Below are 64,156 nucleotides of genomic sequence, written 5' to 3'. Positions count from 1 at the left end.
TGTTTATATTCAAGAATATAAATGATTATTTCGATTAATATTCACAGCTTTCAAGGCTAACCACGAAAAAACTGTCTGATCCACATTCAATAAACAATTCCACTTAATTGAACTGAAATTGACACTCGTGTTTCTGACTTCCAGGTTTTTTTTAAATATCATTCTGACCCGTAAAATCTCAATATTTTTCATCAAAACAATTCCAGTTATATTCTAAAATAGTTATTTATTTATTTAAAGGAATCAGTTTGATTTGAAAAAATAAGTAGGTAAAGCTATGAAAACTCACTTCAAAGTGTCCTGTGAAGCATAACATCAAAACTAGCAGACAGAAAATTTTGCTGAATACTTCATCAGAAATCATGAGAGCTAGAGAACATCCATCCATCTATTATCCATAACCGCTTATGAGCCATTCCACCGAATCGGTGCCATTTCCGTCCCTCAAAAATTATATGTATAAATGCACATAAAAATGTACTTTAAAATACATTTCCTTATTACACAGAATGTCCTACACATTGATCTGATTTCAAATTTAAGATATATAATTGTAAGGATTAATAAAAACTACCTAAAACACTGAAAAATAGCATGTGTTACCTATCCCCACACTCTAACTTTATACTTAACTATGAAATATTATGATTAAAATCCTTCAGAAACAGTATTTCTTTTGCACTGTTGTGTGACTCCATATCCTATCCATGGTTTAAATATATTTTTTTCATAAGAAATCCACAATATCTTAGTTAAAATACACATTTTAGTCATGTCCCTGGGTTTTCACTCAGTCCTGTTCCCCAAACATATTACCCCATCTGACAAATTTGGAACATTCCATAAATCACATGCTCAACAGGAAGTTACATCAGTTGTGTCTTTGGAAGGCCATAGGAAGACCAAAAGTTAGTTCTCTCATTTACTTTTCTGTATATTTGATGATTTTTTAACTATGACTGATAAGGTCAATGTCAACATACTGTCCTGTTACTTGAATTATTTCTTAGATGATATTTGTTTATTTTAAAAAATACAGATTTTTGGTAAATCACTAGAATGTGCTAAGTGTGGTCATGCTATTAGCGATGACGCCATGTGGCTTAATTCCATGTATTAGCTAATCCTAGGCTAAAAACTCAGTCCTGTTACTTTCAGAGTTTTGGTAACAGGACTGAAAAAATGCAGCCATCTTTGACTTCCAAACCTTGTAACGTAGCCTGAGGTTGACCAATACACATTTTGAATAGTTAAATATGTGTGTTATTATAATCAGTGTTGAAAAGATATAACAAATTAAGTTTAATTTGGGAGTGGTACAACAAGCAAATGGCACCCATTCAGTGGAATGTCCCTTATCCTGTGCAGGGTTGCAGGCAAACTGGAGCCTATCCCAACTGACTATGGGCGAGAGGTGGGGTACACCCTGTACAAGTCGCCAGATCATTGCACGGCTGACACATAGAGACAAACAACCATTCACACTCACATTCACACCTACGGTCAATTTAAAGCCACCAATTAGCCTATCCAATTAGAGGCAACAGTGCTAACCACTACACCACCGTGCCGCCCGAGCTAAAGAACAGCCCTATAAAAGTTATCTGAGTGATAGTCACAAGTAATCCACTCAGAAACCAATCAAAAGAGAGAGAGCCTGACGGCTTTCCCATGACTCAAAAAGCACTGGCAGTTTCCTGACGTCACGTGAGCAGAGAGTGTACTCTGTTGTACCAAATTCAACCTGCCGTTACTCCCAAAGTACTGAACAGATCTTAACGAGATGAATTTCTTTGGAAAGCAGAGATTATAAGCTTTTTAATGTGATGGAGGAGGTGAGGATGGACTCAGTGATGTTGGTGTAAAAGTGCACCATCATTGTCTTGATCAGATCGAACTTCTTCAACTGCCGCTTTTGTAACACCTATTTTTTTTTCTTGTTTTTTTTTTTGTTGTTGCTGTTTTGTCACATTAGCAAGGCTGGATTATGGATTGGGCCAGTGGGGGCAGTGCCCCAGGGCCTTGGACTGATGACCAGGGTCCCAGGACCCTAGGCACTCACAACAATACTGACCACTAAAGCTCCCCAAGCAACTCAGCACAACTGATCACTAGGGCCCCCAGGCCTCTCAGTAAATATAGCATGAGCTGACCAGTAAGCCCTTATATATTTATATATAAACATGAGGATCTTTCTTGAAACAGTTGCCACAAAGTTGGAAACACACAATTTGCCTAGATTTCAAAATTGTCTAGAATGTCTTTGTATGCTGCTGCATTAACATTTTCCTTCACTAGAATGAAGGGGCCATGTTCCAGCATGACAATGCCTCATGAAGCCTTTATTGTACACTACTGTACAATAAAAGCCTCTATTGTACACTATTATACACTTTGTCACATGTACACTAGAGCACTTTCTCAGAAAACTAACTTTCTCAGAAAAGTGGAGCTATTATAACAGCTAAAGGGGAACAAGTCAATACTAATGCCCATGATTTTGGAATGGGAAGCTCAATGGTCCACATACTTTTGTCCATATAGTGTAGCACCATGGTTCTGAAATATGGGCCACAAACGTTGGAGCAGTGGTGCTTCCAAAAGGAAAGCCAAAAAAGAAAAGGCAGCAAGAAGGAGGCTTCACAGTGTTCCAGCCGTTGCTGACTTCTTATGAAAATCAGCTGATAATGATGACAGCAGCATTATTCTTAGCTGCTGAGAAACAAACTTGAACTATTGCAGTTTCCAGGAACACTCTCACTACCTCAAAGCCATACTTTGAGGAAGAACCCTCAACAGCATCTTCAGCAAAACAGGAAACACTAAACATTTGTGGACGAGAGTTCAGATCCAAGTTGAGGGAATGGAGAATTTGAAAGTAGAGATGTTTTAATAAGATCATTGATAAAGTGGCTTACCATTACATTTAACTAATCACTCTGGAGTCCTTTTATGTCAGATCGGGTGTATAAAAGGCAAATGCACTCTCCACTGCGTATGCATCAGACCTGAACATGAGATTTACCAGCAGGGTCATCCAGTTCAGGTCTTTCATGTCTGACTCTGAGCGTGAGAAATGCCCAGCTAAGTTGCTTAAGACATTGGGGATAAAATTGGCTCATGTCTTGGGTCATTCAGATTCTGTAAGGCTGCTTTGGGACAATGTCTATTGTTAAAAGTGCTATACAAACTTGACTTGACTTGACACTGCAGGCACTTACAGTACTGACAAACTCCCAGTGTGACTGGACATTTTCCCTTTTAGGCTGAATAAAAATAAACCACAGAGTAGCATGTGCCAAATATCTCATCTCATCTCATTATCTCTAGCCACTTTATCCTTCTACAGGGTCGCAGGCAAGCTGGAGCCTATCCCAGCTGACTACAGGCGAAAGGCGGGGTACACCCTAGACAAGTCGCCAGGTCATCACAGGGCCGACACATAGACACAGACAACCATTCACACTCACATTCACACCTACGGTCAATTTAGAGTCACCAGTTAACCTAACCTGCATGTCTTTGGACTGCGGGGGAAACCGGAGCACCCGGAGGAAACCCACGCGGACACGGGGAGAACATGCAAACTCCACACAGAAAGGCCCTCGCCGGCCCCGGGGCTCGAACCCAGGACCTTCTTGCTGTGAGGCGACAGCGCTAACCACTACACCACCATGCCACCCTGTGCCAAATATGTCTCAGCTAATTATCATTGCCATCTGTAGAATCAGACCTTATCAGAGAGCTACATTTTGTGTGGAAGAAAGCAAGTAAAGGGGTGGCACAGTGGTGTAGTGGTTAGCACTGTCGCCTCACAGCAAGAAGGTTCTGGGTTCAAGTCTAGTGGCCGACGGGGGACTTTCTGTGTGGAGTTTGCATGTTCTCCCCGTGTCCGCATGGGTTTCCTCTGGGTGCTCCATCCGGTTTCCCCCACAGTCCAAAGACATGCAGGTTAGGCTAATTGGTGGCTCTAATGTGAGTGTGAATGGTTATTTGTCTCTATGTGTCAGCCATGTGATGTTCTGGCGACTTGTCCAGGGTGTACCCCGCCTCTCGCCCATAGTCAACTGACTACAGGCGAGAAAAAAATGGAAGGAATGGTAACATACAAAGTGATAAATGCTCTACTGTCCCAACTTTGTTAAGTGTTTTTTATACTGTGCAAAAGTCTTAGCCCCCCCATTTTTTTCACACAAATTTTGTTATAGATTTCTATTTCATGACTTCTACATTATCGAGTCAGTACAAAAACATTTTAGAGTTACAAACTTTTGCAGCACAAACTTAAATGTTACAGAAAAAAATGTCTCAGCTCCCTGGGGAAGTGTTCCAGGCATGTCCCCCCGGGGGGAGGCCCCGGGGAAGACCCAGGACACGCTGGAGGGACTATGTCTCTCGGCTGGCCTGGGAACGCCTCGGTGTTCTTCCCGAGGAGCTGGCCGAGGTGTCTGGGGAAAGGGAAGTTTGGGCTTCCCTGCTTAGACTGCTGCCTCCGCGACCCGGTCCCGGATAAAGCGGAAGAAGACGAGACGAGACGAGATGAGAAAAAAATGTTTGTGTCTGAGCAGCATATTACATAAGAGAGCACTTTTCAGATTAAAAAACATAATGAAGGCTACTGGGTTTTGGTGCAAAATTAAGAAGCAAGTGTGACAAAGTGCCCAGAAGAACTGTGGCTGGTTCTGTAAGATGCTCAGTAAAACCTACAGCTCATTTCCTTATAAAACTGCACTCATTGTACCCGAGACTACTATTTTTTTTTTTTAAGCAAAGGGTCGTCTCACACCAAACATTGACTTTGTTTCATTTATTATGGCTTACTGCTTATAGTATTTTTATGACATATTAATAAAGCCATTTTTGGTCTACAGCATTTCTTTACATGTGCCTAAGACTTTTGCACAGAACTGTATCTCATCTCATCTCATCTCATTATCTCTAGCCGCTTTATCCTTCTACAGGGTCGCAGGCAAGCTGGAGCCTATCCCAGCTGACTACGGGCGAAAGGCGGGGTACACCCTGGACAAGTCGCCAGGTCATCACAGGGCTGACACATAGACACAGACAACCATTCACACTCACATTCACACCTACGGTCAATTTAGAGTCACCAGTTAACCTAACCTGCATGTCTTTGGACTGTGGGGGAAACCGGAGCACCCGGAGGAAACCCACGCGGACACGGGGAGAACATGCAAACTCCACACAGAAAGGCCCTCGCCGGCCACGGGGCTCGAACCCAGGACCTTCTTGCTGTGAGGCGACAGCGCTAACCACTACACCACCGTGCCGCCCACAGAACTGTATATAAAACTTAAAGTATTAGTATGATAAATATTCACAATTTTTTTTTATCAGTTACATTCATTTCTGGTCATTTGATGGAAACTTGTATTATCTTCTGTGTTCACTTTAACAGCTCCATGTTTGTATTTAGTATGATATGTTTGATATGGGGGCGGCACGGTGGTGTAGTGGTTAGCGCTGTCGCCTCACAGCAAGAAGGTCCTGGGTTCGAGCCCCGGGGCCGGCGAGGGCCTTTCTGTGTGGAGTTTGCATGTTCTCCCCGTGTCCGCGTGGGTTTCCTCCGGGTGCTCCGGTTTCCCCCACAGTCCAAAGACATGCAGGTTAGGTTAACTGGTGACTCTAAATTGACCGTAGGTGTGAATGTGAGTGTGAATGGTTGTCTGTGTCTATGTGTCAGCCCTGTGATGACCTGGCGACTTGTCCAGGGTGTACCCCGCCTTTCGCCCGTAGTCAGCTGGGATAGGCTCCAGCTTGCCTGCGACCCTGTAGAAGGATAAAGCGGCTAGAGATAATGAGATGAGATGAGATGTTTGATATGTGTATGTAAGATTGTCAAGTTTTCCTTTTGTTATCCATAAGCAAACTCATGTGACCAGAAGGTGGAGCCAAATTTCCTAATTGATGTTTAGGTATAGGGAGGTACATTTGTTTTTGCCAACAGATTTGTCTTTAACTTGGTGTTTATCTATATACATCCTTAAAATTATGACATTTGTGGTCTTTTGCGAAAGGGAAGTCAGTAAACACCCAAGCAATACAAAGATTCACAGAGTTTTTCTTATTAAAATATTTATTACTTTTCATTTACTCAGGTTAAATTTAACATGTCCAGAACATAGTCTCCTCAAGCGCTGCCTACAATACATACAATCCATAATTAACATTAAAAAAAATACATTATCTTCAAGTTATTCTTAAGCGTGGCATGTTCAGAAAGTAAACAGATCATTTTGAAATGAGAAAATGAACCAACTCATCACGTCTTTTCCTTTTGCTCTTACTTCAAAACATCCAGGCCACCCACAACTCGGGTCAAAACACATATGCATGTATCACCACAAACCCCTTTGCTACAGCAGAAATATAAACATAATCAGTATTAAATTTTAAAATAAACATGGAGTAAACAGTAAGAATGTTTGAATATTTGGTGGACTAGTTACAGAGAAGACAATGCACAGTTGCCCTGTTGGAACAGTTACAGGGCGATGTCTGAGGCAAAGCGGAGGCACATTGCTGAGTCAGATGGGACATCCCTACGCGTGATCTCATTCCCTTCCAGACGCAGGACCTTTAGCTTGGAGAAGTTACATCCACCACACTGCAGAAACTGCCCAGGGAAAATTCTGTAATCAAGCAAAGAAATCAGATTATTTATCAAGTTTCAAGCGGTCCATGATTTGCGTATGAGTTAATAATCCAAAGGCGAACCATGATGATGATAGATTTTCATCTGGTTTTACTGAAGAAGGTTGAATTTATAAAGTATGAGCGATCTAGAAATATAAGTCCTCTGTCACGTAGGAGATTCTGCTTCACGGATCTGGGAGCAACAACCAATGACGCACGGCAGTTCAGAGATGTTTCTCAGTTTACTGAAGGACAAACATGAGTAGATATCCACATTCAAGAGTATACTGTATTGTAGTAATATGACTGGAAAACGTAACAAGAAGACAGAGCCATCTATATCCCCCACCCTATATACCAACTATGTATCAAGTTTCAAGATATTATTTGGCACATTTTTCAAGTTCTGCTGCAGGAAACCAACCCTACCTCTTTACACTGACCTCAGCAGCACATGGCATAAGCCTACCGGGCCTTTGTTCCAGGTGAGCTAAAAATTAAAATTTCTCACATTTCTTAGTATAAAAAGGCACATATACATTACTTAATCAACACATATACCAACTTTCAAGACCATTCCACTCATAGTTTTCAAGTTCTGCTCCAGAAACAAAACCTACCCCTAAAACTAACCTGAGAGATTAAGTCTGAAATTGTTTCCATGGAAACATCCATCCATCCACACATCCATTATCTGTAGGCACTTATCCTGTTCTACAGGGTTGCAGGCAAGCTGGAGCCTATCCCAGCTGACTATGGGCGAAAGGCGGGGTACACCCTGGACAAGTCGCCAGGTTATTGCAGGGCTGACACAGAGACACAAACAACCATTCACACTCACATTCACACCTACGGTCAATTTAGAGCCACCAATTAACCTAACCTGCATGTCTTTGGACTGCGGGGGAGACCCACAGTCACGCAGACACGGGGAGAACATACAAACTCCACACAGAAAGCCCCTCGCCGGCCACTGGGCTCAAACCCAGGACCTTCTTGCTGTGAGGCGACAGTGCTAACCACTACACCACTGTGCCATCCCATGGAAACATGAAAAATTAAAATTTCTAAAAAATTTTAGCATGAAAATGCACATCTACATCACCTTGTTAACATGTACACCAAGTTTCAAATCCGTATCATGAATGGTTTTGGATTATATGCTCCGGAAACAGACATTGCTCTTAGAAACGAAGTCAAAATCTATTTTCGATGTAAAAATTTGAATTTTTTTTTTTTTCAAAAATCCAAAATAGCAAAAGGCCCCAGTTCACATATTGCTTGATATGTATACAAAGTTTCATGAAGATATCTTCAGTAGTTTTAAAGATATGGCCCGGAAATGAAAACATGACCGGACGGATGGACGGAACCCGTTTCTATATCCCCCGCCAAACTTTGTTTGGGCAGGGGATAATATAAGAAAGCAGAGTTGGCTGAGTGTGATAGGGTAGCTTCAATGGGTGATGGAATATTACTGAGCGGGGTAGCCTTATGAAAAACAGGGCGTACATGTGTGAGCAAAATAAGTTTCAAGGATTTAACTGAAGCTAGCCAAAACAAGTTTCAAGCATGACAAACAAATATCTCTATCATGTGACATAAAATAAATTATGGGCATTTACCCAGTTTACCCAAGTAGAACATACTTATCAAATTACAAAGGAGGCAAGGCAAGTTTGATATATTTTTATCTATATATACTGTATATATATTTTTGGAGGGCGGCACAGTGGTGTAGTGGTTAGCGCTGTCGCCTCGCAGCAAGAAGGTCCGGGTTTGAGCCCTGTGGCCTGCGAGGGCCTTTCTGTGCGGAGTTTGCATGTTCTCCCCGTGCCCGCGTGGGTTTCCTCCGGGTGCTCCGGTTTCCCCCACAGTCCAAAGACATACAGGTTAGGTTAACTGGTGACTCTAAATTGAGGGAAATCAGATTCATAGGTGTGAATGCAAGTGTGAATGGTTGTCTGTGTCTATGTGTCAGCCCTGTGATGACCTGACGACTTGTCCAGGGTGTACCCCGCCTTTCTCCCGTAGTCAGCTGGGATAGGCTCCAGCTTGCCTGCGACCCTGTAGGACAGGATAAAGCGGCTAGAGATAATGAGATGAGATGAGATATATTTTTGGAACACTGCCTAAAAGGGAAATCCTCTGTTTCATAATTTCTGACAAACATTTTTAAGAGATTCAACCAACAAAAACAAACATATTACTTAGTGGCAAAACTGAAGATTCTTCACAGAAAAAACTCAAAACATGGGCTATGTGATCCCAAAACAACCATACCTTTGATTTGGTTGGCTTGTAGATAGAGGTGTTCAAGGCTGGTGCTAACTGCTGGGATACTCTCCAGTTTGTTAAAGGAGAGGTCCAGTTCTACTATACCACTTACATTGAAAGTGTTCGGTGGAATGCCCTTATCTATTAGGCATTGTGAGATAAGTGCACATGCTGCAGGTTGGTGAAATGGTGAAGGAAGTTCCCTGGGATGATGTCAATGTAGTTGGAGCCCAAATAGAGCTAGTGCAGCATAGCAGGCAGGCTATCTGGAACTTTCTTCAACTGGTTTCTGCTCAGATCGAGTAAGGTGAGGGACTTCAGGCCCCTCAGAGTGCTGCCCATGTCCTGGATGGCATTGTGGTTGAGTAGCAAGGTGGTCAGATTCTCCATGCCTTCAAAAGCATTGGGTGACATCTTGTCAATTTTGTTGTGGTTGAGACGTAAGTTACGTAAAGAGTGAGAAAGGTTGGATGGCACCTCAGTCAGGTTGTTGCCACTCAAGTACAGGCGGTCCAGGTTCACCAGACTGGCAAAGGCCCTTTTCCCTATCTCTGCAATCTGGTTCTCATGCAACATGACCCACACTAAGTTGGTGCCATTTATAAATGCTTTGTCTGAGACTGCAGTTATTAGGTTGTGCTGAAGGTAAATATATTTCATGCGAGAGGGGATGTATGGCATGTGTTTCATGCTACGCTTGTTGCAGTACATGGCAATGGGAAAGGTTGGAGGGCAGTCACACTCAGCTGGACAATCCCCTCCAGTGCTGTCAGGCTCCAAGGATTTCATGCGGTAGACCCAGGACAGTTGGTCAACCCCATTAGCCAAAGCAAGGTGCAGGAATCCTGTCATCAACAGGAGAGAAGGCGGGTGCATCATCATGAAAAATGTCAGATGCTCAGGAACTGGAGGAGAAAGCATGTGGTCACCTTCATAATTATTCCAACAAATCAGGAAAATTAATTGAAAGAGAAAACAAAATAAAGTAAAATGTGCACAAGATATATAAAATGAATATAGAGTTTAATGTGAGTGCAAAGTAGAAAGTCTAAAACAACAAAGGTACACGTGTAGATACAAGCTAAGAGCAAAGAAACACTATATACCTTCCTACATCAATTGTGCGTTAAATAAAAATGTGCAAAATGCACGTCCTTTTAATTACAAGATATCCCAGTAAATTCAAGCAATGTAAAAACAAAAAACAACCAACCAAACAATTTCCATCCTGTGAGTGTAAAGTCTTCTTGGAATCAAATCCATAAAAGAGGGAGGGAAATTTTGAACAAAGTGGCCTTAATGCAGATGAGTACCAAAAACATAAAACACTGTAATTTTACAATTTCCTCGAACATATTACAGACCACATAGGAACACTCCTACCTGATTTAGTTAAATGGCACTCCCTCCTTCTACGGTAGCCCACTTTGTTAGCAAGCCACTGTAACACTGTGACTTTGCCAAAGACTTTGTAAATACACCACCGTCTCCCTTTCAAGGTTTTCTCCTCCACCTTCCTAAAATTCCTGCAACCCCACTCCAAAGCCCTGCCCAATAATTGCACACTTTTCGCTCCATCGTTAGTCCACTCAGTGGGGTAGCTGGTCTTGCTCACTTCCTGCTGCTGAACATCTTTGTGATATAGTGGCAGCTCCTCTTCCACATGCCAGGTTTTTCTCATTATGGATGGGTTTTTTTAATGGAATTGTCCCAATTAACCAGGTCCCAGAGGACCATTTCCAGAGTTTGGTCCCATCTAAGCTGGCAACCAAGTTGACATTTTGAAAAATCTTTTGAAAAACATGAAAGGCTGGACTCATAACAAGGTGTTTATGAACTCAGCAGAATACAGAGCGAACGACTGAATTCATCAACATATGTAGTGTATATTACTACTTTGTGCACTATCCAGGGTGAGCACAATTATTCTTCAAATATTTCGAGCTCTTATTGAGACACCGTTGGCCTCCAAAAACTAAAGTGTTCTATCACTGGCTAGTGGCCAACCAAAGTCTCTCTTGGAGTCTCCATCTGATTTGCCATGTGCCTCCCTAATCCACATGTCCTGTCTGCCCTGCTGTGGAGTGTTTAATCTCTCCCTGCCTTCAGAGGCCTCTTTAATGCCTGACTGGAGCAGATAATCAAATCCATGGAGGCTGGGGAGCTGGGCTTTAATAGATTTTGACAAAAGGAGGCTCAGATTGGAGGACTTTCCTACACTGGTATGTGCCTACAATTTTCAGAGACGTAAAGTCAAATTACAGCATGACAGCATGTGTTTGCATATATACTGCAGGTATGCAAACATACAGTACAGCATGCACTAACTATGGTACAGGCACTTTATAATGTCGGATCTGAATCTATTGCGTAGTGACATTTGATTCAGCATTTGCAATAAATACTGGTGTCATATAGCCCTTGTATACATCAGGCCCAAGGTACACAATATAGAGCCATGTGCTTCATAACTTCTCTAACCAGAAACAGTTAGAGAAACAGCTTTGGGACCAAAAGGTCGCTGGTTTGAGTCCCTGAACCAGCAGGACTGACTCAAGTGCCCTTAAGCAAGGCACCTAACCCCCAACTGCTCCAGCAAGAGTGGTGGCGTATCTTGTGTCTGATTAGCCAGAGAAAAACTGATGATCTAATTATCAGTTCGGGCAAGAACCCGACCATAACTAACTAACTAAGGCCCCAGTCACACCGCCCGAACTTTGCTGGAGCGTTCCTTGAACGGTAGGGAGGGGGGGCCGAATTTCGACAACGCTCGTCACCGCGCACAAAATGGGAAAAAAAATCGAAAACATGGGCGTTGGCTTAGAGGTGCACCGCTGAAGCCGGCGTTGCTTTAGCGTTGGTTTAGCGGTAGCGAGTGTTGGTATAGCGGCGTTCTGCGCATGCGGGCTTTGGCTCGGCGGGGGTATAAAGTTGGTTTAGCACCAATCATAGCAAGTCTCTCAGCATCCATGGTGATACAGTTTTACTGTAACTTTGAGCAAATTCGATATAGATGAGGTCTGAACTCAACAGCAGCTCGATTCCAAATGAGCTCCTGGTCCATTTCTCCCCGTATTCACGGGCGCAGATAGAGGGGGGGGACGGGGAGGATTCGTCCCACCCAGATTTAAATTCACTTCGTTCGGTCCCCCCCACTTATAGGGAGGAAAAAACATCTATGCTGTCTTTCTTTGCATAAGGCAAACCTCACGGAAAAATCAAAAGACTAATTACCATTCGGTTTATTGAGGTGCACAGCAGTGTATACATAGTTGCAACAACTCACATAAAACAAAACAAAGACTGATACTCGGTTGGTTGAGCTGCGCAGACTGCACAGGTTGTGAGCTCGAGCTTGGTTGCTATGGTAACCCACAACAAGCTTGACAGGCATATCGGGGTTGGGGTTGGTTTGCTGGCAGCTTTGTCCCCCCCAGTTTTTTGTCCCCCCCAGTTCAAAAAACGTATCTGCGCCCCTGCCCGTATTTATAGCCAAATTCTGGTCCCGCTCCGACACCTCTATACCAACGCCAAACCAAAGTTCATCGCCGCCATGGATAGCTGCTTCAACGCCCGACACCGTTCCAGCAACCCCGTGTCTGCTCGTAAAACGCTTACAACCGCTCCACCGAAGTTTGTGCAACGTTTAATCGCCGCCCGGGCAACGCTGGCGAAGCAGCGGTGGTCCAGCGTTCAAGATTTCTGCGTTGGCCTAGCGGACCCAAGCGTCCACGAACTTGCGTCTAGCGGTGCCAAACTTTGACTGGGCGTTGGTGGAGCGGGGGTGAACTTTGCCGGGGCGGAAAATTGCCCCCTCCTCACCGCTCGCAATATTTTGTACAGCTCAAAACTTTCGGAGCGGTAGGAGGGCCCCTCGAGAAACATCAGCGGTGGCCGAGCGTATACGGCGTTGCTTTAACGGGGGCCAACTTTTGTTAAACGGTGGTGAACGGTTACGAGCGGTGATGAATTTTTTTCACCACTCCAGGAACGCTCCACCAAAGTTCGGGCGGTGTGACCGGGGCCTAAGCTTAATAACTTATAGTCAAACAGGTATATTGTTTTGCAAATTTGTGGATCACCTTTTCTCATCCTCTTCAACATCAGGGAGTGCATTTTTATATATTATGAGCATTTTATATGTTTACTTCAACAAAATACCTATTTGAAAAATACAATCAGTAAAATTGGCAGTGTGGTGGTGGATTGGATATTATTGCTGGCTCACAGCTCCAGGGTCCCCAGTTTGATCCTGGATTACTGTCTGTGTAGAGTTTCATGTTTTTCCATGTCTATGTGGGGTTCATCTGGGCTTTCTGATTTCCTACAATTTCCTCAGTGGTTATTCTAAATTGTCTGTGTGAATGTGTGTGTGTGTGCATGGTGCAATGGTGTATTCCTACCTCATGTCCAGGGTTCCTGGTGACCCTAACCACGATAAAACATTGAAGATCATCCATCATCTGTAGCTGCTTATCCTGTGCAGGGTCGCAGGTAAGCTGGAGCCTATCCCAGCTGACTATGGGCAAGAGGCGGGGTACACCCTGGACAAGTCGCCAGGTCATCACAGGGCTGACACATAGACACAAACAACCATTCACACTCGTGGTTGATTTAGAGACACCAATTCGCCTAACCTTCATGTCTTTAGACTGTGGGGGAAACCGGAGCATCCAGAGGAAACCCACGCAGACACGGTGAGAACATTCAAACTCCATACAGAAAGGCCCTTGTCAGCCACTGGGCTCAAATCCAGGACCTTCTTGCTGTGAGGCAACAGTGCTAACCACAACACCACCGTGCCACACATGGAAGATCAGTGAATGACTAATGAATGAATTTAATTAAATTAGCTTTAATAAAAGGAAATAATATAATAATAATAATCCAGTGGGGAATCCTGGGCTTTTAGTGATCATTTAAGACAAGAAAAAGTATGCGACAACCAAATGTCATCTACCGGAAAGCAAAAAGTGTCGGACTTTCACAACCTGAAGTTTTTGTTATGTCATTGGCATGTATTTTTAGCAAATTATGCCATTGGCATGTGTCCCGACTAGAATTGCATGATAATTACCTAAAGCACACTGTCCCACATATGGTGTTTACATATTTGAAGTGAATCATCAATTTAGGTCATGCTCTGGTGCCCCAGTTATTATATAATAAAAGAGTCCGGTGCCTGGAACTGGAAAAGGTTTATTTTCTCAGGAACATACAGAGAACTATGGTGGCTAGTAAAAACATTTGTACAGTACACTTTCTTATGAAATGGAAATAACATATAAGTTATAATATGTGCCAGGTTCCCATGATGTATAACATTTTGATTTATTGAGACCATATTTCCATTTCATTTGAAGATTATACTACAAAGAATCTTCTTCTTCTTCTTTCAGCTGTTCCTGTTCATTCGGGATCGCCACAGCAGATCTGTTTCACATATTTGATTTGGCATAGGTTTTTACACCGGATGTCCTTCCTGATGCAACCCTCCCCAATCTATCCAGGCTTGAGACCAGCACTAAGTATGCTCTGTCTCATCTTACACATCTCATCTGATCATCTTACACTACACATGAGTTAACTAATATGCAAATATATAATCCTGAGTCTAAAACTAGCTAAGTTAAGGCTGTTTATTTTTGAATCTAGCTTCATGCTTATTATACGTAGTTGAACACTCACTACTCAGGATTATCTCAAGCGGCCAGTAAGTGCTGCTCATATCGCTGCAATGTGTACCTATGACCCCTAAAAGAATGCAAAACACATGTCCGTGTGTGTGTGTGTGTGTGTGTGTGTGTGTGTGTACTGATATCATTTGGCAATGAACTTGACTTGTAAGCACAACCCCCCCCCCCAAAAAAAAAACCCCACAACAGTCCACTTTACCCAAATTAATTAATATAATGATGCATTTATAACACAATTAAACCAACCTGCCAAACCAGTATTTACAGCAGATACGGTACATGGTTCATTAAGCAGCAAATTATTTATAAAGATGATAAAATAAGGTCTTCAAATATTTCCTCAACTTTCTCACAGCTGTATTTAACCAATGCAGAGTTTCCCAGTGCTGTTCAATCAAGCATATACATTCCCTTTCCAAAATGGGTATACACTTCCTCCCTGCCCATATGGTAATCATTTTGATCTCATCAAAATCACTTCATTCTTTTCCCAAAACATAAAAAAGCAAACAACGTATTAGAAACATGCAGGCAACAAAAGGATGGAAAATCCACTGTCAGACCCTTGATAATGAAACACATGTAGCTTACAAGGAAGTTGAGTTTAATAAACCTAACAACCTGGTGCTTGAGGTTTGGACTAAAGGGCGCCCTCTGGTCCTCGCACATGAAAGTGTCAAGAGAAACTTCTCTCTCTTGCAGAACATAAGGTGGTGATGATCTGACTGAAAATCTCCTGCAGAGGCTTTTTATCATTTGTAGGTATATATGAAAAGACTGCATCTTTTTTATATTGGAAATTCTGTATAGCTCTGTATTTGAACCATTTTATCAGTTGATATTAATATCAAAAAACGCATTATTCAGTAAGGACGATGAATACTCCAGTGAACAGTGCATGAAACTAACAGGAATGTAAGCCTGGATTCGCCAATGGGCTTAAAGTGCATTTCAGGCTGACACTTATTGAAGAGAGAAAATAAGAAATCTGAATGGGTGCGTTTTCTTTCAAACCTCCTCTGACATATTCATAATCCCCTGGTTTCTGTTGCCACATGTTTCGTTATATGACTAAATGCTCCTGTGTTCATGTATTGGAAGAGTATATGAGAGCAAGATGAGTCAAATCCCATGTCTGTCAAGTAGAGAGTACCACCTACAGTACCACTTTCAACCAGCTTGTGTGTGGCTTGGCTTTACACACAGGGCCAACCGCAAACCTTCCACACAGTGCTCCATCACAGCCAGCCAGAGGAAAATGAAACACTCAACTAACCTGCATGTATCCAACAAACAGGAAGCTCTGCTGTATGGTGCATATGCATACTGCAATGTGCATGCAGAATTTTACACACTGTGTATTGGGAAGGAATGTAAAGGATCTTACAGCATTGTAGTTTTTTTGGGGGGGATTTGTACGCATTTTGTTTTTTGGGAGTCTGATACAAAGTTGATGAGATGAGGATAACTACGAGTAGTGGAAAATTAGGAGCACATGGCTACAGAGGGGTGCTGCAGTACCCTGAGCTTCATTTTTTCAAGCTTAATCAGCAGTTGCTTAATCTTCCACATGTTGTTCATCAGCAAAACACATTCTCTGTCTGTTTTATTCCAAGAACTGCCGAGCTGAAATTTTCATTGCATGATGTTACATGAAGACTTTCTATACAGTATGGATACCACCAAAAGAAATTTTTTTTCTTACAAAATTCTGTCTTGGATCATGTGATAAAAATATAAAACCATGACTATATACTTGCACAGTATATAGCTAAATGTTGAGGTTCAAATGTACATGCATTTGATATAAATTAAATACCAATAATTAAATAAACAGAAATATTTATTCCTTCCTAGTTACATTTCCTCCCTGTCTATGTCCATAGAGAAGCACCCTCAAAAACAGTGCATGGTTAATTTCCTCCTGTTTTGATGGAAAAAAAAATGAAACTGCCAGACTGCTGTGCTCTGAGAGGAATGGCATGTGCTACCTTTTCACAACCACTTTGCCTCAGACAAAACGTAATACTTTCAGGACTGAGTTGGTATTTTCTAGACATCATGTGTCCAGACAAGATGAAAGAACAAAGATCCCTAACTTTATAAGATGAATCACATTTTCTCTATATCTACATTTTTTCCAACTCACATGAGTTAATGTGAATGAATGGGTTCCAGCCCTGCAAAATGTGTTTTGCGTGCTGGGCCTGACCCCAAAGAGGCCCTGGATAGGAGCGTGCAGGTTTCAGAATCACAAAGCCCAAAGTCAGCACAGCTAGTCTGAAGGCTCCCATGGTGAATGTATGCCACCGCAAGCCAATTTCCATGTTCCAGCAACCACAAGAGTGCTGTTTGTCTCACACTGACAGAAGAGTCATGCCCTCAGAGCCCTGGTAGGTGTCTCAGTGCCCCTGCCACTAAAGGATTAGTTAATATCAATGGATCTTGGAAACATTTCCATGTTCCCAGTACGCCAGAATACAGATGCTAATAAAGGTTTGCTTTTCCATAGTTACATGAGTGTTTCTGAGATTTTTACAAGAGGCCTTGTCTCCTCTGTTTGTCAAGAACATCTCCCACCCAGTGGAGTCTTACTTTAAATCATACCCCCATTTGCTATATGACCCCACTGCCCCATGCAGGCCCAGGGAGCCATCCAGCATTCAACTATCAATTCTACTGATAAGAAGAGAGAATATTGGCCCCTGTTATCTATGCCCCTTGCTTGTGGACCACTATGAACTTAAAAGACTGCAATGCCAAGTACAGAGGATCAACATGCTGGCATCACTGCAGCATAGCATGGTCCAAACAGAGGGTGAAAACAGAGAACAGTTGTTTGCAGTTTATCCATTTTGGCCACGCCTTTTCAGTGTTTCTGTACTTTGACTGTTGCAGGGAAAGCTTCCAACACCTGGGACAGAATGGTCCCAAGCAGGCTTGTAGCACTTGAGTCCAGGACTTGGACTCGAATCTGACTCATGCCCTAATTTTAAGGACTCGTGACTTGACTGGGACTTGAGCACTGATGAGTCGGACTTGGACTCAGACTTGTGCATTAACTGCATTAGGACTCGGAAAATGGAGACAAGGACTGGGATTTTTTCTTTTTTTTTTTTGGTAACATGCTATAATAATTTGGCATATTTAAATCTACATAAATTTTGTACAAATTTCATGTAAGGGTGTCACACCTGCGCACCTTGGCGCATGCATCAGATAGACTCTCGGGCACACTCCAGACAGTGTGCGCACCAAGCAGACTCTCAGGCGCGCCATAAACGATTCGCACCTGCACAGGATTAAGGCACAATCAGCGTGCCTATATAAAAACTGTGAAAACACACTTACTTTGCAAAGTATTGAGTTGCGTTGCCGACACATTACTGAGCCTTATTTCCTTGTTTGGTTTCCTGATCCCTGATTTCCTGTTTCTCATCTTTGATTCTGCCAAGTCCTGTTTGTGCCTCGCTTGACCTATTGCCTGTTTCACCGTTTTATGATTTTGCCTGCCATTCTGGATTGTTTACCCATCTTCATTCGTATTAATAAACACACCTTCTGCACTTACATCCGTCTCCCAACTATCTCTGACAGAATATTTCACGTTCCCTGACAAAGAGAATGCACATTCGCCTGTTCATACATCATGTTCAGGAACAAAATAATGTTAATGGTACTAAAACAGCCACCGTCAAATGGTGCAGTTGGAGTGTTGGACTTGACTTGGACTCAACTTGGATCAATAGTGGACTTGACTCAGACTCGACTCAAATTTTTTTTAATGACTTGGACTTGACTCGGACTTGAACACTGGGGACTCGAGACTGGACTCAGACTCGAGGTTTAGTGACTTGACTACAACACTGGTCCCAAGTCTTCTGTCCAGCATATCCTTTTCAGCAGAAAGGGAAGAGAAAAATCAGACAATACTAACAAATGGACTGGATCTGGTGCTCCATTTTTAGAGAGATTGGTCATAGGGCTGGTCATGTCCAAATAATTAGGCACAAATCTATGGTAATATCCTCTCAGCCTCAGGAACTGTTTCACCTTCATTTTGTACATGAGTCGTGGGCAGGCCACAATCACAGCTGTCTTATCAATATGGAGATGCACCTGCCCATGATCCAGAGACCATTCATCCACCTATTCAAGCCAAACTTTGCTGGATTTCTCTGAAGGCTTTTGGGACCCAGTAATAACTCGTACTTGAATTCCTCAACCTGCATTGCAACCCTACAGGGTCCTTGCCACTTGGCAAGTAATTATGAGCTGGAGGTGGAGCAAATTGGGGCAAATCTGCTGAGGGTGCTCTTATGGGGACAGACTAACCCAAATGAGCATAGCTCTTCTGATGGCTGAATACTCCAGTTGGCCTTTGGGTGCCAGACTATGAGTTACCATCTGGGCCACTCCAGTGAGAATAGCCTGAACATGGAGCCCCACTCATTCTTTGGCCAGTTCTTGACCATATCCAGGTACCCAGTATCATCATGGAGAGTCATCCTGCTAAGGATGGGCTCAACTGATCAGGGGAATCTTCTTGCCCATTTTACATTGTTCTTAAAGCAGCTTCCTTGTTTTGACATCAGTGTAAAAATCTCAGAATGGATTGGAGCTCAATGTGGAGTTTCCTTCTGATTACATTGACTTGAAATGGGTAACTTTGAAAACAATATTTTAGCTAACCGATCACTTTAGCTAAAGAAGTTGGGGAGTTAAATGCTCTGATAAGTTTGTCTTACATGCTATGTTAGCTACATGACACATAGTTGATCTTGTGGTGAAATCCCTGATTTCTGCCCAAGATCATGTCGTTCTGAGATTCTAGGTTCGAACCTCATAGCTAACCGGGGCCTTTCTGTGTGGAGTTTGCATGGTCTTCCCGTGTCTGCGTGGGTTTCCTCCAGGTGCTCCAGTTTCCCCCCACAGTCCAAAGACATGCAGATTAGGTAAAAAAATACCCAGCCACTGGGGTTGCTCAAGCCAGTGCATACATAGTGCTGGTCCCAAGCCAGGATAGAATGGAGAGGGTTGCATCAGGAAGGGCATCCAGTGTAAAAACCTATGCCAAATCAAATATGCAGATCAAGATGATCCACTGTGGGGACCCTTAAGGGGAGCAGCCAAAAGAAAAAGATCAAGTCACTTCATTTTGTGAATCAGTCAACTGACACTGTAACCTTCACTGAAAGTGAGCCTGTGGAGCATCCAGTGCTGCATGTGGTACATTCCCTACGCTATTATTTAGACCAGATTATGACCATCCAGTTCTCAGACCAACTATTTCTCTGTTATGATATAAAGCCACAGGGGACTCCTTTGTCTAAACAGAGGCTGGACCACAAGCTGGTGGACATCACCATGGCCTAATGATGGGCCAAGCCCCTACTATGGCATGCCATTCTCTGTGATGAGAAGCATCTACTCCTCAATGGTATTACTTAGAGGCAATTTAGAGGTGTGCCACTTCAGAAAGTCTGCGCTGCTGTTACCTGTCACCATGGAACTAGATAGTGAGAAGCTTCCAGAGGCAGATGGTGCATGACAGCAGTATTTACTACAAATACTTTGTCAAGGTATGTGACGTTTTTGAATGGTCTCAGCATTCATGTGCACACAAAATTGAGTGGCTGGTGGTTAAGGGGGTTAAGGTTTGGGATACTGATTGGAAGACTGTTAGTTCATATCTCCAATCTGCCACTGTGCCTGAGTAAGATCCTTAACTCTCTTACCCTTAACCATGGATAAAAATGTCAGCCAAATTAATAAAATGTAAATGCTTGACACATTGGTGGTTCTTCTTATTTGTCAGCCCTGTGATGACCTGGCGACTTGTCCAGGGTGTACCCCGCCTCTCTCCCATAGTCAGCTGGGATAGGCTCCAGCTTGCCTGCGACCCCCCTGGATGGATTATTATTATTAAAATATGTATCCATTATGATTTTAAAGGTTTTTTTTATATGGATTAAAGAATGTTGTCTTGCATCTTCCATAAACAATATGGGTATAAGAGAAAGGGTATGAATATGGTGGCATGGTGGTGTAGTGGTTAGCACTGTCACCTCACAGTAAGAAGGTTCTGGGTTCCAGCCCAATGGCCGACGGGGGCCCTTTCTGTGTGGAGTTTGCATGTTCTCCCCATGTCTATGTGGGTTTCCTCCAGGTGCTCCAGTTTCCCCCACCGTCCAAAGACATGCAGGTTAGGGTAACTGGCTACTCTACATTGCCCATGGATGTGAATACGTGTGTGAATGATTATTTCCCAAGCCCAGAAATGGAAGGGTTGCGGCAGGAAGGGCATCTGGCATAAAATTGTGCTCCAATTAATATGACATGTGGATCAGTAGGGTCCACGTGGACCCTGACCTGGCAATAGTGCTGGACAAGAAGGTTGTTCAAACTTGTTCATATGCACAACACATTTAGCAACAACCCAACAACACAGTACTTAAGATTAAACAGTAGGCTGAGGATTTCTCATAAGAACAGACTGACTTTCAGTACAGCATAGGTGTAGTCTTCAAAATAAATTAAAAACAAGTCATTCCTAGATATGTTTTACACTTAATATACAAATTTTCCTCTAGCTGCATGTCTCCTTGATGATGACCTAAGACAAGAAATTTTAGGTCTCTTCAAAACCACACTGAATAAATATTGTTGCTTTGGAGGGAAAGTCTAAAAGCTGTTTTGGACTGCAGACATGAAACCTCATCATAACTGAACTTTCCCACTATTAATACATTGCTGAAACTTGTTTTAGCACATCAGAAATGTTGAATTTCCACATATTGGATTTCTGTGTTTATGCCAGGAGAAATGAAGTAAAAATTATGTCAGAAGAAGAGGAGGAAGAAGAACCTTGAATGGTGACAGACGCAAGGCATCAACCATAAACACCACGTTTGTTAAAAACAGATGTTTTCAGTGACCCATAAGGTCAAAAACAAAGCTCTATTGTATTTATTATTATTCACTAATCTTGACAGGGGGAACTCTGACCACTTTGGACTTTTAATACCCAAAACTCTATTTAATTCTCTTACTGAGGAGGATTTTACAGCTAAACCACACACACATGCACACAAACACATAAAGGGTCTGTTTGGCTCCCCAGGTCCACTCCAGCTGTAGCCCTGACTAAAACTACTGTGCACGGGTGTGTGAGGGAAAGCAGTACACACAGACATTTTCTCTCCATTCCATTCTGCTCCAGTCATGGTTTTAGCCAATGCCAGCATTTGCAGAGTCCCAGTCCTTGCATTATATTCCTCCCAGGGATTGTGTAGAAAAATGAAATTGGAGAAAGAGGTGTTACTAAATGCATTTTCCATGCATGTACAAGAGGTTGATAATTTAAATTGTACATTGAGACAGAAGCACCCTCAAGACTCTCACAGTCAAATGTGTAACTGTGTATATTCCGATTTTATTTCTTTTCCAGGGCCCTAAACAATTTGAGCACGATTTGAATAAGAGCCCTTAGAAGAATGATTACTTTTTTCACAGCAACCTCCTTAAGTGGGGTCGACATGGTGGCAGAATAAACAACAGCATTGATCTGTGGTACCTCCACAGGGATAAATAAAATTAATATACTATTTCACAGCTTTCACGCTATGTCCCAAACCACTGCACTGAATCGTATGTCTAAATAGTATACCATCCGTGGCTGGCAGCCAAGAGAACACAACACCCCAAACCCATTATAAAAAAATAAAATAAAGTATTGATAATGGTGCACCATTACCATGGTGCAGACATGAATACAGGTCACAGATATGATGGAACAGATGAACCCAAACAATATTTTTCTCGGACCATGTTAGGTAATAGATGAAAATATTTGCTGAATAAAATGAATAATTCTATTCATATTCACTAGATATGAGCATTCTCACACTCTGATTGGCTATTCTACTACTAGGCTATCAGTTCATATACCGTGAGTAGAGAAAAACAAAATGGTGGAGTGTGTTGCTGAACCACCCGAGGACGAAATAAAAACTACTTGAAAACAAAACCCCAAAAAATACAAAAAAAACCCCCAACAAAATATGGAATGAAAATATTTTATGGTAAGAACGTATCTTTTTTTCAAGAATTATTATTATAGCGTTTTTCACAAATTGCGACTGTGATTTCACTGGTTTGTTTACATTCTATGTGGAAATGATTTTGTCGGACATTTTGTATAAAGTTTTTATTTATCAAATTTGCAAAAAATAAAAATGCTCTGTTTCTCAAAATCTAGTGAATGTGGATAGAATAAAACGGTTATTCCAGTCAATCTCGTCGCACATGGCTTATAACCGACTCAGCGTTACATGCCTCGTCGGCTATCAGCTCATGTATGACTTGATTTCATGGAATAACTGTTGAATATAAATCTACATTTCACTGGAAATCATGCTAATTGGCCATCTGTTGCTAACCTATCAGAATTTCAGGATCACTGCCATGAATTGCTGCGTAAAATCCATTAGTGTAAACAGCAACTATGTATAAACATGAAATGTCATCTGATTAATATGCACGCATCTTGTCCTGATGATTTGCAAGAAAGATTTACACGTGTAAAAGCCCAGCAGTATTCCATCCATCTATTATCTGTAGCTGCTTATCCTGTCCTACAGGGTCACAGGCAAGCTGGAGCCTATCCCAGCTGACTATGGCCGAGAGGCGGGGTACCGGTACACCCTGGACAAGTCGCCAGGTTATCGCAGGGCTGACACAGAGACAGACAACCATTCACACTCACATTCACACCTACGGTCAATTTAGAGCCTCCAATTAGCCTAACCTGCATGTCTTTGGACTGTAGGGGAAATCGGAGCACCTGGAGGAAACCCACGCAGACACGGGGAGAACATGCAAACTCCACACAGAAAGGCCCTTGCCGGCCACTGGGCTCGAACCCAGGACCTTCTTGCTGTGAGGAGACCATGCTGCCAGCCCCAGCAGTATTCTTTCTGCATTATTCTTTTCCTTTTCCAGACCCATTTCTAGGAAATGTTGCTCAGTCGCCAGACTGCAACCATAGGCTACAACCAGAGAAACAGACGTGGGAGGTTGGGGGGGTATGGAATAGAAATCCTGAAGGACTCTGGGGCTTTGACCATGAAGCACTGAAGAATTCTTCTGTGGCTGGGTAAACTGTGCAAACACCTTGCAGTATCCTGTGTATGCTGCTGCAATAAGAAACCAGACAAACCTGTATCAGTGACTCTGCTGACTAAAACCCATCAGCTCATGTACAGAGAAGTATGCACATTCTTGCTACATGTGAACAAAATTATGATCTGTTTATTGTGTTTAGGCTGCTTCTCACACACCTGAAATGGAAAAAACGATGCAGTGTTAGAGTTAAAATGCAGAGCAGTTTTGCAGTCAGTTAGATTTTGATTAAGAACCAAACTATGCAAACAAAACTAATGTTAAGGAATGCAAGCAAAATAGTACATAAGTGGGATTCTTTTTACATGGCTCATGAAAAAATTACGGCAATATCTGTCTGCATTACACTGGAAAAACTGATGAGTTATGGGGAAAACTACAAGTTACGAATCACAACTAACACTATTTGCCAAATGGCATATCTGCAAGCTGCTATTTAATAAAACTATGCTTCCTATGGTTTGTATGTTTCTAAAGGTGCATCCTGTGCACCCTGTAATAATAAACCTTTTCAGGAGCAGTGTGTCATTACATACTGTTTTTGTTTATCTTATACAGACTGAACCATGGACATCAGGCCGCTTCTTGTAATACTGTCTGTGTGTGGGCAAATGGAGGCCATGACTGTAGACACTGATTATGGTGGATTGCCTCTGCAGATCAACCAATTTCTAGGCGAGCCCCCAGTTTTCACTCTTAGGAATCGAGTGAACTTGAGCTGGTCATGGATGGTAAGGGATCAGAACCATTTTGCGAAATGTGACAGTGCAATTGTGGGCTGGAGCAGTTTCCTGAAAGTCTTCCTTCCAGAACACACTACATTTTCCTTCAGGGTAGCATAGCCACTGGATTTAATGCTAAATCCTTTCCTAATACCACTTACCAATTGACCCTGGCTCATTTTGGACCAAAAGCTGCAGCTTCTCAGTCAGGGACTTGATGGTAGGTCACTGTTCAATCTGACCAAATTAGCGAACCTCTTCATGAGCCATAACAACTTGACCGAGGTGTCAGCAGGGCTGCTTGATGGACTCAAGCTAAGACTGGCTTACAATCAAATTGAGAAAATTGGCCCTGGAGCTTTCAAGAACTTACAGAATCTAACACTGCTTCTGCTTCAAGGCAATCTTCTGAAAACTACTAGAGAAACTGACTTCCAAGGTATGGCCTAAATTGAGAAAGAATTGATCTGTATCTTATCACTTCCCTTTTAGTATCTGGGTCAAATCTCTAATAGTTACTGCATCCTTAAAAAATCCATTTGTACCTCCAAAACTGAACTCCCCTGGAAAAAGTGAATTATAACTCTCATAGCTATAATATGTAAACACAGGAATCATGGTGTTGTGTCTGTGCGTCATGTTCATCACCAGGCCTTTCAATCCTCAACCTTTTGGACCTCAGTCAGAATGCCCTAGACACTTTCCCCAAACAACTGCCTCCATCTGTTCGGCAGCTATACCTCTCATACATCGCTTTTACAGGCATGGCTGAGGACAGCCTCCAAGGCTTTAACTAGACGTATCAGGTGAAAATTCAAATTCAGTCCAAATTGCTTGAAACTGATCTCATTGAATTCAGAACTGAATGCAGAACATCCTTTTTACAGAATTAAAAGATGTTTATCCATTCTTGAGACATTACAAATCAAAGATTGAAAAATGGCTTAATTTTTAGAAAACTGACGTAATATTCTATATGGGAATCACATGGTCCAAAATGGGCCTCGTTAACGAATGAGATCAAATGCTTTTTTATTCTTAACAACTTTTCTATTTTTCAAGATATTTACATGGAAATTGGCAGGCACATAGATAACTATATACTGAATACAGAGTTTGAAAAATGAGTAAAAACTAATTATGCAAATTTGTATTTAATTAGTATTAATTATGCTAATTCGGTGAAAATGTTAAATCAGTACACTCAATAAAAAAAGTAATAAAAGATTATTTCCAATACCTTCTTTGTGCTCTGTAGGCCTTTGTACTTCTCAAAAGTAGGACCTACTAGTGTTTATATGAAAGAATATAAATGATAATGTTCACAGTTTCAAGGCGAACCTCGAAAAAACTGAGCGCCACATCTAATAAACAATTCCAGTTAACTGAATTGAAATTGACACTCACATTTCTGACTTCCGTTTTTTTTTAAATATCATTCCGACCACTAAGAATATTTTTCATCAAAACAACTACATCCATCCGTCCATCCATTATCCATAACTGCTTATCCTGTGCAGGGTCACAGGCAAGCCAGAGCCCATCCCAGCTGACTATGGTTGAGAGGCAAGGTACACCCTGGACAAGTCACCAGGTCATCACAGGGCTGACACAGACACAGACAACCATTCACACTCACATTCACACCTACGGTCAATTTAGAGTCACCAGTTAACCTAACCTGCATGTCTTTGGACAGTGGGGGAAACCGGAGCACCCGGAGGAAACCCACGCGGACACGGGGAGAACATGCAAACTCCACACAGAAAGGCCCCCCACTGGCCGCTGGGCTCAAACCCAGAACCTTCTTGCTGAGAGGTGACAGTGCCTACCCTTACACCACCGTGCCACCAAAATAACTCCAGTTATATTCTAAAATAGTTATTTATTTACATGAATCAGTTTGATTTGAAAAAATAAGTAGGTAAAGCTATGAAAACTCACTTCAAATTCTCCCGTGAATCATGACATCAAAACTAGCTGATGGAAAATTTTGCTGAATATTTCATCAAAAACAGTGAGAGCTAGAGAACATCCCTATAAAAGTTATGTGATTGATATTCACGAGTAATCCAGTAGGAAACCGATTAGAAGAGAGAGCCTGACCGCTGTCCCATCACTCAAAAAACACCGGCAGTTTCCCGACGTCCCGCAAGCAGAGAGTGAACTCTGTTGTACCAACTTCAAGCTGCTGTTATTCCCAATGTACTGAACAAATCTTAACAAGACAGATTTCTTTGGAAAGCAGAGATTATAAGCTTTTTAATGATAGTATTCACGATAGAAAATATTCAAGAGTTAAGCAATGACCAATTTGGAAACTTACATGAGCGTCTGCATGGACAGTTTTTACAGCATGGCCAGCGAGTGTCTGATATGCCTACTTTAACAGATTCTGTTATTTGTGTCTATGCAACAACTAGCTGAAAAACAATGGTCTGGCCCCTGATGTCTTCTCTAGTGGAAATGGACCTCTCCTTCAACCAGCTAACTGAAATCCCAGTTGTTCCCACCACCCTGCATTACCTTTCCCTTGAAGTTAATCATAATAGAGGTGAGATAATAAAATGCAAATATTGAATAATAAAATGAAAGGTGAGATAAATAGAATTAAATATTTAAATAATATTTCCTGCAGTGGTGGCTGGTATTCTTTCAAACAGGGGAGGCTGGTCGGTTACGATATTTCCAGATTTTAAAAGAAAAAAGAAAAAACACATCAATTTTGCCCATACTCTTGCCTCTGATCTGGCTGATTGTTGGCAGCATCACAAACTGTGAAATAACAGGGTTTTTTGGCCCATTAGCCTACTGTCCAATATACATGATGGTGGTGTTGGGGGGTATATTTTAACATTTTATATTTTAAAATTGTGGCATATGGCATGTTGTTTAAAAATTGATCATTATTGAAAGCGGCTCTTTGTCAGGAACCTCAGCAGTAACAGCAGAGTGTTCTGGAATAGGCACAAGCACTGACCTTGGGGAGCCAAACATAGAGCTGGGTGCCACACATTTCATTCAATGACACTTTCCCTATATTTTACTTATTTTGACTGAGAAATGTTTTATTGGGGCGGCACGGTGGTGTAGTGGTTAGCGCTGTCGCCTCACAGCAAGAAGGTCCTGGGTTCGAGCCCGATGGCCGGCGAGGGCCTCTCTGTGTGGAGTTTGCATGTTCTCCCCGTGTCCGCGTGGGTTTCCTCCGGGTGCTCCGGTTTCCCCCACAGTCCAAAGACATGCAGGTTAGGTTAACTGGTGACTCTAAATTGACCGTAGGTGTGAGTGTGAATGGTTGTCTGTGTCTATGTGTCAGCCCTGTGATGATCTGGCGACTTGTCCAGGGTGTACCCCGCCTTTCGCCCATAGTCAGCTGGGATAGGCTCCAGCTTGCCTGCGACCCTGTAGAAGGATAAAGCGGCTAGAGATAATGAGATGAGATGTTTTATTGACAATTTTGATAACCCTTCACTTTTAATCCAGGTCTGTAGTGTGAAATGTTCTCGGCTGTGTTTTTGTTTAAAAATGTTTTCAAAATTGTAGCTGTGTTTAATTCATATCCAGAGAAATATATATTCCAATATAATATACTCAGCTACTCAGCATAAACATTTTAAATAGATTCTATATTTTTGGTCCATCCATGACATATTACTAAAGTAGCCTATTTACTGTTGTTGATGTGGGTCACTTGCTGTTAGCCAATTCACTTTCTCGTACCAGGAGAGCTGAAAGGAACGAGTATTATCCCCTACCTTTTTCACCAAGTCAATTTGAGGCGTTGGTCTACCCTGCTCTTTAATTTTAATTTTTTCCTTGAAAGGAAGACTGGCAAATGGCTTCGCCAAAATTAAATCAACAATGCTTGGCATCCGTGCGCAGCTTTCTTGCTAGCTGACTAGCCCCCTCAAGTTCAAGTTCAGTCACTCAAATAAATGAAATTTCTAGAACTAAGATAGCAAACTTGACAACACTATATTTACACTTTATTTACAATGAAAATATATACAAACTAAAAAAGCTGGTAGAAACCGTATGTAATGAATGAAATCGAAATGTAAGCTGATCCCTTACAATACACCACAGCACTTGCGAATCCGCATGGGAGTGAACTGAAATTCACCGCTGCCTGTCTATTTGAAACGAGCTGTCAATCAACGAAAATATCCGGCCGCTTTCACCAATCACCAGTCTCCTCGCGGAAACTGCCATGTCCCTCCCACTGTGAGGCTCGGAGTCCGTGGGCGGGTGTTTTCGCAGTATTTGTCCAATAACCGTCTTGCATTTTGAGATTGAAAAGCGCATAGCTCCCAAATGCCATTGAAGTCCACTGAGGCTGGGAGTGCGTGGGACTCCGTGGGCGGGCATTTTCGCAGTATTTGTCCAATAATCGTCTTGCATTTTGAGATTGAAAGTGCATAGCTCCCAAATGCCATTGAAGTCCACTGAGGCTGGGCTGCATCGCGCTGTCATGAGGGGGAAAAACTCATGCACACATTAGGCGAACTGGGGAAAGTTATAACGGAATGATTTCGCACTGTAGTTGGGTTGAGCACATATATTTCTATGATTCTGGATCTGAAATAGCAATGTTATAAGGTCGGCTATAACATAAGCCTAGCACAATTCATCCTACACGATGTTCGTCATTTTTAGAGGAGGCTGAGCCTCCCTCGCTGTCTTAGAGCAATCGCCCGTGATTTCCTGGCATTGAGTGGTATATCCGATATATTCCATTCAGCTAGCATGATATTGAACGAGTTGAAGATGAGTTCAATATCATGCTAGCTGAATGGAAAATATCTGATATACCTCACAAAAAAGCCAGCCAATATTACTCTTATTATACATACACATTCACTGGAACAATATTCTCATGATCTATTTAAGTTTTGGTAGCCTTTCGGGTGTTCAACACGTCTTCCTCTTTCAAAATCTTCCATATTTCACGAAGCAAGCTTGGTGGCCATGTTTATTTACATTCGCATGAGCTCCAACATGTGACGTCATGTTGTCTTGACAACCATGCAGTATCGTAAACCATATTCAACACTCATTCTCCATGGTTTAGAGTGACGTAGTGTATGTAGGATAAGCGATATGCGAACAATATTGCATGCTATCAAACCAAATGAATGAAACCTGCTAGAAGGGAATAGAACACATGTTTTTATTCCATCGAAAAAGTGTCCTGTATGTATAATAATCTCATTTATTGACTGTCATCTTGGACTGACCTAATTTTTTTGGCACCTTATAAAAAAATTACATCTGCGTCTTTGAAAAGAGATCGAGGAAAACGTGAATCATGAGCATTATGTCATAGGGAAATTAGACCCTAATTCCTTAATATCCCAAATAATTGCTGTTCTGTGTGTGCAATTTAATATTTTCACACACAGTTAGTGGGTGTGTTGTGAATGATTTGCAGGAGAGGACTGTGCATGTACTTTTTTAATTTGATAGCAGTGACAAGTTCAGATGTTACAACATTGATTAAAGGCAGTAACATGCTTCAAAAATATGCAAAGAAAACACGTTTCTTTGAATGTTGGGTCAAATACTTAATATAAAATAAAGATGTTTTAATATAAAACTTTGTTATTTTAAAATACTGCGACATCAGTTCAAGAAATGCTTGAAAGTAATACTTTCTGGCACAAGTAAACTATACATTGAATCGCATTGTATTAAACTTTCACTGGACCGCACTGTATGAGACGTTCTTCAGCAACATATTTGAACCTCTACCACTACACTATTGGGAAAAGATTCATAGGTAATAAATTATCTTTACCTGTATTTCTAACAGATTGAGCATTGCTCACTTGATGCATAAAGCTTGTGCTTTTCAGAACATGCAGTGAGACATACCAGACCCATGAATCTTCTTTTCGTTTCTGCAAACACATTCAGGCATGGAAGTCATGTAGTAGAAAGCAGGATGGTAACACAGGTATTTTCAAAATGCCTACACTTTTTAGGTTTTAAATCCTTTAGGATACTGACTATATAGAGACTTTCTGTTTTTTGTAAAGACTTGTGTTACCATGTGACTTGCAAGCCCGATTGTGTCTGCAGAATCACTCAAAATCTGGTTCTTTTTGATGGGAACCCTACTGCAGTTTCAGCATGCTCAAAGGAAAGCATTAATCTACTTTATCATAGCTGCAGGAAAAGATAGACCACTGAAAACCTGCGTTTAATCTGTTTTCTCTCTCTCTTTCTCCCCCCCTTCACTCTGTCCCTCTGAGTTACATGTTGATCCTGAGACACCAGTCAGATGCTGATCTCTTCTGTTCCTTGGACTCACCTGATCCATCCTGATGCCCTACGTCTGGCTCAAGTCTTATCTCATCACTCCTGTGGAGGACGGCCCCATATGGACAGTTGAAAGTCACACTTGGAAGACAGCTCTGGACACTTACAGTAATGCATTTATGTCTGAGGACTACAACTGGCTTGCTAACTTTAGGACTGCAGTTGTCATGAACAGTTTTGCACTCAAGTTTCCATCAATAAACAGTTTATAACTTCAGCAAAACAGACTTCATGTTAAAACTATAATGAATTTCCTGGTTTCACAGTTGTACTTTGTGACTATATAGGACACTGTTATAGAAATGAATTATTTATAATCATGCTATCTGTTAAATACCCAAATGAGGATGGGTTCCCTTTTGAGTCTGGTTCCTCTCGAGGTTTCTTCCTCATGTCGTCTGAGGGAGTTTTTCCTTGCCACCGTCGCCACAAGCTTGCTCATTGGGGATAAACTAGGGATAAAATTCTCATGTTTAAATCAAGACAGCCTTTCGAGTTCGTAAAATCGGTGAAATTGAGTTCCCTCTGAAATTTGGTAATTGTGATGTATGTTTATTTTTGTAATATCTTAAAAAATAAAACAGGCCAATCTGTGGTTAGGAAGTTATTTAATTTGAGGGGATGCCCCAGCAAATAATGTGCATGAAATCGCTCGCTTCACGCAGTCAAGCAGACAGAGGAAGTCCGTGTGTGCATGCGCACGCTTACGTGAGCCGTCGTCATCTTCATCTTTTGGGTTTTATGGCAGCTGGCATCCAGTGTTGCATTACTGCCATCTAGAAGTCAAGTCAAGTCAACTTTATTGTCAAATATGCTATACATGCTCGACATACAGCACAGATGAAATTTCAGTCCTCTCTGACCCATGGTGCAAACTGGCAATGCAATAAATAAAAATAGAATAACTGAAATAAACAATATAAACAGTATAAACACTCTAGATAAGAAATAGACATAGACTAAACACTCACAGGTGTATATAAAATAAACAGTCAAGGGCACTTGAGGTATAGCAGGTAAACAAGAAATAAGCAGTATAAACAATAAACTAATAGCTGTTAAGGTGAGGTAGTGCGGAATAGTGCAAATGAGCGCGGTAAAGTGAAACGTGTAGACCCTGAGTTCAGTGTGCGAATGAATGTTGAGAATATGTGCGTGTGTGTTGGGGGGGGCTGTGAGGGTGACATGATGTCAGATGCTGAAGGGGGGCAGGGGGGTGTGCGGGCAGAATCTGTGGCAGGGGGCAGAGGGGGGAGGAGGGGCAGAACAGGGAGGGAGTTGAGCCTCCTGACTGCCTGAGAAACTGTCCTTGAGCCTGCTGGTTTTGGCTCGGAGACTCCACAGTCTCCTCCCCAACGGCAGCAGGCTGAAGAGGCTGTGAGATGGGTGGGTGGGGTCACCTGCAATCCTGATGGCTTTTCAGGTGAGGCGGGAGTTATAGATATCCATAAGAAAAGGAAGAGAGACACCAATGATCCTCTCAGCTGCTCTCACGATGCGCTGCAGAGTCTTGCAGCAGGGCATGGTGCAGGCGCCATACCACACGGTGATGCAGCTGGTCAGGATGTTCTCGATGGTGCCTCTGTAGAATGTGTGCATGATGGGGGCCGGGACTCTTGCTCTCCTCAGTTTGCGGAGGAAGTACAGATGCTGTTGGGCTTTTCTGGCCAGTGATGTGGTGTTGTTGCTCCAGGACAGGTCTTCAGAGATGTGCACACCCAGAAACTTGATGCTGCTCACCCTCTCCACTGCAGCACTGTCGATAGTTAGTGGAGCATGTTGGGTGTGCACTATCCTGAAGTCCACAACAATCTCCTTCGTCTTCTCCACGTTCAGGCGGAGATTGTTGTCCTTGCACCACATGGCCAGGTGGCCACCTCACTCCTGTAGGTTGTCTCATCGCCATTGCTGATGAGACCCACCACAGTCGTGTCATCCGCAAACTTAATGAAGAGGTTGGAGCTGGATGTTGGTGTGCAGTCGTGGGTCAGCAGAGTGAAGAGGAGGGGGCTCAGCACACATCCTTGGGAGGCCCCCGTGTTCAATGTGATGGTGCTGGAGGAGTTGCTGCCAACCAATACAGTCTGTGGTCTCCCCGTCAGGAAGTCCAGCAGCCAGTTGCACAGGGAGGTGTTGAGTCCCAGCTGGTCCAGTTTATGAATGAGCTGCTGAGGAATGATTGTGTTGAATGCTGAGCTGAAGTCTATGAATAGCATTCTGACATACGAGTCTTTTGTCTCCAGGTGGGTGAGGGCTAAGTGGAGGGCAGTGGAGATGGCGTCATCGGTCGAACGGTTGGACTGATATGCAAACTGGAAAGGGTCCAGGGCGGGGGGGGGGGGGAGAGGGCAGACTTGATATGCGGCATGACTAGCCGCTCAAAGCACTTCATGAGGATGGGAATGAGTGCGACCGGGTGGTAGTTATTGAAGCAGGAGGGAGACGGCTTCTTTGGGACCGGGATGATGCTGGTGGCTTTGAGGCACATGGGGACAACAGCCTGGCTCAACGAGATGTTGAAGATATCTGTAAAGACATCTGTGAGCTCCTCGGCACAGTCTCTCAGGACACGACCAGGAATGTTATCAGGACCCGGGGCTTTCCGTGCATTTGTCATCCTGAGAGCTCTCCTCACGCTGCCTGGGGACAGCGTCAACACCTGGTCGCCAGGAGGTGGTGGAGTCTTCTGTGCCGTGGTGCTGTTGTCTGCCTCAAAGCAAGTGAAGAAGTTGTTCAACTGATTCAGCAGAGAGGTGGAGTTGTCACAGGTCTGCGGCTTGTAGTCTGTGATGGTCTGAATCCCCCGCCACAGGTTCCTGGTGTCTCTGCTGTCACTGAAGTAGTCAGCAATGTTCCTGGAATACTGTCTCTTAGCCACCCTGATGCCTCGTGACAGGTTGGCCCTAGCTGTCCTCAGGCCCACCTTGTCCCCAGCTCTGAAGGCTGCGTTCCGAGCCCTCAGGAGCCTGTGGACTTCCCCTGTCAGCCATGGCTTCTGATTGGCCCGAATGGAGATGGTTCTGGTGACCGTAACATCATCCATGCACTTCCTCATGTAGGCAGTGACGGTCTCCGTGTACTCCTGGAGATCTGTGGTGGTGTTGTACGGTAGGTGGCCGCCTGTCTGAACATGCTCCAGTCAGTGGTGGAAAAACAGTCCTGGAGTGCCTCTGAGGAACCCTCTGGCCACACACGTACCTGCTTTGTAGCTGGTTTGGTGACTTTAACCAGCGGCCTGTATGCTGGCATTAGCATAACAGTGGAGTGATCTGAGGCCCCAAGGTGGGGGAGGGGGAGGGCTTTGTAGGAGCCTCTATGCATGGTGTAAACATTGTCCAGAGTATTGTTTCCACATCTGGGAAAGTTGATATAACCATAGAGTTTTGGAAACACACTCTTGGGATTTGCATGGTTGAAATCCCCAGCCAGGATGAGGAAAGCATCTGGGTGTGCTGTCTGCTGCTCACTGATATGCTGATAGAGTTCATTCAGTGCTTCACTCCTGTTGTTATTGGAGCTGGGAGGGATGTATATTGCTACCAGCAATATGGCTGTAAATTCCCTCGACAGGTAGAGTGGCCGGCACTTAATAATTATAAACTCCACCAGTGGTGAGCAGTGTTTGCAGAACACAACAGCATTGCAACACCAGGCATCACTGATGTAAACACAGAATCCTCCACCACGAGTCTTCCCCCCCCCCCCCCCCGACTAGCGCTCTGTCTGACCGGTAGCATGTTAGCCGGGCTAGCTGAATGGCACAGTCCGGGACGCTGTCGTTAAGCCATGTTTCCACAAACACTCCAGCTCCAACTCCTCCAGCACCATCACATTGAACACGGGGGCCTCCCAAGGATGTGTGCTGAGCCCCCTCCTCTTCACTCTGCTGACCCACGACTGCACACCAACATCCTTCATTAATTTAATTAATATAGTTCTTGAATATAATATAGTTCTTGAACACAACACTCACTCAAAGACTTAGAAGACAGGTTTACCTTTGACCGTGCACTGACAGTTCCATCATTCTGTCGCTAAACGAACAGCTGATCACACCGAGGTGCTCGCTGACCGCCAATATTTATTAGTTTGGTCCTGCGTTTCCTTTCCTTCACAATACAGCGTCTTTTCTTCTCATTTTCTGTTACTGTAGTCAGTCTTCTACGTTTCATGTGTGCATTCACGTCTGCCATTGTTTTCTCCTGTTTCAAATTTGTATCCTGGGGGTGTTGTGGCTCAGGTGGATAAAGGCACCATACCATAAATCCAGGGACCTGGGTTCGATTCTGACCCGAGGTCATTTCCTGATCCCTCCCTGTCTCTCTCTCCTGCTCATTTCCGGTCTCTACACTGTCCTATCCAATAAAGGTGAAAAAAGCCCCCCCAAAAAATCTTTAAAAAAATAAATTTGTATCCCACAATGCATTGCACAAACAGAGAAATCCCACCATGTCGTGCATGATGTAATATCTTGAATTAGGTTATGGTGAGGCAAGGAAAAAATGGCAGAGAATTTAGGGCAATGGGGCTCTAAATTGATTAATTGTTCTTTTAGGGGGAAAAAACAAATAAACTTGAAAGTCTGTCATTCGAATTCAGTAGCTTTCAGTCCATTAAAAACAAAAATAATAATTAGAAGTCAGGGAAAATTCTTTTTACGGCCTAAATTTGAGAAATCTGAAAGGCAGTCTACCTTTAAAGTTTTTTAATTTTCTGTAAAGCTGCTTTGCGACAATGTCTGTTGTTAAAAGCGCTATACAAATAAACTTGACCTGACTTGACACTGAAAACAAGAACAGCTGTTATAGACAGTCCTGGACTCCTTTAATGCATCAACTGCAGTAACTCAGGAACTAACTTTAATTAATATAGTTCTTGAATTTAAAATTAATTTGAGCAATAATAATAATAATAATAAGGAGCACTTTTAGAGAGTGGTCTTAAAAGATTAAAGCATTAAATTTTTTTTCTCTCGAAGCAGTCCGTTTAACAGTAGAACACTAAATTAACTTTGTTGATTTATAAATCTAAGCATGCACTATACAAGGCCACCTCTTTTCTGAAGAAATGTCTCTGATATCTTTGTGGCCATAACCTGCATTGCCTACCGGTCTTATGCTGTTTGATGTCTAAATCTAGTTGTATTATTTGCGTGCTGGAAATCAATCATGGGAAAAATCATGATGTAATCTCCAGGGATGTGACATCAATATTTAGATGCAATGGGATCATGAGAAATATTATGGAAAATGTGATATGTATGAAAGGAAAAACAGTTTTTTTTTTTCTCGCTGTCAGACACATGAGGTTGGGGTGGGTGGTATTGGTGGGGGTGGGGGGTTGGGTTAGCTAATGAAATGGGAGGGATAGGGGAGGAGGCAGAAACATCTGGAATCATCTGTGAACACTCCAGAAAGACTCTAACAATGCCAAAAGCACTTCATGTTCTCCCTCTCGCTTCTCTTTTCGCATACTGAATTTGATTAGAAGAATCAGCACTAGAAAACATTTTTTGAAAAACAGTGAGTAGTTATGCAAGGAAAAGAAACATCCTACTTTAAATACAGTTCAGTAATTGAATTAAAGCATCAATATTTCTCGTTTGTGTTCCTATAGTATGGGATTAGGGAGGACTATTTAGTCTGGTTTAGTTAGAGACAGCTGTTTTAATATTAGGGGGGAAAAACAGACATTAGCCTAAAAACAGGAAAAGGACCAAGAACATTTTGGCCTGCCCCTTTGGAAAGGGGAAACATTTAGTTCCACATATTCCTACTGGCAGGAGGAAAGAATGAGGGTTTATGTTCCACAAATATCTTCAGCAGAGGTAGAATACATCAGTACACAATCATCAACAGGACCAAACAGAGGTACAGTAACTCTTTGGACACATTTATTGAATGTCTCAGACAGTCTCCTCGCTTTAGCAGACATCATCTTTCATTTTCCAAAAATGAGAACACCTCTGTGGGAATATGGCTCTTTCGGTTCTCTGTAATATATTGAGTTCATATTGAATAGTAATTCCAATACACCTGCAACCTATTTAATTTAGTCTGAAGAACAGAGCTTCTGTATACAAGTAGGACATTTTCATGTGGTCCAGATGATGACTGCTTGTAACTTACTAATATACAGTGTCTTGCAAAAGTATTCATCCCCCTTGGTGTTTGTCCTGTTTTGTCACATTACAAGCTGGAATTAAAATGGATTTGGGGGGTTAGCACCATTTGATTTACACAACATGCCTACCACTTTAAAGGTGCAAACAGTTGTTTTATTGTGACACAAACAATAATTAAGATGAAAAAACAGAAATATGAAGTGTGCATAGGTATTCACCCCCTTTCGTATGAAACCCCTAAATAAGAGCTGGCCCAACCAATTCACTTCATAAGTCACATAATTAGTTGATTAACATCCACATGTGTGCAATCAAAGTGTCACATGATCTGTCACATGATGTCTGTATAAATCAACCTGCTCTGGAAGGACCCTGACTCTGCAACACTACTAAGCAAGCAACATGAGAACCAAGGAGCCTCCAAACAGGTCAGAGACAAAGTTGTGAAGTATAGATCAGGGTTGGGTTATAAAAAATATCCCAAACTTTAAATATCCCAGGGAGCACCATTAAATCCATTATAGCAAAATGGAAAGAACATGGCGCCACTACAAACCTGACAAGAGAAGGCCCCGCCCACCAAAACTCACAGACCGGGCAAGGAGGGCATTAATCAGAGATGCAACAAAGACACCAAAGATAACACTGAAGTAGCTGCAAAGATCCACAGTGGAGATGGGAGTATCTGTCCATAGGACCACTTTAAACCGTACACGCCACAGAGCGGGGCTTTATGGAAGAGTGACCAGAAAGAAGTCATTGCTTCAGAAAAAAGTTTGGAGTTTGCCCAACAGCATGTGGCAGACTCCCCAAACATATGGAAGAAGATTCTCTGGTCAAATGAGACTAAAATTGATCTTTTTGGCCATCATGGGAAATGCCGTGTGTGGCGCAAACCCATCACCCTGAGAACACCATTCCTACAGTGAAGCATGGTGGTGGCAGCATCATGCTGTGGAGATGTTTTTCATCTGCAGGGACAGGAAAGCTGGTCAGGACTGAAGGAAAGATGGATGGCACTAAATACACAACAATTCTGGAGGAAAACCTGTTTGAGTCGGCCAGAGGTTTGAGACTGGGACGAAGGTTCACATTCCAGCAGAACAATGACCCTAAACATACTGTAAAAGCTGCACTGGAGTGGTTTAAAGGGAAACATTTAAATGTCTTGGAATGGCCTAATCAAAGCCCAGACCTCAATCCAATTGAGAATTTGTGGCATAACTTGAAGATTGCTGTACACCAACGCAACCCATCTAAATTGGAGGAATTGGAGCAGTTTTGCCTTGAGGAATGGGCAAAAATCCCAGTGGCTAGATGTGCAAAGCTAATAGAGACACACCCCAAGAGACTTGCAGTTGTAATTGTAGCAAAAGGCAGCTCTACAAAGTATTGACTTTTGGGGGTGAATACCTATGCACACTCCAGATTTCTGTTTCTTCATCTTAATTATTGTTTGTTTCACAAAAAAACAACTGTTTGCACCTTTAAAGTGGTCAGCATGTTGTGTAAATCAAATGGTGCGAACCCTCCAAAAATCCACTTTAATTCCAGCTTATAATGCGACAAAACAGGACAAACATCAAGGGGGATGAATAGTTTTGCAAGACACTGTACAGTATATGGTTTTATATCAGCAGAGAATGATCATACTTATGAAAACAACATTAGGAAGCACTGAATAAACTTTATCGCAGAGCTTCCAATACCATTTTCAATACTGGAGATCAAGTGGTCTTAACAATTTAGTGGGGTTTTTCCTCGCACATATTACTAAGTGTGGGGGCGGCGCGGTGGTGTAGTGGTTAGCGCTGTCGCCTCACAGCAAGAAGGTCCGGGTTCGAGCCCCATGGCCGGCGAGGGCCTTTCTGTGCGGAGTTTGCATGTTCTCCCCGTGTCCGCGTGGGTTTCCTCCGGGTGCTCCGGTTTCCCCCACAGTCCAAAGACATGCAGGTTAGGTTAACTGGTGACTCTAAATTGACCGTAGGTGTGAATGTGAGTGTGAATGGTTGTCTGTGTCTATGTGTCAGCCCTGTGATGACCTGGCGACTTGTCCAGGGTGTACCCCGCCTTTCGCCCGTAGTCAGCTGGGATAGGCTCCAGCTCGCCTGCGACCCTGTAGAACAGGATAAAGCGGCTAGAGATAATGAGATGAGATGAGATATTACTAAGTGTGTAGTTTTTCATGAGCTATGTCTGGTGTCTATTGCCCTGCAAACTCTACAATTATATCTGACAATTTTGCTTACTGTGATTTATTTGGTTCTTTTTTTTTTCAGAATGTAACATCAGCAGTCTCTGCAGGACAGTGGATCTAATGTCATATTCACATATAAAGATATTGCGGCTTGATGGCATGAAGATTGAGTATCATCAGCTACTTCCTGACTTGGTCTACTGTCTCAGAATTCTTCAAAATATTTATATCTGACCTGTTCCAACTGCTTTTATATCGCCAGTTTCATCTTTGGGCAGACTAAGTACTGCAATGCAGGCCACCAAATTTTCACATAAGATTTTGAAAATATGATACAAGATGCTTTTAGAGTAGGAAAGAAAGTAGTTATTGTCAATGATTTCTAATTTGTATATGTTTAGCTTTCAAAGAAATTATAAACATGTTGATCTTTCTTTGACCATTTCCCCCCAGTTTTATTCTACAGTAACAATTGCATCAGAATTGCAGAATATTTTGTTAGGAATGTGAAGAGCACTGTGATGTTTCTGAACAACTAAATCACATATTGGAAAAACTAAAAGGAAATGTCATGTCATGTTTTCGCCATAAAGCCTTAGCATGGAAAATCGAACATGGGTCCAAATTATACACACTTAGTTTGTGCAATAAGTTGTCAAGTTGTCAAACCTCAAGAGCCAAAATATTATGGTGGTGCTCAGGGTTGCCAGGTCTTCAGGGCAAAAACCAACCCAATGGCTATTTAAACCTAGCTCAAAAACTAGTGCAAGGATCAACAAAAGCAGCCCAGGTCCAAAACTCAAAATGTGACCCACCCAAACCCTGTACCAAATTCCAAAATAGTGACTACCTTTGCCAAATACAGAGTAATGCTTTATCCCCAAGCCTTGGCATGTAACATGAAAATAGGTTAAAATTATACACCCTTTGGTTGTATATGTTATCAACTTTGAAACTCCAGAGACAAAGATATTACAGTGGTGCCCAGGGTTGCCAGGTGTTTAGGGCAAAAAGCAGTGCATTAGTTGACAACAATTAGTGCAAAGTTCAATAAAAGCAGTCCATTTCCAAAATGGCCTGCTGGTTAGAGAAGCAGCCTTGGGCCCAAAGTGTTGCCAGTTGGATTCCCAGGACCAGCAGGAAAAATGTGAGTTGAGATAAGTGAATGAACAGCACTCCGCCTCCCTCTGTATCATGGCTGAAGTGCCCTTGAGCAAGTCACCTCCCTGGGTATTGTAATATAGCTGCCTACTGCTCTGGGTGTGTGTGCGCTCATTGTTCACTTGTGTGTACATGTGTGCGTTCACTGCTATATTTGACATAGTAATGCTTTTTGCCTTAAGCATTGGCATACGAAATATAAAATATGCCCAAATTATACTCTCTTTGTTTGTGCAATAAGTTGTCAAGTTTTCATACTCTATTATGACAGTGTTCAGGGTTGCCAGATCTTCAGGGCAAAACAAGCTCAAAGACCTTTCACAAATAGCTTTAAAAAGGCAGTAAAAGCTAGCTTGGCAAGCCAGACTAAATGTGAATATTTAGTCTGGCCTCGATCCGTAGACATTTCTGAAGGGGGTGGGAGGAACAAACCGCTGTCTTTCAAACTGTCTCTGTGCATATACTGTAGGCCAACGCTCTGACCAATCAGCGCAACAGTGACTGTGACATAGTCAGAGCGACAGAAAGCAGTGGGGGAGGCCTTGAAATAAATAATTTTTCAAAATGCGTATTAATTAATAAACAGGTTCTAGATATTAAGAAGTTTGGAGATAATGACCACAAGTTTGGAGTCTGTACCACATACACTCTTTTTTTCCAAGTGTTTTTCAAGGGTTTGCTTAAATTGTTTTTGAGAGTTTTTATTTAGTGGTGTTTGGTGAAATAATTTCCCTTAAATTTAAAATAACGGGAAAATAAGAAACAATCAAAAAGTAATGTTTCAAAGCTGTTTATTAATTCTTCGTACTGCACAAACTAGCCCCATCCTTTTGGCTACGAGCGGAGCCAGCTGGTAGATCAGACTTTTGCCATAGCCGGTCGGCAAAACAGCGAAAACGTCCTTCTTGAAAAGGAATGCGCGGAGAGCCTCTTCCTGCTCATGTTTCAACGAAAACTCCAAGTCTAATTCTTCTAAAACTGATTCCAAAGCGGAGTCAAACGCGCGCTGTTGACTAGCCGTAGCCATCTTTCCTGCTGTGCTTTCTCCAGCGTCCCGCAGCTTTGTCGTCACTCCTGCAAAAGCCTGTCCAAAGAATCCAAACAAAAACCTTGTGTTGTGATTGGCGGGCATGATTTGATGCCCGGGGTGTTTTTGTTTATATGGTGTGAGGCTAGACCCACTCGCTAGGCAAAAATATTTTTGGCCGCTAGGCGGGTGGGTCTAGTTTACTAGGCTAAGTAAAAGCAGTAAAAATTCCAAACCTCAATATCTGACCCTCCCAAACCCTGTGTTCAGCTCCAAAATCATGACTACCATCACCAAATATAATGCAATATTTAAAGTAATATACCATGTGCACTTTTTGATTTTGAGGCAGTATTAAAACCATCATTTTTCCCGGACTATTTGGATACTAGTACTAGAGTACTCTAGCGTTATAAGAATCTCATCTCATTATTTCTAGCCGCTTTATCCTGTTCTACAGGGTCGGCAGGCAAGCTGGAGCCTATCCCAGCTGACTACGGGCGAAAGGCGGGGTACACCCTGGACAAGTCGCCAGGTCATCACAGGGCTGACACATAGACACAGACAACCATTCACACTCACATTCACACCTACGGTCAATTTAGAGCCACCAGTTAACCTAACCTGCATGTCTTTGGACTGTGCGGGAAACCGGAGCACCCGGAGGAAACCCACGGAGACACAGGGAGAACATACAAACTCCGTACAGAAAGGCCCTCGTCGGCCGCGGGGCTCGAACCCGGACCTTCTTGCTGTGAGGCGACAGCGCTAACCACTACACCACCGTACCACCCCGTTAAAAGAATAAGTAAACTAATCCACTGATGCACAACAAACATTTTCTCACAGTAAAATTAGTCTACTGTAATATCTACAATACCTTATTTCTGCTGTTACACCATTGTACGTGTTAATTCACTACAATCCACATACTGTACACATACAGTCCTGTGCAAAAGTTTTAGGCACATGTAAAGAAATGCTGTAGACCAAAAATGGCTTAAAAAATAATGAAATGAAATGTTTCAATGTTTAAAAAAATACTATAAACAGCAAGCAGTAAGCCATAATAAATGAAATTAAGTCGATATTTGGTGTGAGACGACCCTTTGCTTTAAAAAAGAAAAAAAAAGAAAGTAGTCTCAGGTCCAATGAGTGCAGTTTTATGCGGAAATGAGCTGTAGGTTTTACTGAGCATCTTACAGAACCAGCCACAGTTCTTCTGGACACTTTGACTGTCACACTCGCTTCTTCATTTTGCACCAAATGCATCTCAGTATCCTAAACATATTACTAGGATATACGACTCAATAACAACATAGTCCCATGTCAATTCTGATTACTGGCCCTTTCTTTCCAACTCCCACTGGCATTGTTTTAATCTATCAGATCTTCCAGTATTCTGATTAACAAAATGTTTTCCTCACCCTTTAAAGTCATGGATTCAGAAACATTCCATGGCACTGAGCCGAGCTCTTCACTCTTGCTTAGTGCCATGGAGACATTGTTTTTGCCTCGAAAGTACAATTCCAGAAACAGTGACTGAGAGCACGTCCCTGGACTCACTTTCACCAGAGGAACATAAACAGTAATCACTGAGTAATCACTTAAAAAAATAAGAATAAAAAAATAAAAATAAACCCAAAACCAGCGCTTCCTGTATAATTTCTTTAAAATAAGTGAATGTTGGATGTAAAAAAAAAAACGTTGGTAGAAATCATGAGAAGGATTCCAATGTCACACAAGCAGTTATACATTGATGAGTTTTATAGAGCAGTATGTCGAAGCCCTTTCTTACATAATAAGATCATGTAGGTTATTTTGGACATCAGTGTTGCTGCCAGGGCCACCATTTTCCCATGGAATTGCACTGACATGCTGCTGTGGGTTAAGTTTTAAAATTTGGCTGAATGTTTTGCTTCCATTAGATTAATTATATCACTATTTGAAGCCAAATGTGTAAACGATAAGAAGGAAAAAGCCCAAGTATTCACTGGTGTCTGAAACAACAACAACAAAAAATGAGTCTAATTTTTTTTTTTTTAAATGTAGGATTTGGTGAAGAATATCTTTTTTAAAAATGTAAAATTTAAACTGCAATATTGATCTTGAGATATTTATATTTCTGTAAAAACATCATTAAACTGACTATAAGTGTGGACATTGTAAATAGCATAGAAAGATATACACTCACCGGCCACTTTATTAGGTACACCATGCTAGTAACGGGTTGGACCCCCTTTTGCCTTCAGAACTGCCTCAATACTTCGTGGCATAGATTCAACAAGGTGCTGGAAGCATTCCTCAGAGAGTTTGGTCCATATTGACATGATGGCATCACACAGTTGGCGCAGATTTGTCGGCTGCACATCCATGATGCGAATCTCCCGTTCCACCACATCCCAAAGATGCTCTATTGGATTGAGATCTGGTGACTGTGGAGGCCATTTGAGTACAGTGAACTCATTGTCATGTTCAAGAAACCAGTCTGAGATGATTCCAGCTTTATGACATGGCGCATTATCCTGCTGAAAGTAGCCATCAGAAGTTGGGTACATTGTGGTCATAAAGGGATGGACATGGTCAGCAACAATACTCAGGTAGGCTGTGGCGTTGCAACGATGCTCAATTGGTACCAAGGGGCCCAAAGAGTGCCAAGAAAATATTCCCCACACCATTACACCACCACCACCAGCCTGAACCGTTGATACAAGGCAGGATGGATCCATGCTTTCATGTTGTTGACGCCAAATTCTGACCCTACCATTCGAATGTCGCAGCAGAAATCGAGACTCATCAGACCAGGCAACGTTTTTCCAATCTTCTATTGTCCAATTTCGATGAGCTTGTGCAAATTGTAGCCTCAGTTTCCTGTTCTTAGCTGAAAGGAGTGGCACCCGGCGTGGTCTTCTGCTGCTGTAGCCCATCTGCCTCAAAGTTCGACGTACTGTGCGTTCAGAGATGCTCTTCTGCCTACCTTGGTTGTAACGGGTGGTTATTTGAGTCACTGTTGCCTTTCTATCAGCTCGAACCAGTCTGGCCATTCTCCTCTGACCTCTGGCATCAACAAGGCATTTCCGCCCACAGAACTGCCGCTCACTGGATATTTTTTCTTTTTCGGACCATTCTCTGTAAACCCTAGAGATGGTTGTGCGTGAAAATCCCAGTAGATCAGCAGTTTCTGAAATACTCAGACCAGCCCTTCTGGCACCAACAACCATGCCACGTTCAAAGTCACTCAAATCACCTTTCTTCCCCATACTGATGCTCGGTTTGAACTGCAGGAGATTGTCTTGACCATGTCTACATGCCTAAATGCACTGAGTTGCCGCCATGTGATTGGCTGATTAGAAATTAAGTGTTAACGAGCAGTTGGACAGGTGTACCTAATAAAGTGGCCGGTGAGTGTATTTGGCAATGTTAGTAATGAGTTTGGGGCGGCACGGTGGTGTAGTGGTTAGCGCTGTCGCCTCACAGCAAGAAGGTCCTGGGTTCGAGCCCCGGGGCCGGCGAGGGCCTTTCTGTGTGGAGTTTGCATGTTCTCCCCGTGTCTACGTGGGTTTCCTCCGGGTGCTCCGGTTTCCCCCACAGTCTAAAGACAGGCAGGTTAGGTTAACTGGTGACTCTAAATTGACCGTAGGTGTGAATGTGAGTGTGAATGGTTGTCTGTGTCTATGTGTCAGCCCTGTGATGACCTGGCGACTTGTCCAGGGTGTACCCCGCCTTTCTCCCGTAGTCAGCTGGGATAGGCTCCAGCTTGCCTGCGACCCTGCAGAAGGATAAAGCGGCTAGAGATAATGAGAGATGAGATGAGTAATGAGTTTGGAAATGAATACAGTGAAGGGAAATAATGGAGTGATGCACTGACTGGGTTTTGGTCACTAATGATGTTTCTTGAGGTCATATGCCTCCACTGCGGGACAATTTGTGAAAGACAGCCATAGCTGGAACATTTGGGATCTTTCCACTTTTAAACCCAGACCTGAATGCATCATACTGACAGATGAACATGCACAGACTCTTCGGGAAGCGAGTTCATTCTTTCCAGTCCTGGCTTCATGCATTACACACCAGGATGTGAGCTCATAAAAACAGGCACTGACACACCTTTTAAAAGGACATGTTGGTATAAAAAATAATATTATTGATATTATTAATATTTATAGTGTATGTCAAAACATTAAAACATTTACAGTGGTGCTTGAAAGTTTGTGAACCCTTTAGAATTTTCTATATTTCTACATAAATATGACCGAAAACAACATCAGATTTTCACACAAGTCCTAAAAGTAGACAAAGAGAACCCAGTTAAACAAATGAGACAAAAATATTATACTTGGTCATTTATTTATGGAGGAAAATGATCCAATATTACATATCTGTGAGAGGCAAAATATGTGAACCTTTGCTTTCAGTATCTGGTGTGACCCCCTTGTGCAGCAATAACTATAACTAAATGTTTCTAGTAATTGTTGATCAGTCCTGCACACCGGCTTGGAGGAATTTTAGCCCATTCCTCCGTACAGAACAGCTTCAACTCTGGGATGTTGGTGGGTTTCCTCATATGAACTGCTCGCTTCAGGTCCTTCCACAACATTTCAATTGGATTAAGGCCAGGACTTTGACTTGGCCATTCCAAATATTAACTTTATTCTTCGTTAACCATTCTTTGGGAGAACGACTTGTGTGCTTAGGGTGGTTGTCTTGCTGCATGACCCACCTTCTCTTGAGATTCAGTTCATGGACAGATATCCTGACATTTTCCTTTAGAATTTGTTGGTATAATTCAGAATTCATTGTTCCATCAATGACGGCAAGCCATCCTGGCCCAGATGCAGCAAAACAGGCCCAAACCATGATACTACCACCACCATGTTTCACAGATGGGATAAGGTTCTTATGCTGGAATGCAGTGTTTTCCTTTCTCCAAAAATAACGCTTCTCATTTTAACCAAAAAGTTCTATTTTGGTCTCATCCGTCCACAAAACATTTTTCCAATAGCCTTCTGGCTTGTCCACGTGATCTTTAGCAAACTGCAGACGAGCAGTTGTGAGAGAAGCCTTCAGTTGGTTAGAAGTTACCCTGGGGTCCTTTGTGACCTCTCTGACTATTACACGCCTCGCTCTTGGGGTGATCTTTGTTGGTTGACCACTCCTGGGGAGGGTAACAATGGTCTTGAACTTCCTCCATTTGTACACAATCTGTCTGACTGCGGATTGGTGGAGTCCAAACTCTTTAGATATGGTTTTATAAGCTTTTCCAGCCTGATGAGCATCAACAACACTTTTTCTGAGGTCCTCAGAAATCTCCTTTGTTTGTGCCATGATGCACTTCCACAAACACGTGTTGTGAAGATCAGACTTTGATAGATCCCTGTTCTTTAAATAAAACAGGGTGCCCATTCACACCTGATTGTCATCCCATTGATTGAAAACACCTGACTCTAATTTCACCTTCAAATTAACTGCTAATCCTAGAGGTTCACATACTTTTGCCACTCACAGATATGTAATATTGGATCATTTTCCTCAATAAATAAATGACCAAGTATAATATTTTTGTCTCATTTGTTTAACTGGGTTCTCTTTATCTACTTTTAGGACTTGTGTGAAAATCTGATGTTTTAGGTCATATTTATGCAGAAATATAGAAAATTCTAAAGGGTTCACAAACTTTCAAGCAGCACTGTATATGTTGAAAAAGCAAGCAGTCATTAGTGATATACAGTAGCATTTGCAAGTGAAAACTACTCGGAGTGCAGGATCATTTCCTAAAGAGTGCACCATTCTGCAAAAGATATAGGCAAGATGTTGATTTTTTTTTGCCATTTTTCATAAAAAAGATGAATAGGGGTCTGAGATAATCATTCTCACTCTTCTTGGAAAGTGCAAGCCACTGGGGCATGCAACAGGTTTATTCACTCGCTAGTTTCCATGCTGATCAGGTGAGATGATTCACTGCAGAAGGCCAATAAATCATAACTGAAAATAGCTCCAGACAAAGAAGCAGGAGCAACCAAAGCATAATCAGGCTCTCGTGTTGGTCTCATGGAAGGTGGGAGGAAGCACAGCCAGAAAAGTTTCGGGATCTTGTGTGGCCTCAGTATTAATACCTTGTTGATGAAACTATACCAAGTGTGCAATACGGAGTGTTGTGAAACATCAAACATTTCTTTTGTCTGTACAATGTCGTCACCATTAATCTTTATAATCCGATATTCATTCAGTGGCGGAACCAGAAATTAATTTCAATGGGGATAAGGAAATATAATAAATAAATTCAGTCGATGTTTGGGTGAATGCCAGAAAACAGTACAAGTAGTGATGTCATGGATTTGCTGTTGAACTGTTGAAGGAATCTGCTTTAAACCATTTTTGATATCAATGACGTGACCATAAAATACCTGTTAGTAACAGGTAAAAAAAAAAAAGCCGTTTGATCCAATAAAAGCATATCTACCCTTTTTTTTCTTCTCTTGTAATAAAACCTCCAGTATTTCATTAACTAAAAATCTATGGTGGTGTTTACATTAGACCGTATCCGTATCGTTGTCGTTGCGGATGCACTGTCCGTGCACATTAAAACGCCGGGAAACGACTCCACAAGCGGAACAGTTTGAATCTGCCAGGGCCCACGTATTCAACCCAGTACGTATCTGATCCAGTGCTGTGTAAACATTGAGGAACGAGGATACGCAGTGCTGAGCTCTAGCTGACGTCGTCATTGGACAACGTCACTGTGACATCCACCTTCCTGATTCGCTGGCGTTGGTCATGCCACGTTGGTCATGTGACGCGACGGCTGAAAAACCTTCTCCTCTTTAGTCCCAATGACACGGCGTCCCTGATTTCCATAAAGAACTTCAAATTTTGATTCTTATGCTCTCTCACTCTCTCACACTCTCTCGCTCGCTCTCTCTCTCTCTCTCTCACACTCTCTTGCTCACTCTCTCTCTCTCTCTCGCTCACTCAATCTCTCACACACTTTATGTGCTTGCAAGTGGTGAGTGACTTGCGCATGCCCGATATGCACTGGGATCATGTGACGTGCCGTCTAATTATTCATGTGATTAGCGTATCCGTGTATTGGCGTTGCTGTGTGCACGGGGAACGGTTTTGTTGCGGGCACAGAAATTTTGTGTGTGTACGCGAATCGTTTTAAAAACGTTAATCTGATGATCCGCTGATTCGAAATAATGTAAACAGGGCCTATGATTCTGATTGGCTAATTCTGTTCCCCACCATAGTTGCTCGTAGCAAATAAAATCTGAAAATCTGATTAACCAAACAAGGACATGTTCATTTGATGCATGAGGAGGTTAAATGTGGACGAAATGTAATTATGACTTCATTGATCTGCTGTCAACATCATTATAGTGCAGTTACTGTGTAAAATTAATAACAGTTATTGAACACATACAGTATAATCAGCTGTGCTGTATATGGGTTCTTGTTGGGGTTTTTTTACGTTAACCACCCACAAATAAGCATTTGGAATTGTCATAAAATATTTCAAGGGTGGTTTAAACCCAAAATCGCTGCCACAATTATGCCTCTGCTTGCATCATCAGTCCCGGATCTGTGGTGGTTTTTGCCATGTAACGTGTGTGTTACGGTAGCTACTGTTAGAAATAAAAAAAATCTTGACCATTATGGTTTGACTACTATTGAAAATAAAAAAAATCCTGACAATACAACAATGCAGCACTTAACAGCGTTGATATTTGAGTTGAGTTTTTGTTGATATAAAAGAGGTGAGCATGCAGACACCATGTGGGCTACATGTACAACTCTATAGCCTCATCAGACTCCACCACCATTGTCAAGTCTGCTGATGACACTGTTGTGGTAGGCCTCATCACACATATCCTGCACACAGCTCTCAGCCACCTTGACTCCAGGAGGGGGAATGATAAGATGTTTTTTGTAGACTATAGTTCTGCATTCAACAATCTCCTCAAAGCTCTTGACAAAGTTGTTGAAGGATCTAGGACTCAGCCCATTACTGTGTCAGTGGATCCTCAGCTTTCTTTTGGAGAGACAACAGGCAGTAAGGGTGGGGAAACATGTCTCCCCCCATCACCCTCAGCACTGGAGCCTTCCAGGGCTGTGTTCTAAGCCCCCTGCTGTATTCTCTATACACGTATGACTGCATAGCCTCATCAGACTCCATCACCATTGTCAAGTTTGCTGACGATACTGTTGTGGTAGGCCTGATCTCAGGTAACAATGAGGAGGCCTACCTGGAAGAGGTCAGAAACCTGGAGATCTGGTCCCAGGAAACAACCTCTTCCTAAATGTCAGCAAGACAAAGGAGCTGATCGTGGACTTCTGCACAAAGCAGGGGAGGAACTACAAGCCCTTCAACATCAATGGGATCCCAGTGAAGAGAGTGGACAGCTTTCGGTACCTGGGCGTTCACATAACACAAGACCTGTCATGGTCCCGTCACATCACTGCCCTGGTTAAGAAGGCCCACCAGTGTCTTTTCCATCTAAGACATCTCCGAGACTTCCACCAAAGTTGCTGAACAACTTTTACTCCTGTACCATCGAGAACATCCTGACAGGAAATATTTCCACTTGGTTTGGGAGCAGCACCAAGCAGGACGGATGGGCTCTTCAGAGAGCTGTGTGATCAGCCAAACACATCATCCACACCAACCTCCCTGACCTGGAATCTATTTTCAATAAGCAGTGCCAGACCAAAGCCAGGAAGATAATGAAAGACCTCAGCCATCCCAACTATGGATTCTTCTCTCTGTTGAGGTCAGGGAAGTGCTTTCGCTGAGGAGGAGCTTCTTCCCTCAGGCCATTCGGGTTCTTAATCAAGACAATAACAGTAATAATAAACAATAAAGGACAATAACGAACAACTACTAGGTATCGTCACCATGTCACCTTCATCCCCTCATCTCTTACATCCTTGATGTACAAGTTCATCTAACTAAAGTACAATATATACAGTACATTTCTATAGCAGTTATATCTTTTTGTGCAACCTAATTATAGTGCAATATACATTTCAGTATATTTGTTACAGTGCAATATATTTTGTGTGCAATATATTTCTACATATTCTGTAAATTGTATATTCTACAGTGTATATTGCAGCACTATATATATATATACATTGGCTGAGAACAACAGGGCCAAGATTCTGTGGGACTTCAGCTTCCAGACTGACAAACAGATCCTGGCTAACCAACCGGACATAGTGGTGGTGGACAAAGAGCAGAAGAGGGTGGTGGTGATAGATGTGGCGATCCCAGCTGATGCCAACATCAGGAAGAAGGAACATGAGAAACTTGAGAAGTATCAAGGGTTGAAAGAGCAGCTGGAACGGATGTGGAAGGTCAAGGGTTGCGTGGTCCCCGTGGTAGTGGGGGCACTTGGGGCAGTAACCCCCAAACTGGGAGAGTGGCTCCAGCAAATCCCAGGAACAACATCTGAAGCCTCAGTCCAGAAGAGCGCAGTCCTAGGAACATCGAAGATACGGCGCAGAACCCTCAAACTCCCAGGCCTCTGGTAGAGGACCCGAGCTTGAGGATGACATGGATACCACCCCCCCGCCGGGGGTGAGAAGGAGATTTTTATATATATATATATATATATATATATATATATATATATATATATATATATATATATATATACTGCAGAGCACTCCATCACATTATTTTGTTCTTTTTTTATTCTATTTAAAACATTCTATTTTACTCCCTTTCGTTTTTACCACTCCCCCTCCAACTATCTTTACAACCTACAGAGCATTGCGATAAGCATTTCACTGCATGTCATACTCTGTATGATTGTGTATGTGACACATAAATTTGAATTTTGATTTAAATTTGAAGCCCCTGACCTCAGTACACTCAAGACACACCCCTGAATGAATGAATGAATGAATGAATGAATGAGGGTGGCATGGTGGTATAGTGGTTAGCACTGTCACCTCACAGCAAGAAGGTTCTGGGTTTGAGCCCAGCGGCCAATGAGGGCCTTTCTGTGTGGAGTTTGCATGTTCTCCCCGTGTCCGCGTGGGTTTCGTCCGGGTGCTCCGGTTTCCCCCACAGTCCAAAGACATGCAGGTTAGGTTAACTGGTGACTCTAAATTGACCGTAGGTGTGAATGTGAATGGTTGTTTGTCTCTATGTGTCAGCCCTGTGATGACCTGGTGACTTGTCCAGGGTGTACCCCGCCTCTCGCTCATAGTCAGCTGGGATAGGCTCCAGCTTGCCTGCGACCCTGCACAAGGAGGGAGGGAGGGAAGGAAGGAAGGAAGGAAAAAGTTTATTCCTCACACACTTGTGAAATTTCCTCTCTGCATTTAACCCATCTGAAGCAGTGAACACACACATGAACAATGAGCAATGAGCACACACACATACCCAGAGCAGTGGGCAGCCATGCTAACAGCACCCGGGGAGCAGTTGGGAGTTAGGTGCCTCACTCAAGGGCACCCCAGCCCAAGGCCGTCCCATATTAACCTAACTGCATGTCTTTGGACTGTGGGGGAAACCGGAGCACCCGGAGGAAACCCATGCAGACACGGGGAGAACATGCAAACTCCACACAGAAAGGCCCTCGCCGGCTGCTGGACTCGGACCCAGAACCTTCTTGCTGTGAGGTGACCATGCTAACCACTACACCACCATAGTAGACACAGAGACAAACAACCATTCACACACACATTCACACCTACGGTCAATTTAAAGCCACCAATTAGCCTAACCTGCATGTCTTTGGACTGTGGGGGAAACCGGAGCACCCGGAGAAAACCCACACAGACACAGGGAGAACATGCAAACTCCACACAGAAAGGCCCCCATCAGCCACTGGGCTCGAACCCAGAACCTTCTTGCTGTGAGGCGACAGTGCTGATCACTGCACCACCATACCACCCAGTTTGTCAATAAATGTCCACCCCAAAATTGTTTTACTATTCTTTTTTTCTGCTTCCAAGATACATCATCATCAGGCAAATTACTCTAGAGATAACTGTATTGTTGATATAACAGACAAGTCAGCATGCTTACGACAGATGTAGCCGATCAATGATTAAAGTATTATTTTAGCCACGGGCGATTGCTCTAAGACAACGAGGGAGGCTCAGCCTCCTCTAAAAATGCCCTTATAACATTAATGTGCGCGTGAGTTTCTCCCCCTCGTGACAGCGCGATGCAGCGCAGCCTCAGTGGACTTCAATGGCATTGGGAGCTCTGCGCTTTCAATCTCAAAATGCAAGACGATTATTGGACAAACACTGTGAAAATGCCCGCCTACGAACTCCCACGGACTCCCAGCCTCAGTGGACTTCAATGGCATTTGGGAGCTATGCGCTTTTCAATCTCAAAATGCAAGACGGTTATTGGACAAATACTGCGAAAATGCCCGCCCACGGACTCCCAGCCTCACATGGGAGGGACATGGCAGTTTCCACGAGGAGACTGGTGATTGGTGAAAGCGGCCGGATATTTTCTTTGATTGACAGTTCGTTTCAACTATAGACGGGCAGCAGTGAATCTCAGTTCAGTCCCATGCGGATTCGCAAGTGCTGTGGTGTATTGTAAGAGCTCAGCTTACATTTCGATTTCATTCATTACATACGGTTTCTACCAGCTTTTTTAGTTTGTATATATTTTCATTGTAAATAAAGTGTAAATATAGTGTTGTCAAGTTTGCTATCTTAGTTCCAGAAATGTCGTTTATTTGAGTGACTGAACTTGAACTTGAGGGGGCTAGTCAGCTAGCAAGAAAGCTGCGCATAGATGCCAAGCATTGCTGATTTAATTTTGGCGAAGCCATTTGCCAGTCTTCCTTTCGAGGAAAAAATTAAAATTAAAGAGCAGGGTAGACCAACACCTCAAATTGACTTGGTGAAAAAGGTAGGGAATAATACTCGTTCCTTTCAGCTCTCCTGGTACGAGAAACTGAATTGGCTAACAGCAAGTGACCCACATCAACAACAGTAAATAGGCTACTTTAGTAATATGTCATGGATGGACCAAAAATATAGAATCTATTTAAAATGTTTATGGTGAGTATATTATATTGGAATATATATTTTTCTGGATATGAATTAAACACAGCTACAATTTGGAAAACATTTTTAAACAAAAACACAGCCGAGAACATTTCACACTACAGACCTGGATTAAAAGTGAAGGGTTATCAAAATTGTCAATAAAACATTTCTCAGTCAAAATAAGTCAAATATAGGGAAAGTGTCATTGAATGAAATGTGTGGCACCCAGCTCTACTGCTGAGGTTCCTGACAAAGAGCTGCTTTCAATAATGATCAATTTTTAAACAACATGCCACAATTTTAAAATATAAAATGTTAAAATATACCCCCCCCCAACACCACCATCATGTATATTGGACAGTAGGCTAATGGGCCAAAAGAACCTGTTATTTCACAGTTTGTGACGCTGCCAACAATCAGCCAGATCAGAGGCAAGAGTATGGGCAAAATTGATGTTTTTTCTTTTAAAATCTGGAAATATCGTAACCGACCAGCCTCCTCTGTTTGAAAGACTACCAGCCGCCACTGATTTTAGCTCAAGGTTCTCTTTAAATTTTAAAACTTTAGTTAAAAAAATTTGTGAGGTCTGTGTACAGAAGTTGTGTTCGTGTTAAAGTTCATTCTTTTTTTCCCTTCAAATTTCCAGTTAATTGCTGCTCTATTGGTGTCATAACTGCCATCAGTACATACATCATTTGGCTTGTTTGACGACTAAGTATTGTTTGAATCCTTAATGATTTATGGGATAATAAGTTTTGTTTGTTTATAAGTGAATAAATTGGCTTGAAGGGAGCCTAACTCAGCCTGTAGACTGGACTGATATACAGTATAGACTTGTAATGCTGACGTCATTACTAAGGCATAAGTCAGATTAATATTGCCTCTGAAGGAAGAGGAAATCCCATGCATAATAGGAAGCTTGGAAAGTGTTTCTGACAGGAAACTGTAGGATTCCCCAACGGTGCCATGATTGCGTAAAAATCTCCTTGCCAGCATGTAAATCAGTAGACATTTTCTTAACAGGTTTTTCCTGTTAAGAAACACACACATGAACACACACATGAGCAATGAGCACACACACATACCCAGAGCAGTGGGCAGCCATGCTAACAGCACCCGGGGAGCAGTTGGGAGTTAGGTGCCTCGCTCAAGGGCACCCCAGCCCAAGGCCGTCCCATACCTAACTGCATGTCTTTGGACTGTGGGGGAAACCGGAGCACCCGGAGGAAACCCACACAGACACGGGGAGAACATGCAAACTCCACACAGAAAGGCCCTCACCGGCTGCTGGACTCGGACCCAGAACCTTCTTGCTGTGAGGTGACCATGCTAACCACTACACCACCATAGTAGACACATAGAGACAAACAACCATTCACACACACATTCACACCTACGGTCAATTTAAAGCCACCAATTAGCCTAACCTGCATGTCTTTGGACTGTGGGGGAAACCGGAGCACCCGGAGAAAACCCACACAGACACAGGGAGAACATGCAAACTCCACACAGAAAGGCCCCCATCAGCCACTAGGCTCGAACCCAGAACCTTCTTGCTGTGAGGCGACAGTGCTGATCACTGCACCACCATACCACCCAGTTTGTCAATAAATGTCCACCCCAAAATTGTTTTATTATTCTTTTTTTCTGCTTCCAAGATGCATCATCATCAGGCAAATTACTCTAGAGATAACTGTATCATTGATATAACAGACAAGTCGGCATGCTTACGACAGATGTAGCCGATCAATGATTAACGTATTATTTTAGCTCAAGGTTCTCTTTAAATTTTAAAACTTTAGTTAAAAAAATTTGTGAGGTCTGTGTACAGAAGTTGTGTTCGTGTTAAAGTTCATTCTTTTTTTCCCTTCAAATTTCCAGTTAATTGCTGCTCTATTGGTGTCATAACTGCCATCAGTACATACATCATTTGGCTTGTTTGACGACTAAGTATTGTTTGAATCCTTAATGATTTATGGGATAATAAGTTTTGTTTGTTTGTTTATAAGTGAATAAATTGGCTTGAAGGGAGCCTAACTCAGCCTGTAGACTGGACTGATATACAGTATAGCCTTATAATGCTGATGTCATTACTAAGGCATAAGTCAGATTAATATTGCCTCTGAAGGAAGAGGAAATCCCATGCATAATAGGAAGCTTGGAAAGTGTTTCTGACAGGAAACTGTAGGATTCCCCAACGGTGCCATGATTGCGTAAAAATCTCCTTGCCAGCATGTAAATCAGTAGACATTTTCTTAACAGGTTTTTCCTGTTAAGAAACACACACATGAACACACACATGAGCAATGAGCACACACACATACCCAGAGCAGTGGGCAGCCATGCTAACAGCACCCGGGGAGCAGTTGGGAGTTAGGTGCCTCGCTCAAGGGCACCCCAGCCCAAGGCCGTCCCATACCTAACTGCATGTCTTTGGACTGTGGGGGAAACCGGAGCACCCGGAGGAAACCCACACAGACACGGGGGGAACATGCAAACTCCACACAGAAAGGCCCTCACCGGCTGCTGGACTCGGACCCAGAACCTTCTTGCTGTGAGGTGACCATGCTAACCATAGTAGACACATAGAGACAAACAACCATTCACACACACATTCACACCTACGGTCAATTTAAAGCCACCAATTAGCCTAACCTGCATGTCTTTGGACTGTGGGGGAAACCGGAGCACCCAGAGAAAACCCACACAGACACAGGGAGAACATGCAAACTCCACACAGAAAGGCCCCCATCAGCCACTGGGCTCGAACCCAGAACCTTCTTGCTGTGAGGCGACAGTGCTGATCACTGCACCACCATACCACCCAGTTTGTCAATAAATGTCCACCCCAAAATTGTTTTACTATTCTTTTTTTCTGCTTCCAAGATGCATCATCATCAGGCAAATTACTCTAGAGATAACTGTATCGTTGATATAACAGACAAGTCGGCATGCTTACGACAGATGTAGCCGATCAATGATTAACGTATTATTTTAGCTCAAGGTTCTCTTTAAATTTTAAAACTTTAGTTAAAAAAATTTGTGAGGTCTGTGTACAGAAGTTGTGTTTGTGTTGAAGTTCATTCTTTTATTCCCTTCAAATTTCCAGTTAATTGCTGCTCTATTGGTGTCATAACTGCCATCAGTACATACATCATTTGGCTTGTTTGACGACTAAGTATTGTTTGAATCCTTAATGATTTATGGGATAATAAGATTTGTTTGTTTGTTTATAAGTGAATAAATTGGCTTGAAGGGAGCCTAACTCAGCCTGTAGACTGGACTGATATACAGTATAGACTTGTAATGCTGACGTCATTACTAAGGCATAAGTCAGATTAATATTGCCTCTGAAGGAAGAGGAAATCCCATGCATAATAGGAAGCTTGGAAAGTGTTTCTGACAGGAAACTGTAGGATTCCCCAACGGTGCCATGATTGCGTAAAAATCTCCTTGCCACTATGTAAATCAGTAGACATTTTCTTAACAGGTTTTTCCTGATAATTTAGTAGCATTACAGGCAAATGCTATCTCATCTCATCTCATTATCTGTAGCCGCTTTATCCTTCTACAGGGTCGCAGGCAAGCTGGAGCCTATCCCAGCTGACTACGGGCGAGAGGCGGGGTACACCCTGGACAAGTCACCAGATCATCACAGGGCTGACACATAGACACAGACAACCATTCACACTCACATTCACACCTACGGTCAATTTAGAGTCACCAGTTAACCTAACCTGCATGTCTTTGGACTGTGGGGGAAACCGGAGCACCCGGAGGAAACCCACGCGGACACGGGGAGAACATGCAAACTCCACACAGAAAGGCCCTCGCCGGCCACGGGGCTTGAACCCAGGACCTTCTTGCTGTGAGGCGACAGCGCTAACCACTACACCACCGTGCCGCCCAGGCAAATGCTATACTTGCTATAATGCTATAAGAACAAATTTCAGCTTAGAAGACCAACCAAACTGCCTCGCAGTGTAACAGACTAATCTGGACTTAATTTATTTCTGATTTGTAACACTGTTGGCTTTCTCCTCAGCGGGAATTGACCTTTTTTTTTGTTGTTGTTGTTCTTGTTGTTGGCTTAGACACTTTCAAACCCCAGAGGAGGTTGTAAAGTTTGTGTGGTTAATTCTGTCATATCTCCAGGGTGGAAAAGTTGCTTAATTAGCAGAACATAATGAAACTCAGTCTGGATGTATGTAACAGACCTCCATGACAGATGCAAGTCTTTACAGTGTTTATTATGCCATATAACTTGGACACCCAGAATGGACTTACAGTATTTTTTTTCCCTTCGTTTTGACAACACTGAGTGTATTGTCATTTATTTGATCATACTACACCATGTTGACTTCAGGTCTAGTGAAGGAAGCAAAAACTATAATTTATGATACTTCTTTATTCTTTTTATTATTATTATTATTATTATTATTATTATTATGGGTGGTACAAAGAAACGAGATTAGATGTCTGGTCAAGCCTAAATTTGCTGTTAGGAGAAAAAACAGAGCAGCTGTCGAAGACAGACGTTCACACTGCTTTTGGAAATGATAATGTGCAAGGGCATAATTGTTATAAGGATGAAGAAACTTTCAAATTAGATGTCCTGAACAGGGAAGGACAGACTGGATGTCAGGTGAGAAATGGGAAGTCTGACAAAGGTGAAATGACCCATGACTACCTTACTACCTATATACAGCAGTACCAGAGCACATGCATTATTAAACACACACACCTTTAGATATTTCTCTCATGTTTTTCCACATGCTGGTACGCTCTCCTGAAGTTGAGGATAACATTGATAGTTTCGAAAAGATACTTTGTGACTGCGAAAACCCATTGGATGTCTCTATGGCTTAATTTCTGGCAAATCCAGTTTTAGGATTTAGGATTGTTCTTCCAATGACACTTTGACACATCAGCCGGAAGATAAATATGTTTCATCAGAATGACATGGACGTGTTTTTAATCTAACCCAGGATCTAATATAGTCTTCCTGCAAAACCATGTAGGATAAGTAGCCAAAGGTAGAAGTTAAAAGTAGTCTACTAAAGATGTCTAAAACATTACAAGTTGTCATGCTTTGACCAAGTTGTTGGACAGCTTAAGTTGTTGATACAAGCCTAATCAATTGAGTTTGCTGTCAAACTGTGAAAATGTTGGCGTGGAATCCTTAAATGTAAAAATATATTTCAGCTCAGGACAACCTGTAGTTTTCAGAACTGCATGTTGTACAAAAATGTCAAAATTTCACCATGTGAAGGGTTTTCCCAGACCAGCACACTAGTTCTACTGTATACACCTTCCACAGCTTCTTGACAGCTGCAGGAGCTCGTGAAAGCTCCTAACATCTGCAGAAGGCAATTAAACCTGAATGAAACAACACTGCCATTCACTGATGTTATTAATTGGGGGAAAAAAAAGAAAAGTTAGTCCTGAATATCTTATGTTGCTTCAGTCGACAACTGCTTGTTAACTTATCTATTGCTAATTCAACCAATATGTACTGAATATCTTTTTTTTTTTTTTTGCTTGACACATTTTGCTGTCTGAAGATTTGTACAGAACAAGTGCTGCAATTATTGGCACCATTACTGGGTGGAGAACAAGCTCAGTTGGTGGTTTCATGATGTTAGTTTACAAGCAAGTTAATTCACTGTTTGCTTCCTGTTATCACAGTGGCTGATGGCCATGTCTCGACATCTGTAAAGCAGACAGATGAGCTTGTCTGTGTGTTGGCATCCATTGTGTGCACATGAGCAGCATGTACATACCAGCAAAAAGTTGTGAAATACATACTCATAACTATGAATGAGTGTGTCCAAACTCTTGACTGGTACAATTTGTTCTCAAAATGCATGTTTGAGATCTCCTTCTGCATATTTGAATGTCTGTACAAAGTGTTATGCTAATGCAGAATCAGTTCAGGTGAAGCACATGCCACCGTGGACGCACCCTTGTACATTTGTGCAAGTTGTTCAGTACAAACCTAAATAAAAAGTAGAAGGAAGGTTTAGGAACAGTCCATACCAGGTCATGTGCTGAAATCCAAAAACAAAAGGCTCTTTTGACAAGGTTAGTTTTGTACATACTGTATAGTACATGCATGGGTGTACTTGTTTATGCTGTTAAGCCAAGTTCGAAGGCCGTGCTTGATTGTTATCATCTGTCAAAGACGGATTCGATCCATGAGACATTATTACTCACAAGGGAACAACAAAGTCAATCTGATTGTTCTAAAAATATATTCACACTGACTCTGGATTATGGTTAATATCACTGAGTTATTGAGGGTTTTTTTTATTCTTTATTTATTGCCTGCATGTCAGTAAAGAGTTTTAATATGTATATTCACATGTAAAGATCTCAACTTGTTAATCTATTATTCATTTTAAAGCATATTTTTAGTAATTACAGTTAGACAAAGGGATGTAATTAGAGTATGGGTGTGGGGACTGAATTATCCAACAAGTCCAAGGAATTTAAGGGGTTAATATGAAAGTAAGATAGGCTCACATTAGTCATTGTTATGAGAAAAATTATTTGCAAGGCCTGCATATTGTCTTGACAGAGTAGTCAGACTAGATCTACAGGATGTGTAAATGTTTTGATGCATGGGAAGCTGCTTAAAAGTATTCTCTGTGCTTACTTCTTGATTATCCCTTGCGGGTCAAGGGGAAGCTGGAGCCGATCCCAGCTGACATCGGGTGAGAGGCACCCTGGACGGGCCGCCAATCCATTGCATGGCCAACACAGAGAGCACTCTTTGCTGTATTTTTGGTGGTATACAGTCACTGATTTCCAGAATTGGTGCTTCATAAACTTCATAAACTCTCTTCATGGTGTACGTTGGGTGGATCTTTTGACCTCATTAATCCCACTGAGTAAAATAATGATCAAAGTAGTCTTATAAACTTTCTAAAATTGTCACACTCAAGGCATAAATTTAGATGTGAATTAAGTGTAAATCTTCACCTTCAATTACGTTCATCCTCGATTCATTATGGGTTAATCAGAAAACCATGGGAATCAATCATAATGGTGGCCACACTCTTGGTCTAATACAACCCCAATTCCAAAAAAGTTGGGACACTGTATAAAGCATAAATAAAAACAGAATGTGAAGATTTGCAAATCATGGAAACCCTCTATTTAATTGAAAATAGCATGAAAACAACATATCAAATGTTGAAATTGAGATATTTTGTTTTTTGAAAAATATATGCTCATTTTGAATTTGATGTCAGCAACACATTTCAGAAAAGTTGGGACAGGGGCAACAATAGACTGAAAAAGTTGTGTAATGCTTAAAAAAACAACTCACTTGGTTAATTGGCAACAGGTCAGGAACATGACTGGGTATAAAAAGAGCATCCCAGAGAGGCTACGTCTCTCAGAAGTAAAGACAGGGTGGGGTTCACCACTCTGTGAAAGACTGCATGGGCAAACAGTGCAACAATTTAAGAATAACATTCCTCAATGTACAACCCCGATTCCAAAAAAGTTGGGGCAAAGTACAAATTGTAAATAAAAACGGAATGCAATGATGTGGAAGTTTCAAAATTTCATATTTTATTCAGAATAGAACATAGATGACATATCAAATGTTTAAACTGAGAAAATGTATCATTTAAAGAGAAAAATTAGGTGATTTTAAATTTCATGACAACAACACATCTCAAAAAAGTTGGGACAAGGCCGTGTTTACCACTGTGAGACATCCCCTTTTCTCTTTACAACAGTCTGTAAACGTCTGGGGACTGAGGAGACAAGTTGCTCAAGTTTAGGGATAGGAATGTTAACCCATTCTTGTCTAATGTAGGATTCTAGTTGCTCAACTGTCTTAGGTCTTTTTTGTCGTATCTTCCGTTTTATGATGCGCCAAATGTTTTCTATGGGTGAAAGATCTGGACTGCAGGCTGGCCAGTTCAGTACCTGGACCCTTCTTCTACGCAGCCATGATGCTGTAATTGATGCAGTATGTGCTTTGGCATTGTCATGTTGGAAAATGCAAGGTCTTCCCTGAAAGAGACGTCGTCTGGATGGGAGCATATGTTGCTCTAGAACCTGGATATACCTTTCAGCATTGATGGTGTCTTTCCAGATGTGTAAGCTGCCCATGCCACACGCACTATGCAACCCCATACCATCAGAGATGCAGGCTTCCGAACTGAGCGCTGATAACAACTCGGGTCGTCCTTCTCCTCTTTAGTCTGAATGACACGGCGTCCCTGATTTCCATAAAGAACTTCAAATTTTGATTCATCTGACCACAGAACAGTTTTCCACTTTGCCACAGTCCATTTTATATGAGCCTTGGCCCAGAGAAGACGTCTGCGCTTCTGGATCATGTTTAGATACGGCTTCTTCTTTGAACTATAGAGTTTTAGCTGGCAACGGCGGATGGCACAGTGAATTGTGTTCACGGATAATGTTCTCTGGAAATATTCCTGAGCCCATTTTGTGATTTCCAATACAGAAGCATGCCTGTATGTGATGCAGTGCCGTCTAAGGGCCCGAGGATCACGGGCACCCAGTATGGTTTTCCGGCCTTGACCCTTACGCACAGAGATTCTTCCAGATTCTCTGAATCTTTTGATGATATTATGCACTGTAGATGATGATATGTTCAAACTCTTTGCAATTTTACACTGTCGAACTCCTTTCTGATATTGCTCCACTATTTGTTGGCGCAGAATCAGGGGGATTGGTGATCCTCTTCCCATCTTTACTTCTGAGAGCCGCTGCCACTCCAAGATGCTCTTTTTATACCCAGTCATGTTAATGACCTATTGCCAATTGACCTAATGAGTTGCAATTTGGTCCTCCAGCTGTTCCTTTTTTGTACCTTTAACTTTTCCAGCCTCTTATTGCCCCTGTCCCAACTTTTTTGAGATGTGTTGCTGTCATGAAATTTCAAATGAGCCAATATTTGGCATGAAATTTCAAAATGTCTCACTTTCGACATTTGATATGTTGTCTATGTTCTATTGTGAATACAATATCAGTTTTTGAGATTTTGTAAATTATTGCATTCCGTTTTTATTTACAATTTGTTCTTTGTCCCAACTTTTTTGGAATCGGGGTTGTAAAATCTCAAAGAATTTGGGGATCGCATCATCTATGGTACATAATATGATTAGAAGATTCAGAGAATCTGGGGAAATCTCTGTATGCAAGAGACAAGGCTGAAACTGACATTGGATGCTTGTGATCTTCAGGCCCTCAGGAGACACTGCATTAAAAGCAGGCATGTGTCTGTAGTGGAAATCACTGTATGGGCTCAGGAACACTTCAGAAAACCATCGTCTGTGAAAACAGTTCATTACTGCATCCACAAATGCAAGTTAAAACCAGATATAAACAATATCCAGAAAACACCACTACCTTCTCTGGGCCTGAGCTCTTTTACGATGGACTGAGGCAAAGTGGAAAATTGTCCTGAGGTCTGACAAATCAAAAGTAGAAATTCTTTTGAGAAATCATGGACACCATGTCCTCCAGGCTAAAGAGGAGAGGAACCATCTGGCTTATTATCAGCGCACAGTTCACAAGCTAGCATCTGTGATGGTATCAGGGTTCATTAGTGCACATGACATGGGTAGCTTGTACAACTGGGAAGGCCTCATTAATGCTGTATGATATACGGTATCCACGTTTCAGAGCAATATGCTACCATCCAGACAAAATCTTTTTCAGGGACGGCCTTCCTTTTTTCAGCAAGACAATGCCAAACCGGGGCGGCACGGTGGTGTAGTGGTTAGCGCTGTCGCCTCACAGCAAGAAGGTCCGGGTTCGAGCCCCGTGGCCGGCGAGGGCCTTTCTGTGCGGAGTTTGCATGTTCTCCCCATGTCCGCGTGGGTTTCCTCCGGGTGCTCCGGTTTCCCCCACAGTCCAAAGACATGCAGGTTAGGTTAACTGGTGACTCTAAATTGACCGTAGGTGTGAATGTGAGTGTGAATGGTTGTCTGTGTCTATATGTCAGCCCTGTGATGACCTGGCGACTTGTCCAGGGTGTACCCTGCCTTTCGCCCGTAGTCAGCTGGGATAGGCTCCAGCTTGCCTGTGACCCTGTAGAATAGGATAAAGCGGCTAGAGATAATGAGATGAGACAATGCCAAACCACTTTCTGCACATATTAAAACTGCATGGCTCCTTAGTAAGAGTCTAGGTGCTAAACTGGCCTGCCAGCAGTCCAGACCTGCCTCCTATTTAAAACATGTGGCGCATGATGAAGAGCAAAATATAACAAAGGAGACCCTGAACTGTTAAGCAACTGAAATTGTATATCAGGCAAGAATGGAACAACATTTCTCTTTCAAAACTACAGCAATTGGTCTCCTCAGTTCCCAAACATTTACAAAGTGTTGTTAAAAGTAAAGGAGATGCAACACAGTGGTAAACATGTCCCTGTCCCAACATTTTTGAAACGTGTTGCTGACATCAAATTCAAAATGAGCATATATTTTTCAAAAAACAAAATTTCTCAGAGTCAACATTTGATATGTTGTCTTTGTACCATTTTCAATGGAATATAGGGTTTCCAAGATTTGCAAATCTTCACATTCTGTTTTTATTTATGTTTTACACAGTGTGCCAACTTTTTTGGAATTGGGGTTGTACAAAGCTCTGCAGTTTTGGAACAGCCTTCCAATTAATGTTTGAGACATAGACATAGTCTTAGTGTTTAAGTCTCGACTGAAACATATTTGCTTAGTCAAGCCTTTTGTTAATCGCTTTTTATTAGGTAATGAA

General features: G+C 42.3%; 2 protein-coding genes across 2 annotated transcripts; one reads left to right on the top strand and one right to left on the bottom strand.

Moving 5' to 3' along the window:
• Positions 1 to 6,505: 6,505 nt before the first annotated feature.
• fmoda (fibromodulin a) lies at positions 6,506 to 9,816 on the bottom strand. The gene is given in 4 exon segments (XM_060909999.1): positions 6,506 to 6,618; positions 6,621 to 6,653; positions 8,941 to 9,084; positions 9,087 to 9,816. Coding segments are annotated over 4 exon segments (1,020 nt in total).
• Positions 9,817 to 24,379: 14,563 nt separating this feature from the next.
• On the top strand, positions 24,380 to 39,411 carry zgc:113307 (uncharacterized protein LOC553753 homolog). The gene is given in 7 exon segments (XM_060910297.1): positions 24,380 to 24,584; positions 24,587 to 24,693; positions 24,695 to 24,974; positions 25,187 to 25,334; positions 26,928 to 26,990; positions 26,992 to 27,089; positions 39,260 to 39,411. Coding segments are annotated over 7 exon segments (1,053 nt in total).
• The last annotated feature ends 24,745 nt before the right edge of the window (positions 39,412 to 64,156 follow it).

Source organism: Neoarius graeffei, chromosome 26 (assembly GCF_027579695.1).
Source record: "Neoarius graeffei isolate fNeoGra1 chromosome 26, fNeoGra1.pri, whole genome shotgun sequence".
NCBI lineage: Eukaryota > Metazoa > Chordata > Actinopteri > Siluriformes > Ariidae > Neoarius > Neoarius graeffei.
The sequence above is the reverse complement of the archived record's forward strand: the minus strand, read 5'-3'. Positions and strand labels throughout refer to the sequence as shown.